The 72,089-nt window shown below is 37.1% G+C and overlaps 3 protein-coding genes across 4 annotated transcripts; 1 reads left to right on the forward strand and 2 right to left on the reverse strand.

Annotated features, from left to right (window-relative positions):
* Positions 1-7,386: 7,386 nt before the first annotated feature.
* On the reverse strand, positions 7,387-10,244 carry LOC127106776 (uncharacterized). Of its 2 annotated transcripts, XM_051044082.1 has the most exons (6): positions 10,179-10,244; positions 9,039-9,131; positions 8,817-8,960; positions 8,387-8,494; positions 8,011-8,062; positions 7,387-7,666 (listed from the first exon to the last, which is right to left on the reverse strand). In XM_051044082.1, the coding sequence occupies exons 1-6, from the start codon at positions 10,185-10,187 to the stop codon at positions 7,635-7,637; spliced, it is 438 nt and encodes a 145-aa protein (XP_050900039.1). In that variant the 5' UTR covers positions 10,188-10,244; the 3' UTR covers positions 7,387-7,634. The 2 variants fall into 2 exon arrangements, with proteins under 2 accessions (XP_050900039.1, XP_050900040.1); XM_051044083.1 differs by lacking the exon at positions 8,387-8,494.
* Positions 10,245-12,067: 1,823 nt separating this feature from the next.
* On the forward strand, positions 12,068-13,549 carry LOC127106774 (F-box/LRR-repeat protein At3g26922). The gene is made up of 2 exons (XM_051044079.1): positions 12,068-13,012; positions 13,142-13,549. The coding sequence occupies exons 1-2, from the start codon at positions 12,068-12,070 to the stop codon at positions 13,454-13,456; spliced, it is 1,260 nt and encodes a 419-aa protein (XP_050900036.1). The 3' UTR covers positions 13,457-13,549.
* Positions 13,550-68,728: 55,179 nt separating this feature from the next.
* LOC127106877 (putative F-box/FBD/LRR-repeat protein At1g78760) lies at positions 68,729-71,661 on the reverse strand. Its single transcript, XM_051044169.1, has 6 exons — positions 71,522-71,661; positions 71,121-71,153; positions 70,114-71,023; positions 69,692-69,994; positions 69,279-69,572; positions 68,729-69,059 (listed from the first exon to the last, which is right to left on the reverse strand). Exons 1-6 carry the CDS (start codon positions 71,611-71,613, stop codon positions 68,979-68,981), a joined length of 1,713 nt encoding a protein of 570 aa, XP_050900126.1. The 5' UTR covers positions 71,614-71,661; the 3' UTR covers positions 68,729-68,978.
* Between the last annotated feature and the right edge of the window lie 428 nt (positions 71,662-72,089).

Here is a 72,089-nt window from a genome sequence, read left to right on the forward strand (position 1 = left end):
AAGCGGATTCAGCCTAATGGACGACTCATTCTGCTCAGATACGGTTTAATGTACGATCAAGTTAGACCTTCATCTACTCAGATGCTACCTAGTGTACAGTATATTTCTGGAGTGTAGTCTAGCATATGACTACCCCCTTTTATAAGCAGATTCAGCCTAATGGACGGCTCATTCTGCTCAGATACGGTTTAATGTACGACCCAGTTAGACCTTCATCTGCTCAGATGCTACCTAGTGTACGGTATATTTCTGAAGTGTAGTCTAGCATATGACTACCCCCTTTTATAATCAGATTTAGCCTAATGGACGGCTCATTCTGCTCAGATACGGTTTAATGTACAACCTAGTTAGACCTTCATCTGCTCAGATGCTACCTAGTGTACGGTATATTTCTGAAGTGTAGTCTAGCATATGACTACCCCCTTTCATCATCAGACACAGCCTAACGGACGGCTCATCCTGCAACTCCAATACGGTCTAGCATCAGACCCATTTGGATCTTCAACTCAGATACGATCTAGCATACGATCGGGTCTGATCTTCTATCCCCAGTGAAATCACCCGCTTAATGGAGGTTTCGTTCTGCAACTCAGAGACGATCTAGCGTACGATCCATTTTGATTTTTCATCCTCAGCGAAGTCATCCGCCCAAGGAACAAATCATTCTGGTATTCAGATGCGGTCTAGCGCATGATCCATTCTGATCCCTTATCCCCAGCAGCGTATAACACACCCTGACTCCCCAACGAAGTCGACAACATAATGGATAACTCACTATACGGGCTAGCGTATGACTCGATACGACATCCATGTCTTCAGATATCGTCTAAGGTACGACGCACTCTGAGGCTCTCATCATCAAATTCCCTGGATGGCATCTTTAAGCCCATCTCCATCAAGACTAGCTCCTGATTGACAAACGCAAATTTTTTGGGCATTCTAGTGTTCAATAATCTTCCCCCCTCCAGACCACGAATGGTGCACATACCATTCTACTCTCTCGGTTCAAGAATATTGAACAGGGGCAGCTGTCATACCCCAAAATTTGCCCATTAATATTTCAAGGCATTTTTCAAGGCACTCCGACTTATTCTGCAAGGCACTGATCTTAAAAGAACAAAGGCCCAGCTCACGAGTGGCCCAATCCAAAAAAGGCCCAAATTGGCCTGCTCGCTAGGCGAGCAGTTCCTTCGCCTAGCGAACACTTCGTTATGCCACTCGCCCCAGCGAAGCACCAGGTCCAGTAAAAGCCCAAAATAGCTTGCTCGCTAGGCGAGCAACTCCTTCGCCTAGCGAAGCTTGCGAATATCAGAATTTCTGGGCTTCATTCTGAGCCCATTAGGTCATAACAAGAGCACTATAAATAGCCAAGCCTTCAGTCACAAAAGGGGGGGGACGAAAAGGAACCAAGACGGACAGAGAAGGACGTATAGAAACCCTGCTAATCCAGAGAATTCAGAAGGAGGAAACCCTGAAGGCAGCTCATCCGCTCCAAAGCTACCACCGCCCAACTCCATTCGATACCAAAAGCGATCAGTCTCTTCAACATAGCAGCTTAGTTGCAAGCAGGTTTGCGCATCACTATTGTTTTATGCTTTTAATCGGTAATCTCTATATACGTAAAGCGTCATGATCGAAGTTTCGAATATGTAATTTGATTTCACATGCGAATTTAAATATGCTTGAATATCATGAATGTCTGTCCATGCTATGCCTATAATCAAACGCCATAAAAGTTCAGGTTTCCGGAGGTCATGCTGCTGTCAAACTCCACACCCGTGGCCGCTCGCTAGCACATCGCTAAGCGAGCCTGTAGCGAGCCTTCGCTGAGCCTTCGCTAGGCGAAGCAGAGGCGAACGGGACAGTGGCTGCTTTGTTTCTTTTCTATTCTATCTTATGTTTGCCTAATCATGATTTATTATAATTCTGCATCATTTGGCCTGAGTTCATGACTGTTGTGTTTATGTTATGGTGCAACTTTCAATTATACTTTATCTCAATGCGCTAACCCGTGTGTTGAAGTGTGTAAAGGCTTACATATTCTCGAAGAAACGGCTGGCCAGGTATTCCGCCTTATGTGTGGGATACCCTTATGGAGATTCACTCTGAATTACTCAATTGATTTTAATGTATTTTATGGCGAAGATCCACCCTAATGGCTTAATTAATTTTAATGTATTAACTTTAATGTGGACCTAATTACCTACTTGATTACGGCTACCTAATTAATTATAACACATTGCCTTTAAATAAGTGATCTTAGACCTCTCTTTGTTACCCTCGGTCATGTCCCGCGAATATGGGGATACACTTAGCAAGACCCTTCGGTTAAATCATCATAGTCCCTCGAACGTCGCCTTTGTCCCTCGATGACCCTTCGGTGTAGCCTACGGTTAAATGATGATAGTCCATTCGAATGCTAAGGTATCCTCACAACTGTTGCCTTCGATGACCAATCAATGACCCTTCGATGACCCTTCTACATCCAAAGGATAAAACTACTTACTTCTCAATAGTAAGGACAGTTTTACCCTCATAAGGATAGGAAATGCCCAGAAAGACCTCGGACAGGTATAACCCTTAATTGCTCATTCATAACCTAAAACTACTTTTCACACCTTACACCTTTCAAAACCTCCATTAGAAGATCACCACTTGGCATACATTCGCACTAGAATCATTGCCGAGTTATATTTTTCTAAACTATTTTCAAAACTAAACGAGATAACCACTTTGTAGACATTCATTCAAGAATCATTACAAAGTTAAATTCTCCTTTTCAAAACATTTGCTACACATTTTTCAAATACTTTTTCAAACGAGAAAAACATAAATGATTGAGCAATTAAGAGCCCATGGATAACCATGGATACAAAGGGTGCTAACACCTTCCCTTTGTATAATGTACCTCCCGAACCTAAGAATCTAAATTAAGGTCTTTTCTGTTCTTTTCCACCTTTCCTTATTGGATAAAAGAAAAGTCGGTGGCGACTCTTGCTAACCGCGACATTGCGATTAAAAAACACATTAAAGTCAGTTCACCGTATGACAGTATGAATGCATCCCTTCAATCATAACATGGCAATGTTTAGAAATGAAATCAGATAATTGATCATGAAAAGATGCAAGCTTTTACCATGAAAAGTTATGATGAAATGGTGCAAAGAATGGTGAAATAATTTTTCAATTTTTTCAAATTTTTTCCAGCATCAATCGATTGTCACACATAACCAATCGATTGACACAACTTAAAAAATGAAAAATATACTAAGATCAATTGATTGATATACAACATCAATCGATTGGTTCAGTTTGAAAAACGAAAAATTCTAAAACAGAGAGTTTGATCAATCGATTGTGTCAAGGCATCAATCGATTGACATGTCCAAAATATTGAAAAAAAATTCTAAGTTAAAAAAATTTTGAACATGCAATTTTTTAAACAATATTTTAAAATGAATTAACATGATAGAAAAGATTTAGAATGATTATTTTAATGCAAGATAAAACTTTTGAGCACTAGGAGTATATTGTCAAGAGTTTCATATACCTATATTAGATCCATGAAAAAATTGAGCAATGTTGAAGTGATCTTCTTTTCCATTCTTTTGTTATGGAGAGCTTGATATGTTGTCTTCATCAAAATCTTGTAGAAAGCTTGTCTTCACAAGGAACACCATAAGGCTTCCTGTAATGAGAGGATCTATCACAGAAGTCTTCATCCTTAATATGACACTTGTTAACCAGTAAGGAGAACTGACAGATTTCTTGATACCCAATAAATTGCTTAATCTTTGGGCAAAGTCCATTCTTGAATTTGATACACTTAGATGTTTCAACCTCCGCCCCATTATAGTGAGGGAAGAACCTAGACAATTCCTCAAACTTGGCAGCATAATCTGCAACAGTCATATTCCCTTGCCTAAAATTGAGTTATTCCACCTCTTTCTTGCTAGGCACATCAGTTGGGAAATACTTTTCCAAAAATGCCCCTTGAAAACAACCTAAGTTATCACTGTACCATTTGCCTCAAACCTCTATCTAGCATTATCCCACCAATACTCTACTTCTTCAGATAACATATATACACCATAAAGAATCTTATGAGCGTCTGCACATGCCATCACTCAGAAGATTTTTTCGATCTCCTACAACCAAACCTGTGTGCCTTCTGGATCATGCCTTCCTTTGAAATTTGGTGGCTTGTTTCTCATAAACATGTCTAGTCCACGGGATTCAGCACCTTCAACCTGTGGATTCGGCTGAACTTGCAACACTTGAGCCAAGGTTGTCAAGGCATCAACAATAACACGATCATTTCTTCCATCCATTTCTCTGCTACAACAACAAATAACTATTAGAAGAAACATTGTATCGACATCGTTCACACATATGTTGTGCACCAGGAAACGAATAAAATCACAAAAACTCGAATGGACCGACCTGCTTTGATACCATTATGTAACACCCTATTCCCCAAATCGACTATATAATAAAACATTTCAAATAAAAATCACATATTAGAGTGTCGCACATGCTTCACCCAAGCATAAAAGTCCCAAATATCAAATAGTCGTATAAAATAAGCAACGAAAATTAAATGAGTTTGACATAAAGTCTCAAAAACAAACTCCAACATAAAAATAAAACATAACACAAATTAAGGAAGACATCCCATCCCCAGTGCTACATATCAGAGTGACTCCATTAAGATCCATTGATAAAAGCTAAAGGGGGACATTGACGGCATCCTCGAACTCAGCAACTACTTCTGTACCTGATTGCATGTACTCTTGAGGAGCACAAACGCTATAGCAACAAACAGGAGGTGAGAATACATCTAACAAATATTAACAGTGAAGATCAACAAGACATGATAGTAATGATGAATATAACAACATTCTCATTCACACTCAAAGCATAATTAAACAGATCATAATGCAAATGCAATGCAATGCCACAATCTCCATCTCAAATCCATGTGGTACCAAAACCACTATGATCAGAGTATATTACTAATATTCTCATGTCTTTGGTTCCTCTTTGAATTGGGTCCCTCTTTGAATCATGTCCCTCTCCGAACGTGAGACCATCATAGTCTCTCTCTGAACTAGACCATCATTGAACCGAATTCCTACCTATCTCTAAAATACATGAATGCTTGATTCTAAACAACACAACATACCACACCATCATCATCTCAAAAATCATAACAAAACCACAAGTCTCAACATTCTCAAAAAAGTTTCACTCTTAAACCTATAAGTTTCCAATCACATGCCTTGATGTAATCCCTCTATGGATTACAATACTCAAATGCCAATCAATGCCATCACTGTAATTCCTCTCTAGATAACTATATTCAAAAATATAATTTTAAAACAATTTAATTATTTCAACACAAATGTAAAGTTATGTTATTACCAATTAGTCTCAACTAACAAATTGTTCAAAACAACTCAAAAAATTCCAAGAACTCATAGTTTCTCAAAAACTTATTATTTTCTCAAAAACTCTAAAATATTCATATTCTCTAAAAAAAACTCTTAAAAACTCATTATTATAATTGTGTCAGACCATCAACAAGGTAAGGATAAGCATTTTTCTCAATTTACTAAAAAGTGACCCTAAGTTTATCAAAAGGACCTTAATGTCCCAAGATGCTCCAAAATACCACCAAAGGACTCCCGAACTCCAAAAACTCCAAGGAATGCTCAAAATCTCGAAAAACACTGAAAATGTTCGAAAAGACGAAAAATCTTAATCGCCCGAAAAGTCAGAATCAGGTCGAAATAGGCCACCGACGATCGACCGTCTCCTTCAGCGGCGCGACGCGGCCCACTCAGTATAGAAGGTTGATTGGATCCCTTTGTTACTTATGTAATATGCAACCGTAGTGTCGGTATTGTGAGTAGATTCATGTAAAGATCAAAGGTGTCTCACTTGACAGCAGTCAAGAGGATCCTAAGATATGCCAAAGGATCAATTGGCTGTAGAATTTTCTTTCCCGCGGCGGACACGGGAAGAAAATGCAATTTTCTTGGTTTTACCATTCCAATTGGTGTGGAGATAAAGATGAATAAAAGTCTACAGTTGGATACATCTTTATGTTCGGCGGAACATCAATCTCGTGGTATTTGAAGAAGGAACTGATAGTTACACTCTCGTTTTATGAGGCAAAGTACATTTTCGCTTCGTTATGTGCGTGCCAAGTCGTGTGGCTAATGAATCTATTGAAGGAGTTGGGAAGCAATATGGGTGGTGATGTTACACTCCTGGTTGATAACGTTTCCACGGTTAATCTTGTTAAGAACTAAGTTGCACATGGGAGGAGCAAGCACATTGAGATGAGGTTTCCCTACTTGAGGTAACTGGTTAGTGAAAGAAGATTAACATTGAGATATTGTAGAAGTGAAGACTAAGTGGCTGATTTGTTGACTAAAGAAGTCACAAATGATGTGTTTAAAAGATTGAATATGAGAATGGACATGGAAGACTCTGAGCACTTGAATTAAAGTGGTGTGTTAAGAGTTTTTAAGTAATTCAAGTGCTGTAACCGATTAACACGGGTGTGTAACCGATTATATGTGTCAAAATAAGTCAAATAACCTGAAAAAAAGTGCTTATGGAGTTGGTGTAACCAGTTACCACTGTTTGTTATTTTATATTATTTAACCGCTGTAATCGGTTACAAATTTGAGTTTTTGACTTATTATTTTGTATCTCAATGACTTATATCAATATCATAATAGTATCATTGTTATGATTAATGAAATAGTGAAAATATTCTCCCTCTCAATTAATTTTTCTTTCAATTTCTCTTTTCCTTTCTACACTCTTATTTTTTCATTATTCATAATTCCAAATTCTAAAAGAGTATACTAGATACTTGTTCAACTGAATGAATTTTAAATGCTTGGATGTTATTATGTGCTAGCCTAATTTGTGCACTATTTATGTTCCGAAGGGGCAGTATTTGTGGCTCCTGAAAATTAAGTAGGTAATGTTTAAAAATAATTGTAGGTTTAGTATAATTGTTATTCCTTAGAATATATTTTTGTCTATATTTTCTTAAAACATATTAAAGGGCTTTTTTTTGCAAACAAAAATATATTATGGGATTATTAAAAAAATATATAACATATTAAAAGATAGGAGAAGATGGTTAAATGTTAAGAAAGTATAATTATTTTAAAATGGTTAAAGTAGAATATTTCAATTTTTGTAGGTGGAAAACATAAATTAACATTAACTTATTTAACTCTTCTAAAAGGGCCATACTAAAGGGCCACCATCGTGCAAACACTCCCCTGTTAGAGAATTTGCTAAATCAATTTTCCTTCTTTTTTTTCCTGTTGTTGTGTATATTCTACAAGTACCTTAACCTTTGGGTCATAATATCAAACACTTATGGTAATGGTTCATCAGTATCACATATAAAAGTGTTTTAAAGAACTTAAAAAACAGAAATTCTGAACTTAAGATTTAAGTCCTTAAGGTGCTCCTAATGGTGAACATCTATAGGCATGTTCAAATTGACATTATTACAAACATTTGACATGCTAAATTGCTAGACAGAAATGTAACATAGATGCCAAATAGTTTTTTTACTGTGACATATGCTTTCAAGATCATTAATAGAGACGATCTTCTTCAACTTGACCCTCTGCAAAAAAGTTTAAAATCCATAAAATTTTATGTTCCCTGCCAAATACAAATATGAAAAATATAATCTTGTGCCAAGCTATAAACAGATTGTTCAAAATATTGTTTTTCAAAGCTATCTATTATACTATGTAGCACAGATAGCTCTGAACAATTTATCAAATGAAATATATCAATTGATATATCAATTGAAATAAAAAACCATGAACAAGAACAAACCAAAGATGCTTTTGATTTCAAAGCAGATTTGGCTGCAATTGAATGGAATTCTCAATTATTAGGAAATCAGAGAATGATACATTAATTGAAACCTATAGGGAATTCAGAAAAGTCTTCAAGACTAACCTTGGAGATTAATGGCCAGGTTTGCTTGGGAATCAGCTATGGTGTTATAGACCTTTAAACAATAAATAAAATAGTTAAGAACATGTTATTTGTTAACTTAGGCAAAAACATAAGGAATTGTAGTATAAAAATCCCAGAGAAAATTAATCAGAACTGAATGTAAAAATTCATATAATTTAAGAACCTAATGTCATTGGTGCAAGTGATCCCTAAAAAAATAACTAGGATGCCGAGCTTCTATTCACAATAATTTAATTATTCAAGCATTTGGAAATGCCTTCCATTCATAGACATGCATGCAAGTTAAAAAATCTTTCTAAAGCAATACCCAATTGAGACAGCGGCAACATTACTGACCAAATTGCTAAATAAATACCCTAGAAATGTGTTTGATGTCAAATATGCGAAAGTTATTGCTCAGCTCCAAAGCTTCATCACACAAGCTCCTTAGACGCGGGTTGTTAATTCTACAGTAACCTTGAAACTGTTCAGAAAAGAAAAATTTATACTAAGTGAATAGTAGCAATGGGGTAAATCTTAAACAATATCAAACCAATTAGGAGGAATATGAAACTAAATGAATCCAAAGGAGCCTTCCTTTTTTTGGGAAGGGAATAGTTCCTATGGTTGTTATTGAAGAAATCGTGTCATTAGTTAGAATTCTCAGATCACCGTGCAATATTTTGTGAACAATTGCACTGTGTTTTCATGTTATCAACATTCAAATGCACATTTAAGTTTAAGTAATGAAATAAAGCTTTCTGTCTTCCTGTATACCACACTAAACAATAGAAAGAAAAAAAAACCTGATCGATAACAAGCTGGGAGTCTCCTTGGACATTGATGTTCTTACATCCTTTCAGTATTGCTTGTTGCAGTCCTAAGATTAATGCACGATACTCAGCAACATTGTTTGTTGTATATCCCAGCCCTTGGCGAAAACGATACAGCTGCGGGAGGAAACAAAACATGAGTAAGCTACATCTTAAAGAATATAATCTAATTGAATTGTTGCATGAGTTTAATACCACAGTCCCATATTCATCAAACAGTACAGCTCCTGCACCAGCTGGTCCAGGATTTCCACTGCATGCGCCATCAAACTGAAGGGTATAAAAACGCTGCAAATAAGATATAGAACTTTAGAGTTAACAAATGATTGTGAAAACTATGTAGAAGATTTCCAAAAATGAAGAAAAGCAAGCAAAGCAATTCATGTGGACCGTGGTCAGTAAGCAACTGTATATTGTACTGTTAATTGAAAATTAAATGAGAAATTGTGTGTGAGCAAATATGTATTGTGCATGTGTAAGAAACAAACATCACAGTATTGAACTAACTTAAAAATAAACGTTCATAGTTGGAACTATAAGCATATATAAGAAGATTAATTACTCACAGTTACATTTATATCTATCTATAATCAAATAAACAAATTAATTGTCACATTTTTTAATTTATTTTTAGGAAAAGTCTGTGTAAATAGTAAATTCTTAATGCCTAAAAGAGAATCTAAATTCTAATATTAGGAAAGTTAAAGTTTAACCTAGTAAAGTACGTATAGATTTTTTAATAAATAAAAATAAACTAAAATGAAGCTTGAAAGCTAATTAATTACACACAGAATTGCCATCGGTGAATAAGTTTACTCTGTGTGTTGAAATGAAAATGCTAAAAACATTACATCATGTATTGCATTGAAGAGAGAAATTAAAATGCAATAGATTACTTCATCTGATAGAAGAAACAGTAAATTTGTTAGATCCTTCCATTAGTCGCTAACAATAGAAGTAAAAACTCAAAATCAAAATCAGAAGCTACTCTAGTTTGTTTAAACAAGTGGTTATTGCTTTACCGTAACAAAAATGCTAATCAATCACACACAGAACCGCGGCTGCAAATAGAACCACTGCCAAAGGAGAGGCGAGAAGTATGAAACTCCATTTTTATACCGAAAAAAGTCATAACGTTTTACTCTGTGTTTTCAAACAAAAATGCTAAAAACATTTCATCATGCATTGCATTGAAGAGACAAATCAAAACGCAATAGTTTATTTTAGCTGATAGCAGAAACAGTAAATTTGTTAGATCCTTCCATTAATCAATAACATTAGAAGAAAATAGCGTAAGAAGAAAGAAGAATATGAAGAAGAAGATGGATCGCTCACCTCAGTCATGATTTCTCTCTTTGCTTTTCAACTCCAATTCTTGCTCTAATGCTTGTATAACAAACTCTGTAAAAAGTAACTATGGTAAGATTTCTAACAAACTCGGTAAAAAGTAACTATGGTAAAATAAAAACTAACTAGGGCTGTAAAAAGTAACTATGATAAAATAAAAACTAACTAGGGTAACTCTAGTGTGTACGGTGGTAGTGATACTAGTAATAATGGCCGATAATGTAAATCTTGTGTCACTCTAATATTGTTATTTTTTGAAACTTGATTTTTATTCTCAGACTAACGTAAATTCTTTTCTCATTTCACACTCTTTTTTCATAATTATTTTATGAAAAATTAACTTTATATTTTAATTTTATATTAAATATAATTATTAAAATATTATTAATATAAATAACACTTTAAAATCATTTTTTTTTAAAAAGTAAAACAAACAGACAATTAATTTCATGTTTTTATTATGATATTTGTTTATAGTAAATCTATTGGGCATATTCCTTATATGGTAAACTTGGTTGACATTTTCTTTCATTGTTAGTATTAAAAAATCGGCAAAAAAAGTATATAATACCGCACAGCTTACACACATAGATATTAATTTACAAATTTTCAAAAGAAATATCTTCGATACGCAGAACATTTTCAAAAGAAATATTTTCGATACGCAGAACTATTCTTTAACGAATGACCAAAAGTTTAGGTAAAATTATTAGAATCTGATTGAAATACTTTTCAATTTTAATTTTTAAAATTTGTTTTTCAAATCTATTTTAAAAAATTATTTTTAAGAAGAAAATTAAAAAAAAATTGTTTAATAAACGAATTTTTAAAAACTGTTTTAAAAATATGAAAATGAAAAAATTTGTTTGATAATCTAATCTTTTAATAGTATTTCTAGAAGAGAATAAAAATGCATATTTTGTCATTTATCTTTAAAATCTATTTTATTGTATAAAATATTACAAACTTAAGAAAATTAATTGATATTTGATCGAATACAAATGATTGGGTTAAATCAATTTTTAATTTTACAAATCACATAACACTTGTTTGTGATAATAATAAGAAAAAAACAAGTAAAAAATAGGATTCCACGTTTAATAGAAAAAAAATTATATAGTGAAAATAATTAAGAAACACAAAAAAAAATTAAGTAAACTAAATAAACATATTTGAAAAGGTTACTTATACATAAAAAGAGCATAAATAAAAGAAATAACATACTCTTTCAAATAAGTTTTTCTATTTTATTTTTAAAATATAAAAATTATTAAAATTACATTAATACTATTAATGAAAATTATAAATTTTTAGGTTTTTTCTTCAAGTTTTATAATTCTAAAAACTAAAAAGTAAGAACCAAAACACAACTAAACTGTTTCACTTTTTGCTTTTAAAAACTGAAAAATAAAAAAGAATTTTTGAAAACACTTTTGTAAAATATTATATTCAAATAAATTTTTAAATTTTAAATTTTAAAAAACTAAAAAAGAATTTTTAAGATACATTTCAAAAACACTTTTTTGTTTTCTCAAAATGAAAAATATTATAGATCAATTGTTTGGTTAATCAACGTATAAGGTAAATTACTATCTTTCCTCTCACAAAATTAAAACACAACTAACCCTAGTAAAATATGGATTATGGTTATACATCTTCACCTTCAAATAAGACTTTCACTCTAATTTTCTAATAATCACAACGAAACTCAACCTTAAGGTATTTCTAATATCAATATTGCACTATATTTCATTCATTAAATTTGCCCTTGACTTGAAAGGCCAGTGTAGAATTTCTCATTTGCTTCTTGTTTTCCCTTGTATTTGCTGAATATAATTCAATATTGTTTTGCATAGGTATTTGTTATCTCGATCCTAATGTCTAATTTAGGGCATGAGATAATGATTCCATCTAACAACAAGAGAGGAAAGCATCGTAGTCAAGAAAATGGGGACAGATTGAGTGACTTACCTGACTGTGTTCTACTTCACATTTTGTCATATTTGAATTCCATACAAGCTGTTCAAACTTGCATTTTGTCCACAAGATGGAAGCATCTTTGGAAACATATTCCTACGGTTAAATTGCACTACTTAAGAAATTCTCCCACTGTGAAGCGATTTGACATATTCCTTTCTAACATGTTGGCACTTCGTGATAACTCAATTGCTCTGCAGGCTCTAAATCTTGGTCGTGGCCTTATTGAGCCACAGCTCCTCGAAAAGATTTTAAACTGTGTTTATTCCCATAATACCCACATCCACCGATTAGAAATCAGTGCCATTTCTCAGAGTTATCCCATTTTGAGTTGCGTTTCTTCGTGTAAAGCTCTTACATCTCTTAAGCTTTCACTTTACAATATAGGTAGTAGGAATTATACAGAAACGTTATTTCCAACATCTTTGAATTTGCCTCTATTGACTAGCTTATATCTAGAAAATTTTACCTTTTGCGGAGATGAAAAGGGTTGTGCTGAGCCGTTTTCTCTCTTTACCAAGTTGAATAGTTTGATCATTCGTCATTCTAAGATAAAGAAGGCACATATCCTCAACATATCCAATGAGACACTTGTTGATTTAGCTATGCATTATAATTCATTCAACTTTGCCGAAATCCAGCTATCTACTCCAAGTCTTTGTAGGTTTACTTTTCCTGATAGTCTTGATCAGAAAATATGTGGAACTGGTCTTTCTTGTGTTAAGCAAGTAAATATCAATGCACCGCAGAATTCATATTCGATGAAGCATCCTTTTGTTCTATTAGGTTGGCTGCAGGACCTTGCCAATGTAGAATCATTGAAAGTAACTTCAATTACTCTTCAGGTATTATGTCATATTTTTCGGGTTTATTTTTACTTTCTTCTGAAGTTCTTTTATTATTTTTAAATTTGGTTAAATTTAATTGATTTGCATAAAACTGATCTTATTTCACATGTGTTTCTCATTGCTTAGATTCTCTCCTTAGTTCCGAATTTATTGGATGTTAAGCTCGCTTCTTTGTGTAACTTGAAGTCATTGGACATAGAATTGAGACCTCTTCATGGTGAATTTTTATTACTATTAATGAAAGATGATATGTTAAAGAAAGCTATTGCCAAGTCACATGAAGAAGTTGCTAAATTAAGAAAGGCATTTAAAGCGGGTTTGAAACTACATCCTATACCTGATGGAATAGTTGACTTCTTGCGACAAAACTCGCCATTGGCAGAAGTTAACATCACAACAAAGTACAAAGATTGTTTTAATCTTAAGCAGGTAATTGTATGAAAACCATAACGAAGCTGAGTGTGGTAAATTTTATGAGAATATGTACTTAGAGATGAAGATTGGTTGTTGCTATTCAGGTTGAAGAATATGTAAACGGCGCGAAGAACACAAGCTATCCTCAGCAATTTGTTGTGCCTGCCTCAACAGCTTCTCCTTCTGCCGCACTTCCCAGTCTTCATCTCTGTCATGCTAAAAAGGTATTAGTTCTGTTACTGAAACTTTGTTGCTATTTACTGTTTCCATGCAAAGATTTCCATTTTGGTGATATTTGAAAAAAATGATGTAGGATACGAAGAGGTCAGGCAAAATCATGTCAAGGTATGATTTAATTTCTATAGGTTTTGTTATTAGCGTTACATTAATTTTATTTGTCAATATTATTAATGTATTGATGATATATTTTTATTACTTTAGGAACATGATATAGCATCTTAGTTTCAAAAGAAAGGGTACAGGTGCAGGTGCAGCCATTATAAGTTGTTGAATATAATGTTCAACAAAAATAATGAAATTGAAATACTCCATCATTTATCTACCCAAAATGCACCAAATATCCATACACAAAGTGAGTGTGTTTTTATGAGATGTTTTGACTTTTAAAGTGATGTTATTAATCCTTTTATTTCACTTTCATTGAATATCTTATTTGTAAAATTTTGTTATGAAATTATGATTGGTTATAACTAGATTTAATATTAATCAAAGTGGTGATTCTACTTATTTGAGTCATACTTACTTATCCATACTTTTTGTTCTATAATTGATGATACTCATAAGTGTATAAGTTTCACATAGAAACCAATTTCTTCCTGACAGTGAAAGATAACAATCATATAGAATTTATATAGGGTATTAAATAAAGAGTCTCAAAAGAGTTTATATAGATACAAACTTGATTTAATACAAAATTTCTTTGACCACCAAGAAGTAACTAGTAGAGTATCATAGTAAAATCATGTTTTATGTTAACAAGTAAAGCTATTGTAAAAAAAACGCAGAGCTAACATGTTTTATTTCATGGTAAATTTTATCATGTTTAATGTTAAAGAAAATTACACTCATTTTATCGGAGATCTCTTTAAATGACACAGATGGTTTTTCTAATTTTGAAAATAGACACTAAAATCTTTTTAACTAACATAGATCCCCTCTAATCAGATTGAACAAAGAAGAGCACTGCAAATTTTTCATGTCATATCTTTTCAAAACTCTAACCACTAATACATTCACAGACGATATTCAAAAAATTTGCAAGAAAATCTAATCAGTGAATCACGCATAACTTGTACAACATGCTAAGAGAAAATATCATAGAAGAAGGAGAGCATTGAGAAACGAATTAGCTTACTAGAAAGCAAGACGAAGTTGCTTCCTTTTCGGTTGAAGGAGTCATGCTCACCATTTAGTTTGCTTGTCATTCACGCGCTTGCTGCTTAAAAATCATCGATGGTAAAGGTTTGAGTATCAACATGTTTGAAAGTTAGCTTTTTGTTATTTGATTTTCATTCGAGATCTCATGTGTGTTGCCGGAGGTTTCATGAGCGTTGTCATGTTGAGGTTTGTTCTGGGTAGATTAGGAGAGAGAGAGAGAGAGAGAGAGAGAGAGAGTCAAATTTTGAAATGGGTTTGGGATTGTTGGGATGAGAGCCATGCATGTTATTTGACTTGCGTGTTTGATTCTTTTTTTTTTCTTTCTGAAGTTTCTGTTATGATGATCGATTTTGGAATGTTAGAATGAGGAATGAGATCGTTGGTTTCAAGGTGAAAGAGAAAGGAGAGAGTATAAATGTTTCCGATTTGAGGCTTTGGTTCCCTTTAGGGTATGTTTGGATTGATGGAATGGAATAAACTTAAATTGCGTTGTTTGGATTACTTAAAATGGATGGAATGGAGCGGAACCTGATGGAATGCATTACATCCCATTCCATCATTTTCCATAATTTTTTATACCCTCCAATTTGGGCAAAATGTTAAAATTGTCCTCTTTCGTCATGAAATACCCAAACAATGGAATGATATCTTTATTCCATTCTGCTCCACTCCACTCCATTCCACTCCGTTCACTATATTCCGCTCCATGCATTTTACCGTATCCAAACATAGTCTTATTGAACTTTGTTTTGTTTGCTTTGGGTCGGGTCGGTTGAGGTCCAACCTGGATCTCTTGACTTGTGCCCATGTTAACTTTGGACCTTTGACTCGCGCCCCCACATGAGCCTATTATGAGTTACACTTTGTTTTGAACTCACACCCACTAGGCTCATTTCATTTGGATTAATCTTTGTTTGTATGAATACTTTCTTATATATTTGATCCATGATTTATTTCGTCTTGAATGTAGACATTTAATCGTTAGATAAGATGGTGAAATGGACACATAATTAAAATAAATCTTTCAAATGAGATTCAAACCTTGAGCAATATCAATTTAGCTTTTAAAAGATTTCACCATTTTCTATTAATCATTTTCAATAACTTTAAACTTTTTCCCGCAATGCGAATCAAACCTTGATCAACATCGAGTGACTTTTCCTAAATCAAATATAATATCAAATTATTTTTATTAAATAAACACAAGAATATGACTGTTGGAATCTAGCATTTTAGCAGAACCATCAAATGATTGGTCCCGAGGCACACGTTTTGGGTTAGCTTCTTATTCTTTCTTTTGCACCCAAAAACACATAATAAACTTAGACTAAAAATGACCGTCAGAGTCTAGCATTCCGATGGAACCCTTGAATAATTGATTTCAAGGCATGCGTCTTATTCTTATCAAGCGTTCGTTGTCCATTAAACAATTTTCTTAAAATACCTTGAATGAAAAAGGACCATTGGAATCTTGCATTCTGGTAGAACTCCGAATGATTGATCCTATGGCTTATGTCTCATTCTCATCAAACATTCGTCATTCACCTAAAACACCTCCAACACATCAAAATCTTTTCCTCGCCACCGTGTGATATTCAAATATTCTTTTTCAAAAATGAAAGATTTTTGTCTCGAGACGATGTCAGACAATGCTTCGTCCACAATCGTGTGAGTTGAGATAAGTGATATTTTCCCGTGAATGTTGATTTGTAAATCCATTCAGTGTGATGCAAACATAATCTAACATTCAAATCTCAATTTAACTAAAAGGTTCTTGTTGAATACAACGAACGCGAGGAGTGCTAATACCTTCCCCTTGCGTAATCGACTCTCGAACCCAAATATGGTTGTGTCGACCATGTTCTTTTCAAAGGTTTTATCAATATTTTCCTATTCCTTCATTGAAATGAATAAAGTTCAGTGATGAATCTGTTCGCACATATTTTTTTCGCGAGCGTGCGATGCACTTTGCAAAGGATCATATTTTTCGAGGTATGACAATTTATCACCGACATAAACTTTAATAACGAGATCACTATAAGCAGATAAACCATAACAAAATGTTATTTTATGAAAGCAATACAAACCTAATTATGCAAAACTATACAAAAATGAGAGAGAGAGAGAGAGAGAGAGAGAGAGAGAGAGAGAGAGAGAGAGAGAGAGAGAGAGAGAGAGAGAGAGAGAGAGAGAGAGAGAGAGAGAGGAGGATAACGGTACACCGCATTTATAGTGGTTTAACTTAATCATCATCGCAGGAGCTTAATCCACTTTTCAATGATTTCCCATTAAAAGTTTATTATCTTCAAATATAAAAATATGACAAATTTCAACAGAAATTACCTAACCGCTTGATACAAGATACTCCTAAAACTAGCTATTATTCTATCTTGATCATCTTTTGTTGTATATGGTGTTTGTTTCGCCAATCTTACAAGATCCATCTGATCCTGACTTAACTCTTCCATATTCAAGCATTTTTTCAAGCCTCCATTCTGCAACAACCTTTAAACAGTCTAATTGGTCCCTTGAACCTTGATTTGTCTAAAGAATATAGAAACTATGACTTTGTATTTAAGAATCCACTAATCGCTACCAAAACAACCTAGAGAAATTATTTCTTCATTTTCATGCTAGATTGCTAAATTCCAACAACACCACACAATCTAGAATCTTGACCTACAACTCAAAAACTTCACAAACATGAAAAAAGAATGAACCTCATCTATGATAGATGTCACATTCTCTAAGGATTGAGAAACAACTATAACATATTAATCTTGCTAGAGGTTGAAAATGAGTTTAGATGCAAAAGATAGATGTGAAAAGATGTTCTTTGAAAGTGGGTTTCCAAGTTTTTTATAGACACACTTTCAAAGTTATGATTATTATCATGATAATAATTATATCTTTTTAGAGAGAGAGAGAGAGAGAGAGAGAGAGTAATTTATATAGGTGCTTGAGATTATGCATAGAAATGAGTAGAGGTACCTTTTTATTCTATTAAAATGTAATGGGTACGATTTCAGTCAAAATGAGAGAACATGTTTGAATCAAGAACTTAAAACTCAAATTCAGAAGCTATGAATTGAGTCAGGAAATTTTTGATTCAAATCAACCTATACATAATCAAAAGATAACCCAACCATGATTCGAATCAAGCTTTAGGTGATTTTAATAAAACAAAGTCATGATTCGAATCAACTATAACCAGTGAGTTGAATCAAATTGTGCCATGATTCAAATCAAGTATAATTTGTGATTCGAATCATAAAAGGCAGAAGAAAAATATAAATTTTCACATTCATGTTTGATTCGAATCATGTCTAACCTTGATTCAAATCATGTTTAACCTTGATTCGAACCACACTTCTAAAATTGTTTTTAAAGTAAATTGAAGTGTAATATTAAATCTAAATTTAGTCTGATATGGATCATTCATTCATGTGTTTCTTGACCTAAATAATCAACTAATTTGACTTGAACCATATTGCATGACTTTTATCTAATTGTTTGATTTATACATGCAAAAATACGATTTAATGCAAAATATCAGTTAAAAGCATTGCACTCAATTCTAAGATATTTGTAAAAATATAACTTATAGTAGATCCAATTATAAAAGCGATAAATCATAAACGATAATAAATGAGACAAATAACACAGTCAAATCACTATAGAGAAGAACAACTTCATTAGTAAAAGCTTCAAAGGATTCGTAGATTCAAGGACCGACTCACTTAGATGACTATAACAAATTATGTATATTCTCTAGTGCTAAATAATCTATTAGTTTTGGAGATTAAACCAACCAGTAGTACAAATTTCATTTTATATCCTTATAACATAGGTAATGATTAATATGTAAGTCAAAATTTACTTTTGCATTATAAAAAAACATACTCGTATTTTCCAAAATTTTGACCAATTTGCATGCTTGTCAGAAGTTTCAAATCCCACAACATTTTCTATAAAAAAAACATACCGTGAGGCGGAAATGAGGATGAGATTAGCTTAATAATCTTAAGAAAATGTCTCTTATTTAGAATAGTAAATAATTAAGTAGTTAAAAAATAGGAATGAACATCATCATATTTGGCTGAACGAATCCCTAGAAATATCCAACTTGGTTCAATAACTATAAAAATGAAAGATCAATAGTGATTGATGATTTTGTCATGGTGGATTTATGATCACTTAAGTTGAATCATGTCCAAATAGTAATAGAACTTTCTTCTTGGCTAAACTTTAATGATTATATCCGATGGATTATCTTCAATAACAACTTCCTAAATAGTTACATCTCATTCTAAGTGACTTCTCTAACAAAATGTAGTTTGATAGTTTGATGTCCACATGATTAATTGTATCATTAACTGTCAGAAAATTTTCAAAATAATAATTAATTATATGATTATATTATTTAAATTAATAATATAAATATAAATATTATATTCAAAGTTTTCATATTTCAATTGCATGGTCTATAGTAATTATTATTGGTCTAAAGTGCCATTTAATTGGTTTCCTTTCTTTTAGGAGTAGTTGTAACGTATAAACAAATATTTGCTATTCTTATGCGAAACGTTGTTACTAAGTTGCAATTGGAATAATGTCATGCCTTTTCTAAGAGTTGCTACTGTTTCATAACAGACGTGATTTTCAATATAAATTACATGTTATTATTAGAAGTAATTCATATTTATTAGTTGTACTATTTTCTTAGCCCCTAAGTTTGTTAGAGGGTATTTTAGTATTTTATCCTATTCTAGTAACCATAATTTTAGCTTATAAATAGGGTGACAATCATGGTAACTTTTATCATATTTTGTAGCCGTCATTCTCTGAATAGAATATTTTCATTCATCATTTATTCTACCTTTGCACCAACAATTGGTATCTAGAGCTCCGGTTCGGATTCATTGGGAAACACGGGAAACACGAGTGAACGTGAGGTCTTGTGTGTTTGATTTTGATTCTTAGATTCGTGTTGAATCTTGAACAAAATCTGATCAGAATTTTAATTCTGTGGGTTGGGAAACACTGTGTGAGAAATCTGAGTGTACTGTGCAAGGTAGAAAGATGAACGGAAACGGCAACATGAACACCAAACTTCCAGTATTTGACGGTAAAAACTGGAATCGTTGGATGATCCAAATGCGTGTACTGTTCGGTGCTCAAGATGTTCTAGATCTTGTCATTGATGGTTATGTTCCGGTAGCAGCAGATGCGACGGATGAACAGAAAAACGCGCAGAAGGAAGTAAGGAAGAAGGATCAGAAAGCATTGTTCTTCATTCATCAATGTGTTGATGTAAATGTGTTTGAGAAGATTGCAGATTCAACGACATCAAAGGCTGCGTGGGACACACTGGTTAGATGTTATGGTGGTGACGCATCAGTGAAGAAGGTGAAGCTTCAGTCCTTGAGAAAGCAATATGAGAATCTCAACATGAAGAATAATGAGAAAGTTTCTGAATACATCTCCAGAGTGATTCTGATCACTAATAAGATGAAAGCGTGTGGAGAAACTCTTTCTGAAGAAACAATCATGGAGAAGGTATTGAGATCCCTTACCTCTCAATTTGATTAAATTGTGGTAGCAATAGAACATTCCAAAGATCTGAGCACCATGAGAATTGAAGAGCTGCAGAGCAGTCTATAAGCGCAAGAGTTGCGTTTGACTGAGAGAACTTCTGAAAGGGAAGTAGAGCAGCAGGCTCTGAAAGCAACTTCTGATAGGAGGTATCAGAAGCAGTCAGAAGCCAGGAGAAGATCTGATGGTGGTCAGAAGTCAGAAAGCTCAACCTCTGATAGACAAAAGAATGCTCAGAAGGGAAAAGAGAAGTATGACAAGAAGAAAATCCAATGTTACTGTTGTAAGAAGTTTGGTCACTTTGCTAGAGACTGTTGGTCAAACAAGGAGAGAAAATCAGAAGAAGCAAATATAGCCAGAAGTTCTGATGACGAATCTGTGCTATTGATGGCCTCTGAATCTGATGATATGGATCTGATAGACTGGTGGTATATGGACACTGTCTGTTCAAATCATCTTACTAGAACACAAGAAATGGCTGGTTGACTTTGACTCTGAAAAGAGGACAAAGATCAGATGTGTTGATGACAAATATCTTAATGCAGAAGGTATGGGAAATGTCAGAGTGATTCTGAACAATGGGAAAACAGCATTGATTCAGAACGTGTGGTATGTACCTGGCATCAGAAGCAATCTGATGAGTGTGGGACAATTAATTGAGAAAGGTTTTTCAGTTACCATGAAGGACAATTTTCTAAAGTTGTATGACTGCAATCAGAAGTTGATTATGGAGTCAGAACAGGGAAGGAATAGAACATTCAAGGTGAATGTCAGAACTGCAGACTCAGAATGTCTTAGTGCAACAAGTGCTGAGAAGGAGAGTGGGCTGTGGCACAGAAGATTTGGTCATTTGAATTTCAGAAGCTTAAAACATCTGAATTCAAAGAAGTTGGTACATGGAATTCCTGCAATTAAGAAGCCTAAAAAATCATGAGTAAACCTAAGTGGTCCCATTACCAAGCTGCTGTTAGGATTCTGAGGTATATCAAGGGAACTCTGAAGTATGGAGTATTATTTCCTTCTGGAAGAAAGGATGAGTCAGAACTTCTGAGTTATTCAGATTCTGATTGGTGTGGAGACAGAGTTGACAGAAGAAGTACGTCTGGGTACTTATTCAAATTTCTGGGAGGTCCCATTTCTTGGTGTTCCAAGAAGCAACCTGTTGTGGCGTTGTCAACTTGTGAAGCTGAATACATTGCAGGTGCTGTTACTGCATGCCAAGCTGTGTGGATTCTGAATCTATTGCAGGATCTGAAGATTAAAGTAAACAAACCTCTGAAGTTGATGATTGACAACAAGTCTGCAATCAATCTTGCCAGAAACCCAGTGTTGCATGGGAGAAGCAAGCACATTGAGACCAAGTATCATTTTCTGAGACATCAAGTTCAGAGGGGAGTGTTAGAAGTTGTACACTACAGCACTCAGAAACAGTTGGCAGATGCTCTGACGAAAGCTATCAAGACTGATCAATTTCTTAGATTAAGGGATGGAATTGGTGTTACAAGTTTTGATGGAATATGAATTAAGGGATGGTATTAGAAGTAATTCATATTTATTAGTTGTACTATTTTCTTAGCCCCTAAGTTTGTTAGAGGGTATTTTAGTATTTTATCCTATTCTAGTAACCCTAATTTTAGCTTATAAATAGGGTGACAATCATTGTAACTTTTATCATGTTTTGTAGCCGTCATTCTCTGAATATAATATTTCCATTCATCATTTATTCTACCTTTGCACCAACAGTTATGGTCACGGTGGGAAAAGACACAAAAATCAATCTCAATTAATTTCTCATTCTAAATCATCTTTCTCTTCTCTAATGCATGAGAGCAATTGAAAGAAACATTCTTCTATAAAATATTATCAACAAATACGCTTAGAGAGATTGTGCAATTCTCTTTAAGGATTCCAAAGTATCCTGCAGAAAATTCGCCGGTAACTCCTTTTGCATCCAACATAGAAAGATTGGTGGGGGTGAATTGTTCCTTAAGCTTAGTGTAAAACTACACGCTTTGGAAGTTTATCGTGCAAATTAATTTCTCTGTTTCAACTCCATTTGTTCTTAGTTTTGCAGCAACACCAAAAATTCAAAGGCGCTAACATTTATTACTCTCATAATAGACTTGATTTTTAATCAAATACATTACACCATAACTATTATAATGAACTATGATAATATAATCTTGAAACTTGAGTTCTCGATCTATTCCTCTTAGTCAAAGAGCTTTCTTTACAGCATATGTCGATGCAATATACTCTGCATCTATAGTGGATAAATCTAATATATTTTGCAGGTTTGACTTTTCGCCGATAGTTATGCCGAATGGAGTAAAATATATACCATGTGATTGACTTTCTGGTTTTAAGAAAGTCAACATAATAAGAGTCCACAAAACCCTATCGCAATAGAATTATTACGCATTACTACAAATAACACATGTCATGTCGAAAGTGAAATAAATTTTATCTCAGTTATAATATCGAGGTAACCAAAGATGACATAAAAATTGAGAGTTTTATCTCTCGATTTTAAAATAACTTAGGGGTTAGTTTAAATGGTTATGGATTCGAACCTCATCAATAGTTTTTTTAGATTTTCCAAAGTAGCACCATATAACTCTAAGTTTAATAACAAAACCGAGAATATATATATATATATATATATATATATATATATATATATATATATATATATATATATATATATATATATATATATATACTCATTACATTATTTATATAGAATATTAATAAATTAATTTGTTTACAAACTAAATTGTTTACGTAATATTACATTGTTTATACAAATAAAGTAAAAATATTGTTTTTCATCGTCATCGCTATCGATGAAGAATAAATGTTGAATATGTTGGAGATCCTCGTTTTATTGATCTTGAAGAATATTAAATGTCTGATACAAAACAAAAAAAGGTTACATAAATAAAATAAATTATTCAATTAAGATATTATGTTAGAACACAAACTTTTGAACCAATTATTTTATGCATTTGCAATCCATCACATAAATCTTTGGCAAAGTAAATACACTCTTACCATTCATATATTAAATAAACCTAAATTTTTTCTACTCTTACAATCTATCACATTGATATTTTTACTTTGTAAAATCTCATGCCATTATGATTAAACATAAAGGATTTCACAACAACGTTTGAGTTTCTTGTGGATTCAATACTATCAAATTTTAATATTCATAATTGTCATACCCCAAAATTTGCCCATTAATATTTCAAGACATTTTTCAGGGCACTCCGACTCATTTTTATGACACTGATCTCAAAGGAACGAAGGCCCAGCTCACGAATGGCCCAATCCAGAAAATGGCCCAAAACTGGCCTGTTCGCTACGCGTTCGCTACACGCTCGCCTAGCGAACGTTCGCTACACGCTCGCCTAGCGAACGTTCGCTACACGTTCGCTACCAGCTCGCCTAGCGAAGCTGACAGACAACAGAAAATTTCGGGCTTCATTCTGAGCCCATTAGGTCATCAAAAGAGCATTATAAATACCAGCACTTCGGTAATGAAAAGGAGGACGGAAAACAGAGGAAGAGGGACGAAAACCCTGGCACAGAAACCCTGGAGGCTACTTTAGAGAGTTCCGAGTGAAAAAACCCTAAAGGCCGCTTCTCCGCTCCGAAGCTACCGCCGCCCAACTCCATCCGATATCAAAAGCGATCAATCTCTTCAACATAGCAGCTTAGTTGCAAACAGGTTTGTGTATCATTATTGTTTTATGCTTCCAATTTGTAAATCTCTAAATACATAATGCATCATGATTTAATTTTTGGATATGTGATTAGACTTTGCATGTGAAGTCCAGTACGCCTGAATATCCTGAGTGTTTGACCATATTATTTCTGTAATTGAATGCGATAAGGCATGCAGCATGCTGAGATCATACTGTTCTGAAATTCAAAACCCGCAGCCGCTCGCTAGCACATCGCTAAGCGAGCATGTAGCGAGCATTCGCTAGGCCCTCGCTAGGCGAGGCAGAGGCGAACGGGACAGCCGTTGATATTTGTTATGTCCTATGCGTAACCTGATCTATTCTATGTTAATTATGCACTGCTTTGCCTGACATTCATGCTGCTGTGTTTTCTTTTGCGGTGTAATCCTCGATTGCACCCTGATTGGTATTCTAACTCGTTTGCTGAATTTTGTAAAGGTTCACATATCCCAGGAAAAGAGTGTTGTTTAGGCCTTCCACTTTATTTGTGGGATACCCTTATGAAGATCCACCCTAAATTGCTTAATTAATTTTAATGTATTAATTTTAATGTATTAATTTTAATGTATTGATTTTAATGTGGAGATTCATCCTAATCACCTAATTGACTTTAAAATATGACCTTTAAACATGTGATTTTGGACCTCTTTTTGTTACCCTACGATTACAGTATAATGGTCATGTCCCGCGAATGTGGGGATACACTTAGCAAAGACCCCTCGATTAAATCATCATGTCCCTATAAAATAAATCATAGTCCCTCGGATGTTGCCTTCGAATATATGATTTCGTCCCTCGATGACCCGTCGGTGTAGCTTACGGTTAAATGATGATCGTCCCTTCGAATGCTAAGGTATCCTCACAACTGTTGCCTTCGATGACCAATCAATGACCCTTCGATGACCCTTTTTACATCCAAAGGATAAAACTACTTACTTCTCAATAGTAAAGACAGTTTTACCCTCATAAGGATAGGAAATGCCCGGAAAGACCTCGGACAGGTATAACCCTTAATTGCTCATTCATAACCTAAAATATTTTTTTACACCTCACACATTTCCAAACTATTTTTCTAACTATTTTCAAAACTAAATGAGATAACAACTTTGTATACATTCATGCAAGAATCATTACAAAGTTAAATTCTCCTTTTTCAAAACATTTCCTACACCTTTCTCAACCACTTTTTTTCAAACTAGAAAAACATAAATGATTGAGCAATTAAGAGCCCATGGATAACCATGGATACAAAGGGTGCTAATACCTTCCCTTTGTATAATGTACCTCCCGAACCTAAGAATCTAAATTAAGGTCTTTCCTGTTCTTTTCCACCTTTCCTTATTGGATAAAAGAAAAGTCGGTGGCGACTCTTGCTAACCGCGACATTGCGATTAAAACACAAAAAAAGTCAGTTCACCGTATGACAGAACTGGCGACTCTGCTGGGGAATTACAAAGAGAGGTCACCTTAAAAATCATTTATGTTTTCAAATTGTTCCTTCTTTTAAGGGAATTTTTGAGTGAAAGATCCTACACCCGGATCTAGTGTACCTTAGGTAAGTAGCAATAGATCATCGCGACTATCCGGCGTATACTGGAATGGTTAAAATGATGGCTACGGTTAATGTGACACTTTGGATGTCCTGATGTTCCTCATGTTTACTTGAGAAAAAATTTGGCATTCGCGTGGTGTCATCAAAGCATTAACCAGACCTTTAGAACCCTAATTGACTCATCCTAGCCATTAGAAAGTAGTGAGATAACTGACTTCGGTTCCGACTGGGGTTGGTTGAGACTCGATACTACACTCTTTGAGATCGGACTTTAGGGAAGCTTTGGTCAACCACTTGGCGTTGCACTGAAGTGGACTTAAAGAAAGGTCGATGATCTGAGATCCTTCTAGAACCCGGTTACTATTCTAGGACAGGTTGAACCAACCAAACTTCAGTGGGGAGGGTACTTACCTATGGAACTCATGCAAGCCTTAAAACTTAGGAATGATGGTTGTGTGACTTGCTTGTGCTTGTTATTTACTTAACATCATAACATCATAACATCATCATAACATCATCATAACATCATGGCATTGAACTAACCATTTCGAGGATTTAGGGATTTAACTTTGCTCTATTTTGTAAAAAAAAAAAAAAAAAAAAAAAAAAAAAAGAAAAAAGAAAAAAAAAAAGTTTCCTTTTTTGGTAGTTTATGCAAAGTTAAATTCCAAAAGTCCTTGAAAACATTTCATACATTGCATAGCATAACATTGCATAACAGGTGTTCTGAAGGGATCAATGTTCTCACGGTTTTCATGCAAACAGAAAAATGGACCTCGAACAAACCGTCAAGGATCTCCATGCTCAGAATGCTCAACTCCAGGAGATGATCTTGAACTTATCCAAGGGGCAGGAAGAACTGAAGGCTCTCTTGCTCGAGAAGAAAAAAGACAAGAAATCTGTGAGGCACATTAACCCGAGAAGAAGGCAGTTTACGAAGATCAATATGACTTTAGCACAAGCACTGCAGGGTATGCTGAAAGCAAATTTAATTACCCTCAGAGATCCTCCTGCAAAACCCAACACTACTTCTCCTAGTTATAATCCCGACGCCAGGTGTGCGTATCACTCCGATAGCCCTGGGCATAATACAAACGATTGTTGGTCGTTGAAGAATAAAATTCAGGATATGATCGACGCCGGAGAATTTGAATTGGATCCGCCTGAGACTCCTAAGGTCATCACTGCTCCTCTGCCTAATCATGACAAAACTCTTAATGCTATAGAGGATGCTGACAGCGATTGCGACCTGGATAGCTGGGTCTACCCAACAATTGGTGACAGACTCAATAATTGGAAGGCTGAAGACACTATCCCGATTTCCTTTAGTCGGGGGTAATTGTTATTGCTATTTTAGTATTTCAAAAGCATTGTGTCTATACCCGGGGCATAATAGCTAATTTCAAGGGTTTTGTCATTTTCATAAGCATATTCATATTCAATAAATCAATGGACTTTTTGCATTCAAATATTGCGCTCTTTATCTTTCCTGTCATTTTTCAAACAAGCTATGTTTCTTGCACACACTCACGTAACAATTTGCCGATCCATATCCACTCTGGATCTTGTTGGTAATGACTCTGCTACTGTTCATTATGACTTTGAAAATCCGATCTACCAAGCCGAGGATGGAAGCGAGGAAGATTGTGAAGTCCCTGGAGAACTTGCCCGACTACTGCAAGAAGAAAAGACTATACAGCCGCATGAGGAATCAACTGAAATTGTAAATCTGGGTGCTGAAATAAACAAGAAAGAAGTCAGAGGTTGCTTGGGGCACTCGAATTACATTGCCCGATTCACTCCACACTTGACTACTATCTGCAAACCCATCTTCAAATTACTGAGAAAAAATCAAGAGATGGTATGGAATGATGAATGCCAAGAAGCTTTTGACAAAATCAAGAAGTATCTCCGAGAACCTCCAATTCTGATACCACCAGTTGAAGGAAGACCTCTAATCATGTATTTGACCGTGTTAGAAAATTCAATGAGGTGTGTGTTGGGGCAACATGACGAGTCTGGTCGAAAAGGGCATGCCATATATTGCCTTAGCAAAAGGTATCGACTGTGAAACAAGATACTCACAGCTCGAGAAAGCTTGCTGTGCTTTGGCTTGGGCTGCTCGCCGACTAAGACAGTATATGTTGAATCATACCACTTTATTGACTTCTAAGATGGATTCTATCAAATATCTATTTGAGAAACCTGCTGTCTCCTGAAAGAGTTATCACCGACAAGGGTACTAATTTGAACAACAAGATGATTACTGAACTCTACACGCAGTTCAAAATAAAACACCATAACTCTTATCCGTACCGGCCAAAGATGAACGGAACCGTGGAGGCTGCTAACAATGTCCAGAAGCTCATACAAAAGATAGCAGTAACATACAAAGACTGGCATGAGATGTTACCGTTTGCTCTTCATGGTTATCGCACTTCAGTACGCACTTCGACAGGGGCAACTCCGTTCTCTTTAGTCTATGGAATGAAAGCCATCTTACCAGTGGAAGTTCGGATTCCCTCTCTAAGAATCATGAAAGAGGCGGGCTTAGATGAAGATGAACGGATTCAGACTCGGCTCGGTCAGATAAATTTGATTGAAGAGACTCGCGGCTGTTTGTCATAGGCAGATATATCAGAAGCGCATGACCCAAGCATTTAACAAAAAGGTCAAGAGACAGGTGTACCAACTTGGCGACTTGGTGATCAAGCGTATCATCCTACCACAAGGTGATCCCAGGGGCAAATGGACTCCCACATACGAAGGGCCATTTGTGGTTAAGAAAGTATCCTCTGGTGGAGCCATGATGCTTGCTACAATGGATGGCGAAGAGTTCCCGCATCCTGTGAACGCTGACATAGTTAAAAAAAATACTACCCGCTAGGTCGACGTATCTAGGCAAAAGTAAGGGCATCCCGGCGAACCAAAAGGGTTCGGGCAAAAATTAGGGATAAACATATACAAATGTACACCCGGCAAGTCGAAAACCTGAAAAGGCGGCTTGAGCAAAAAAGGGTATCCCGGTGGACTGAAAACCTGAAAAGGCGGTCCAGGCAAAAATTAGGGATTAAAGCGTATGACTATGTCCCGTTCTCAGTCAGCTTCAACCAAGTTCAAGGGACTGAACAAGCCAATCACTTCTATCCGACAGCACGAGATGAGATGCTTGAAGACATAATGACGGTGGTGGAATTAGGATCGATGGGACTTTTTCTGCATAGCTTTCTCTTTGATTGCCTGACAATTTCCTCTTACTAGGATTTCTGTCTCCTTGTACTCAAATTGCCTATTTACAGGTCCTCTTTCAAAATCAATACGATGTCATTTCCAAAAAGATGTTTTGTTTTACTTTCTCTATTTCGTTTGCGTAAACGTCCATTGATTTAACTTGAATTGATATATGCATTTGAATATGATCAATGTTTATCAAAATACATGCATAAAATAGCAATGGCAGTTACTAAAAGACTTCAGGATTGAGGATAAGGTCTAACCAGGCTTTCCAACAAGTCCGGTTACAAATCCATTCCCCAACAAAAACCAGCTGTTTCCCAGAAGAGGTTGGCATCGCCAGACAGACTGGTCATCTCTTCTACCCCCAGCCAGGCTCTGTTGAATATCTCTGCCATCAGATAAAAGTCAAAAATCCCTAGCTAAGGAAGGGTCATCAATACAAATATCTCCGACCAGAAGACTGAGATTTATTTCCCCAGTAGAGTCCCCTGGAAGAACGTTTCAGACACATAGTGCATTCATTACATCATTTCACATCACATACCTACATACAATTTTCGTTCCGCATCATATACATTACATCATTTCATAACATATACATGTATACAATGCTCTCATTTATTCCAGAAGCATAATTCACTCATTACATCATTTCACAGCAAACGCATGCATACAACATTTGCATCTCATGCAGCATGACATGGCATGAAGCTAACTTTATTTTTCAGATTAATTATCCTCTTGATACAGTCAAAACAAAGGTCCATTCAGACGAACATCTTTATCAATTACATTCAAGATTCAACTATATCCCTCAGATACTGCCTAGCGTACGGTATATTCCGAGGTGCAGTCTAGCGTACGACTACTTTCTTCTTCAGATACATCTTTCAGATATACTCCATGTCAACATTCATTCTGACATCCTCCTAACGATGTCATCTATAAGCCCATCCCAAATATTCATTGCAAATACAACATATACAAATACTATCAGATATAGCCTAGCATACGGTTCATTCTGATTCAGCTCAACATATAACTCCTTCCACTCAGATACGATCTAACGGACGATCCATTCTGATCTTCAACTACTCCCAACACGGTCTAATGTACGACCCAGTTGGACCTTCACTTCTCAGGTACTGCCTAGCATACAGTCCATCCTGATTCATCTCAACACATGACTCCTTCAACTCAGATACGATCTAGCGTACGATCCATTCTGACCTTCAACAACTCAGATACGATCTAGCATACGATCCATTCTGACCTTCAACAACTCAGATACGATCTAGCATACGATCCATTCTGACCTTCAACAACTCAGATACGATCTAGCATACGATCCATTCTGACCTTCAACAACTCAGATACGATCTAGCATACGATCCATTCTGACCTTCAACAACTCCAATACAGTCTAATGTACGACCAAGTTAGACCTTCAAGTCAGATTCTGCAAACACAGTCTAATGTACGACCAAGTTAGACCTTCAAGTCAGATTCTGCTTAGTGACAGTCTAATGTACGACCAAGTTAGACCTTCAAGTCAGATTCTGCAAATACAGTCTAATGTACGACCAAGTTAGACCTTCAAGTCAAATTCTACTCAGTGACAGTCTAATGTACGACCAAGTTAGACCTTCAAGTCTTCAAATTCTACTCAGTGACAGTCTAATGTACGACCAAGTTAGACCTTCAAGTCTTCAAATTCTACTCAGTGACAGTCTAATGTACGACCAAGTTAGACCTTCAAGTCAGATTCTGCAAATACAGTCTAATGTACGACCAAGTTAGACCCTCAAGTCAGATTCTGCAAATACAGTCTAATGTACGACCAAGTTAGACCTTCAACGGCTCAAATACAGTCTAATGTACGACCAAGTTAGACCAGATGCCGCTCAAATACCGTCTAATGTACGACCAAGTTAGACCAGATGCGGCTCAAATACAGTCTAATGTACGACCAAGTTAGACCAGATGCGGCTCAAATACAGTCTAATGTACGACCAAGTTAGACCAGATGCTGCTCAAATACAGTCTAATGTACGACCAAGTTAGACCTTCAACCGCTCAGATACAGTCTAATGTACGACCAAGTTAGACCTTCAACCGCTCAGATACAGTCTAATGTACGACCAAGTTAGACCTTCAACCGCTCAGATACAGTCTAATGTACGACCAAGTTAGACCTTCAACCGCTCAGATACGGTTTAATGTACGACCAAGTTAGACCTTCATCTGCTCAGATGCTACCTAGTGACAGGTACATTTCTGAATTGTAGTCTAGTGTACGACTACCCCCTTTATAAGCAGATTCAGCCTAATGGACGACTCATTCTGCTCAGATGCGGTTTAATGTACGATCCAGTTAGACCTTCATCTCCTCAGATGCTACCTAGTGACAGGTACAGCTCTGAAGTGTACTCTAGTGTACGACTACCCCTTTTATAAGCAGATTCAGCCTAATGGACGACTCATTCTGCTCAGATACGGTTTGATGTACGACCCAGTTAGACCTTCATCTGCTCAGATGCTACCTAGTGTACGGTATACTTCTGAAGTGTAGTCTAGCATATGACTACCCCCTTTTATAATCAGATTCAGCCTAATGGACGGCTCATTCTGCTCAGATACAGTTTAATGTACGACCCAGTTAGACCTTCATCTCCTCAGATGCTACCTAGTGTACGGTATATTTCTGAAGTGTAGTCTAGCGTACGACTACCGGACGACTCATCCTGCGACTCCAATACGGTCTAGCATAAGACCCATTTGGATCTTCAACTCAGATACGATCTGGCATACGATCCGGTCTGGTCTTCTATCCCCGATGAAATCACCCGCTTAATGGAGGTGTCGTTCTGCAACTCAGAGACGATCTAGCGTACGATCCATTCTGATTTTTCATCCTCAGCGAAGTCATCCGCCCAATGAACAACTCACTCTGGTATTCAGAGGCGATCTAGCGTATGACCCATTCTGATCCCTTATCCCCAGCAGCGTATAACACACTCTGACTCGGTACGACATCCATGTCTTCAGATATCGTCTAATGAACGACGCACCCTGAAGTTCTCATCATCAAATTCCCTGGATGGCATCTTTAAGCCCATCTCCATCAAGACTAGCTCCTGATTGACAAGCGCAAATTTTTGGGCTTTTTAGTGTTCAATAATCTTCCACCTCCAGACCACGAATGGTGCACATACCATTCTACTCTCTCGGTTCAAGAATATCGAACAGGGGCAGCTGTCATACCCCAAAATTTGCCCATTAATATTTCAAGACATTTTTCAGGGCACTCCAACTCATTTTTATGACACTGATCTCAAAGGAACGAAGGCCCAGCTCACGAATGGCCCAATCCAGAAAATGGCCCAAAACTGGCCTGTTCGCTACGCGTTCGCTACACGCTCGCCTAGCGAACGTTCGCTACACGCTCGCCTAGCGAACGTTCGCTACACGTTCGCTACCAGCTCGCCTAGCGAAGCTGACAGACAACAGAAACTTTCGGGCTTCATTCTGAGCCCATTAGGTCATCAAAAGAGCATTATAAATACCAGCACTTCGGTAATGAAAAGGAGGACGAAAAACAGAGGAAGAGGGACGAAAACCCTGGCACAGAAACCCTGGAGGCTACTTTAGAGAGTTCCGAGTGAAAAAACCCTAAAGGCCGCTTCTCCGCTCCGAAGCTACCACCGCCCAACTCCATCCGATATCAAAAGCGATCAATCTCTTCAACATAGCAGCTTAGTTGCAAACAGGTTTGTGTATCATTATTGTTTTATGCTTCCAATTTGTAAATCTCTAAATACATAATGCATCATGATTTAATTTTTGGATATGTGATTAGACTTTGCATGTGAAGTCCAGTACGCCTGAATATCCTGAGTGTTTGACCATATTATTTCTGTAATTGAATGCGATAAGGCATGCAGCATGCTGAGATCATACTGTTCTGAAATTCAAAACCCGCAGCCGCTCGCTAGCACATCGCTAAGCGAGCATGTAGCGAGCATTCGCTAGGCCCTCGCTAGGCGAGGCAGAGGCGAACGGGACAGCCGTTGATATTTGTTATGTCCTATGCGTAACCTGATCTATTCTATGTTAATTATGCACTGTTTTGCCTGACATTCATGCTGCTGTGTTTTCTTTTGCGGTGTAATCCTCGATTGCACCCTGATTGGTATTCTAACTCGTTTGCTGAATTTTGTAAAGGTTCACATATCCCAGGAAAAGAGTGCTGTTTAGGCCTTCCACTTTATTTGTGGGATACCCTTATGAAGATCCACCCTAAATTGCTTAATTAATTTTAATGTATTAATTTTAATGTATTAATTTTAATGTATTGATTTTAATGTGGAGATTCATCCTAATCACCTAATTGACTTTAAAATATGACCTTTAAACATGTGATTTTGGACCTCTTTTTGTTACCCTACGATTACAGTATAATGGTCATGTCCCGCGAATGTGGGGATACACTTAGCAAAGACCCCTCGATTAAATCATCATGTCCCTATAAAATAAATCATAGTCCCTCGGATGTTGCCTTCGAATATATGATTTCGTCCCTCGATGACCCGTCGGTGTAGCTTACGGTTAAATGATGATCGTCCCTTCGAATGCTAAGGTATCCTCACAACTGTTGCCTTCGATGACCAATCAATGACCCTTCGATGACCCTTTTTACATCCAAAGGATAAAACTACTTACTTCTCAATAGTAAAGACAGTTTTACCCTCATAAGGATAGGAAATGCCCGGAAAGACCTCGGACAGGTATAACCCTTAATTGCTCATTCATAACCTAAAATATTTTTTTACACCTCACACATTTCCAAACTATTTTTCTAACTATTTTCAAAACTAAATGAGATAACAACTTTGTATACATTCATGCAAGAATCATTACAAAGTTAAATTCTCCTTTTTCAAAATATTTCCTACACCTTTCTCAACCACTTTTTTTTAAACTAGAAAAACATAAATGATTGAGCAATTAAGAGCCCATGGATAACCATGGATACAAAGGGTGCTAATACCTTCCCTTTGTATAATGTACCTCCCGAACCTAAGAATCTAAATTAAGGTCTTTCCTGTTCTTTTCCACCTTTCCTTATTGGATAAAAGAAAAGTCGGTGGCGACTCTTGCTAACCGCGACATTGCGATTAAAACACAAAAAAAGTCAGTTCACCGTATGACAATAATGCTTTCATAATAAAGGTTTTAGTATTCACGATGATCTCTAATGACAGTGTCTTGCGCCAGCGTTGATACTCATTAAATGAACGACAAAGATTTGTTTAAGGACAGTGAAGAAACTGAAGAAACATGCTATATAAAATATATTTCAACCCAAGCGCCATATACCTCTCGGTTTTTGTTAAAAACCGAGGGGAATTTTTTTTATTACACAAAACATTAAAATAAATTGTTTAAACAAATCAAGAGTTTAACAATGGATTTTTGGAGAACAACTTATCTTTTCAAATTTCTTACAATCCATCCTAGAGAGATTTCATTATCTTGAGCAAATATTTTTATGACAAATGTTTTTATAATAAAATATGATAATCTAATCCCTCGATTATTAAATATAACTAAAGGAATAGATCATTAATTTAAAAGTTAAAAATAAAATACAAAGAAATGTTCCTGGATTGTTGGTAATATGTGGATTTTCCCCTCGATTGTATGAAAAAACTGAGGTAATATGTAGGTTTTATATTTAAAAAAACAACAACACACCATTCATTTGAATCATATCACTAGAATAATAATGATCATCCCTATTTAAAATATAACATATCTTTTGACTTTTCAACGAGGCATTTAAGCTTCTTCAGTTCCTCATTTTCAATTTATATATACACTATTCAAGTCTCACTCATTTCATTTCCATCTCTTTGTATCTTCAAATCTAGTTTAAAAGTCTTTTTTTATTCAAAAAATATCTACAAAAATCTTCAACGGAGATGAAAATCATTTGATTGTTATCAATGAAAAGTTTGTTGATTTCGATGAGTTGAAAGATAAAGATTTTGATCTAATTAAAATCATTTCCAAACAAAAGTTGAAAGATTACTTTGACATGTTTTATGGAGTCATCTACATTAATCTTGTAACAGAGTTCTGGTGAATGTCTCCGTTAAGCAATCTGGTCAGACAATACAATCCAATATATATGATTTTCCTATCACCATTACTTCATCACTTATTGCTCATACAATAAAGTGTGAAGAGAAAGGTGGTTGTCACTACAATATTCAGGCTTACTTCATATCTCCATCAACTTCTAGTGTCAAATCTCCGTTCAAGAGAGAAACAAATAGAAACACTTACTTCATATAACAAATATCTTTTAGCACTATAATAAAAATGAGTTTAGACAACCACCAAAAACCGTGGCCAGAACTAGAATAAGTGTGGCCTAAACGTTTAGGCTACGGATTACCAGGCGTGGAGTAAGCGGACGTTGTCTATTCCGTTAGACGACGGTTTTTTGACTTTTCACTACGAAACACAAAACTCATAGTCTAAAGTATTGTATAAGCAACGGATTTTCAATTGTGTGGTTTAGACCGCGGTTTTATTTAGGTCGCACAAAAGCAACGGTTGCCTTTTATGTAGATCAGATATATGATCAGTAAATTTTACCCATATTTTTTATATGACATTTGTAAAGCGTTGCATATTTATTCTGTTCACACACTTGCATCAAATATTTTATGTATTGTTTCTATATAGAAAATTTGTTTCACAATGTTTTTTAAATCATATTATATTTATTCATTACATAAAAAGGAATTTCACTATAAACAATTGTACATAAAATTTAACTTTATTTTAAACTAAATATACAACCATATATAGTTAAACGACATCCCTAATGAGTATTCGACTACTAAACTACTTTAATAAATAAACAATTTTTCTATTAACCTATAATTACCTAAACTGCTCAACTCTACTAAACAAGTCAGAATAAATTAACAACACTTGAAGATTTTGTTACATAACCCGTTGGATAAATCAATTTTACAAACTGAGAAAACTTGATTATTTTTCGACAAATTAAAATACAAAACAGAGTTTGTAGATAATTAAAAAATAGAGAACATTGCGGACCAACACCTATGCCCCGTCTGAACATTGCTGCTCGACCGCAACAAAGACAACACCTGTATATTTATTTATTATTTTTTTATGAGGGAACTTTTTATTTTTTATACAATAGAGAACTTTAGTATATCCTTTGTAAAAAATAGATATTGTTAGTATCTTAAAAGTTCATGTGTTAATACTATTATATTATATATTGGGTTAGGATATAGAAATAGTTATAGATTTTTAAAATTTTAAAAATCATTTTATTAAATAATTGTGTTTGTTAAAGATAAAAGAATTCTTTTAAAATTATCATCTTATTAGTATTTGTTTGTTATTTTTTTTAAATAAAAAAGTATAAAAAAATTAAAGTTAATAGTTTTTTCCATCTATTTTTTGTTGGTGCAAAGGTAGAATAAATGATGAACGGAAATATTCTATTAAGAGAATGACGGCTACAAAACATGATAAAAGTTACAATGATTGTCACCCTTTTTATAAGTTAAAACTAGGGTTACTAGAATAGGATAAAATACTAAAATACCCTTTAACAAACTTAGGGGCTAAGAAAATAGTACAACTAATAAATATGAATTACTTCTAATACCATCCCTTAATTCATATTCCATCAAAACTTGTAACACCAATTTCGTCCCTTAATCTGAGAAATTGATCAGTCTTGATAGCTTTCGTTAGAACATCTGCCAACTGTTTCTGAGTGCTGCAGTGTACAACTTCTAACACTCCCCTCTGAACTTGATGTCTCAGAAAATGATACTTGGTCTCAATGTGCTTGCTTCTCCCATGCAACACTGGGTTTCTGGCAAGATTGATTGCAGAATTGTTGTCAATCATCAGCTTCAGAGGTTTGTTTACTTTAATCTTCAGATCCTGCAATAGATTCAGAATCCACACAGCTTGGCATGCAGTAACAGCACCTGCAATGTATTCAGCTTCACAAGTTGACAACGCCACAACAGGTTGCTTCTTGGAACACCAAGAAATGGGACCTCCCAGAAATTTGAATAAGTACCCAGACGTACTTCTTCTGTCAACTCTGTCTCCACACCAATCAGAATCTGAATAACTCAGAAGTTCTGACTCATCCTTTCTTCCAGAAGGAAATAATACTCCATACTTCAGAGTTCCCTTGATATACCTCAGAATCCTGACAGCAGCTTGGTAATGGGACCACTTAGGTTTACTCATGAACCTACTAACCATCCCACCTGAATAGCAAATATCAGGTATGGTATTGCACAAATACCTCAGAGAACCAACCAACTGTTTGAAGGTTGTAGCGTCCACATCCTTTCCATCAGAGTCAGAATCCAGTTTCTGATTTGTATCAGAAGGTGTGACAACAATCTTACAATTCTTCAGATTAAATCTCTTCAGAAGTTCTAATTCATACTTGAGCTGATGCAAAATAATACCTTTCTCAGAGTATCTGAACTCCATCCCTAGAAAGTATGTCATTTTGCCTAGATCAATCATTTCGAATTCATTCATCAGAACTTTCTTGAACTTGGCTATCTCCTGTTCAGAACTTCCAGTCAGCAGTATATCATCAACATATAAACATACCAGAGTCATATTTCCTTCAGAAGTATGCTGAACATAGACACCGTACTCCATCTCACATTTTTGAAAACCTTGCTTCTTGAAAAATGAATCAATCTTCTGATTCCAAGCTCTGGGCGCTTGTTTCAATCCATATAGAGCTTTGTATAATTTGTACACCATCCCTTCCTGATTCTTTTTCACAAATCCAGGAGGTTGTGACACGTAAACTTCTTCTTCTAATGGACCATTTAGAAATGCAGATTTTACATCTAAATGCATCAGAGGCCAATTCCTGTTAGCAGCTATTGCAATCACCATTCTGATTATTTCATGTCTTGCTACAGGTGCAAACACTTCAGAGTAATCCAGCCCAGGTTTCTGTAGAAATCCTCTGGCTACCAACCTTGCTTTATGTTTGCCAATTGAACCATCTGGCTTTAACTTCTGCTTGAAAACCCATCTGATGCTGATGTCTTTCTTGTCTTTTGGAAGTTCTGTCAGCTTCCAAGTCTTGTTTCTCTCTATAGCATCAAGTTCTTCTTTCATGGCCTTCAGCCAGAGCTTCTGCTTAAGAGCCTCTTCTGTACTTATGGGTTCAGAGTCTACTAACATGGCACACTGAATAACTTCTCCTTCAGAGTATACTTCAGTGTCTTGCAGCATGTCAAATTCTGCATATCTTCTGGGGATGTTTCTGATTCTTTGTAGTCTCTGAACTTGTTCAGAGTCTTGAGCTTCAGAGTTTCTAGCTTCAGATGGTTGACTTCCTCCAGAGCTTTGACCATCTTCAAGGGCTGGCATATTTCCAGAGTCTGAATTACCACCAGAATCTGGATTACCATCAGAGTTTGGGTCATCAGAGTCTGGATCATCAGAGTCACCTTCATCTTCTGAGTCTTCTCCAGAGTCAGAATCACTATCAGAATCAGAATCAATGTCAGAGTTTACTCCAACTTCAGAAATTCTTAACTCTGACCTTTCTTCAGAAGTTCTAACATCAGAATCAGATTGAGACTTATCCCAATTCCAAAATTCTGATTCCTTCACAATCACATCTCTGCTGAATTCAATTTTGTTGGTTTCTGGACAATAGAGCTTGTATGCACCTGTACTGTGGTACCCTATCAGAATCATCACTTTGCATCTATCATCCAGCTTCTGTCTTCTGGCTTTTGGAACATGTTTATAGCAAACAAAACCAAATACCTTCAGATGACTAACACTTTGCTTATCTCCAGTCCACTTCTGTATTGGAACTATTTCCTTCAACTTCTTCGTAGGACATCGATTGAGTACATACGTTGCAGTGGCAACAGCTTCTCCCCAGAGCTTCTGAGGAAGTTTCTTCTCCTTTAGCATGCTTCTCACCATATCAAGCAAAGTGCGATTTCTTCTTTCAGCAAGACCATTGTGTTGAGGGGTATAAGGAGCAGTAACCTCATGCTCAATTCCATTCTCCTCACAGAACTTCTGGAACTCTTTGGAGTTATACTCACTGTCGCATCCTGCGAAAAAACCGGCGAGCCTAAAAATAAAAACACACAGAGCCGCCACTGCGCGTTATTTATCCCAAGATAGGGAAAGGAAACGCTCAGAGAAACCTGGAAAGACATGGTCTCGCGACCAGAGAGAAAAGGTTCGGGAGTCGGTTACGCAAGGGGAAGGTATTAGCACCCCTCACGTCCTAGGTACTCCTAGGGATCCACGTCCTAGAATAAAGAAAAAGGTTGCTAAACATCACACACACACACGGGGAACGCAGGTGGGGTTAAGAGAAACGGGCTCGATAAGGCGTCGCACCTTATGCCTACATATCTTGTCTGGAACAAGAATCAGAGCCACTGTAGTTCGGCTTACGCACGCCAAACAACACAAAACAACACAAACATGCAAGGGTGGCAAACATGGAGCCCGACAACCACTGGATGGAATTACGTCGGCATCCGAACCAAAACACACTCAAAAGGGCAAACATGGAGCCCGACAGCCAATCCTGGGCTTACGTCGGCATCCGAACCCAAAACACACAATCAAATAACAAGTAAACACACGCAAAAAAGAAAAAGGTTGCCCGGAGAGGTCTCGCACGACCCCCTGCCTACATACCTCGTCTGGAACGAGGATCAGGGCGATGTAGTTCCCCTGAAAGGGACTAAATTGCTAACCAGAAACCGGGGAAAGATACACAACTAGGGAGCTGAGACTCGAGCCTAATGTTGTCATGCATCGTTAACCCTAAGTTCGGTTTTCTATCCTACTTGCATAAGCAAACTAACCTAACCAGGAAAGAAGCTAGCACACAAGCATACAATCATATATCATCAAATGAGAACAGGTATCTCAAACAAGCATGTCAATCAGATATCCACATAACACGCACTATAGCCAAACAAGGGGCTCAATCAATCAGGTTTGACTGCCTAAGCAATCGTCTGTACAGGCTGTGTTTGCTCTTAACCTTACCATTACGAGGCTAAGGTGAAGCAGATGATGGGATGAAGTGAGGATCAGACCTCACAGCTCATATCCCTAACCAGGGAGAGCTGACAAATGAGCATGGGTCCAGAATGGGGGAACCCTTCTATACTCAGAGACTCTGACACAACAGATCCTGGGCTTTTGATCTCAATGCTACAACCATGTAATGGGAGCAAGGAGACGACTCAACTGAATAGTGGGGGACAGGTTGCTTGTCCCTACCTTCCACCAATTGCCTTACTTGAAGGACTTTTCCTGCTTGGGCTTAAAAATAAACATACACAAGCATTGCCTCTTAAGGAGGACTTCAGACAATTTGCCCGGCCCGGTAACAGCCGGGTCTCCAGACTACATGAAGTCAAGAGGACTTACCTCAATGCAAGTTGCTTAAGCAACGCAAAGCAAAAGTTCACAAGGAACTGAGCAACTAAAGTACCTGGAAACAATCAAACTCAGTCAGTATTCAATCAGACAAACTGTACAGCAAACAATCAAACAGTTTAAACAGTACAACACAAAGCAAGCTCAAGGCTTAAGCCCAAGCTCCAACACCTACAAAACAATGTTATGTTAGTGTACAAACATCCATAACATCAATTAAAATCAACTTGTATCATTCTCCATGTACATTATGCTTTTGATCCTGAAAAACCAAGCAAATATTAGTAACTAGACCACTAGGCCAAGCCTAGGGTCCAAAAGCAAGAAAAAACTCAAAACAGCAAGGTATTCATCATCCCACATCAAATTATCATCAAACACAAGCAAACATCATTGGTCTCATGTTTATATCATCCATCATGCTCAATTCATGCACAAAACAATCCATATGAGGTCAAATGAAGCACCAAATATACAAACAGAAGTATTGCATTCAAAGCCATGCCAAAACACATCAAAAAAATCCCAAATTAAATACACCTAAACAGGGGATAATCAAGGTCTACCATGTCAAATTTGAGCTCAATTGGGCAAATGGAACCATGTCAATGAAAATCAACAAAAACAGACACAATTTCATGCTTCAATTCACAACATCAACACATGCTTCCACTTCAAAAATTCATATCTCATTGAAAACAAAAAAGAAATGGATGAGACCAAAACAGGGATGTCACACAATGTGTCTAGTTCATGCATATCAAATTTCATGACAGTCCAATACCATATGAGCATTTCTAATTCAATCTACCAACCTATGTCAAACAAGCTTGCACAATTGACCAACAAAAATGAAAAATCACAATCAAATTGAAAATGCAATGTAAAATTCCACAAAAATTCATACAGCATCTTAACATGTTAATCAACCATCATGCAAAATTTCACATTAATCCAACAAGTATAGGTCACTCAAAAAAATCCAGCAAGTTGACATAATGAGGTGTGACACAAATTGTCACACCTAAGTTCCAGAATTTGCTGCTCATTGACCAGGTATCAAAAATTCATGAAATTTATATGGAAATGAGCATCAATGAGTCCACAATCATCACAAAAATTTTCAAGAATTTATTTGCAAGCATGTGCATTTTATGAACAAAATGGTAGAATGTATCAAATATGAGTACATGTGAGACAAGCCTAAGTCAAACAATAATTATACCATGCACAACTTTGACCAATAGGTCAAACAAATTCTACACTCAACAACAAAGTCAACACAAAAATTTCCACATTTTTCTGAATTTTCTACAATTTTTTATGAATTTTTAAACATGTTAATGATTTTTTATGAATTTATTAAATTAAAATGAATATCCAATGGCATTATTGTAATTAATTAAGGCGGGAGCGGGAAACAGGTAGTTTAAATTTTCAAACGAGAATGAAGATCAAACTCAACAATTTTCAGAAAACTTCCTCTTCTTCCTCCAGCACACGAAGAACACATGAACACAAAACTTTCACCAAAACAAGCAAATGGATAACCGTTGGCCTCGTCTCACCACGTAGATCTCAAATATCAACTCAATTTAACCTAAAAGTTCCTCTATCTCACGAATCGATCAACTTAGGGTTTTGGTTCATAATTTCAAATCCAGATCTCTTAGCCTACAGTGCATCATTTGCTAAACTACTCACATCACCATAACCTACGTTCTATGCTCTACAAAACGCACCTAAGCACTTGAAGAATCGTGACACTCGAAAAAATCACATACCTGTAATGGCAGTGGTGTTCTAGCTGTTCTTTGCGTGCTTCAACCTCAAACAGATGAACTAGATGCTTCAGGGAGTTGAATGATGCGATTAGGTTTGATTGAAACAGCTCCTAACGCGCGAAATCACAATCCACCATGAATGATGCTTCTTTGAACAGTCGTGTTTGGAGGCTTGATTGATGATGAGAAGCAAAAACAGATGTAGAAGATGATGATACAAGATCAGTGCAAGAAGAATTTCGAAGATTGATCAAGATTTGATGAAGTTTGATGAAGTTGAAGGTTTTGTATTCTTGAGGAAATTGAGAGAATGTGATGAGTTTTCAGATCTGGTTTTGGAAAGTGTGTGTTCTGTTAGGAGTTTGTTATGATTAGGAATATATACTCCAACTTAATCCATCCTTAATCACCTCAATTAGCAAAATGAAGTGAAATTAGTGAAAAAATGAGTTATGTGAACAAAATCTGGAAAATAAGTGACTTAACAACCAAAAAACAGCTTCACACAGCAAAAAATACCCATAAAACTGAGTTTTTGCGCGAGCGGTCGACTCATAGCCTGCTATGCGTCGACTCATAGCCTGCTATGCGTCGACCCGAAGCCTATGCGCTGACCTATGCGTCGACTCATAGCCTGCTATGCGCTGACCCGTGGTCTATGCGCTGACCCTATGCGTCGACTCATAGCCTGCAAAAAAATTTTTTTTTATTTTTTTTTTATTTTTTTTTTTTTTTTTTTTTTTTTTTTTTTTTAGAGAAGAGGAGGGCAAATTTTGAGATGTTACACACATGATATGCAACATGAAATGCCTAATGACCTAAAAAATGTATGCAATATGTTAATGCTAGTCCCAAGAGAGGAGGGCAAATTTTGAGGTGTTACAGCTGCCCCTATTCAATCCACTGTGAACCTGTCGATACGAAATAGCCTCGGCTTTCGGATGATCAGGATGAAGAGTGATTGAATACCAAGAACAAACGAACAATTTGCACTCTGATGGGAAAATAATTAACAACGCCTGTTAGAATTGGCGAAGAAACAACCCCTGAACAAACGTCGACCTGGATACCAAAATAAATGGTAACGCAGGGATAATCATGGTCTGAACACCACACATCCACTCGGGATTATCATCCTCTCCCTTTTTTCTCTGCTTTTCTTGGACCCCGAAATTTTCTTATCTCTTTTTCATTTTCTTGAACCCCGAACGTTTCTCTGCTTCTTTTTCTTATTTTCTTGAACCCCGAAATTTTCTCTGCGCAAACGATCCTCGGACCTCTGCATTTGAACCCCAGAAAATGCCTCAGCACTCCTTTTTGCCAACATAATGAACCCCGATCTCTAGTTTGAACCCCAGTCGCCTGACGATAACTCTCGATCGCCAGAATGAACCCCGTTCTCCAGAAAATGTATCCACATTTCCTTTTCTCCATTTGAACCCCGTCTCCAGAAAATGTATCCACATTTCCTTTTCTCCATTTGAACCCCAGAAAATGCCTCAGCACCTCCTTTTCTCCAATCTCTCGTGATAATTCCGCTGGCAACGACGGAACTAACACCAAACCATTCTGAGGGCGACATGTCAGAGGGTAACCCTTCACAACGGAAGGTAGCATGTGTATCTCTTCCTCAGAAGACACCTATAACGACCTCCACTGGCATCCGCCAAAGCCTAAGGTGACACATGAACAGAAGACGATCCTAAGGACCTCATCCCGGATGTAATCTTCAACTCCATCTTCATTTGAACCCCGCTCTCCAGAAAATGTATCCACATTTCCTTTTCTCCACTTGAACCCCGGAAAATGCCTCAGCATATACTCTTCTCTAATTGAACCCCGATCTCCAGAAAATGTCGCAACATCTCCTTTTCTCCATTTGAACCCCGGAATCGCGCTGATCGCGTAACGTCTTCTGATACCATTTCCATCTCTGTCCGACGGAAACATTTCCTCCAATATCGCACTACTGGGGAACACTGCTGATCTGACGTCATGGTACCACACTCCTCAGAGTAACATTTTCAACCAGACACTGACTGATGACTGGGAGAAAACTCGACGTTTACTGGACATCGAACAATGATGTTTACAGGACATCGAACAATGATGTTGACAGGACATCGAACAATGACGTTGACAGGACATCAAACAAGGATGTTGACAGGACATCAAACAAGGATGTTGACAGGACATCAAACAAGGATGTTGACAGGACATCAAACAAGGATGTTGACAGGACATCAAACAATGATGTTGACAGGACATCAAACAAGGATGTTGACAGGACATCGAACAATGATGTTGACAGGACATCAAACAATGATGCGGACAGACATCAAACAATGATGCGGACAGACATCAAACAATGATGCGGACAGACATCAAACAATGATCGACCAAACACTTACTGATGTCTGGGAAGAAACGGTGGTTCCAAACTCACAATGCTGAACTCCTCGGAGCATCGTCTTCACTGTCAGACAAAACCAAACCTCAAGCGGTAATCACGGCTTGAATCGCGTTGATCGCGTAACGTCTTCTAACTTTATTTCCATCTCTGTCCGACGGAAACATTCTTCGCCAGTGTCGTACCACTGGGACAACACCTTTGATCCAATCATGAGGCTATACTACTCGGAGTAACACCTTCATCTTCGGGCAAAACACCTCTCAAACGGTAACCGCCGCTTGAGACTAGCTGATGTTTGCAATGATGCATGATTGATTTTTTCTGCGTAATGCTCCATAATTATGGAAATGCTACGCGATTTATTATTTTTTCTATGCAATATGCTATGCTTACTCTACATGATGAATGCATGAAAAATATCCCCCTCAAGGGACTCTTCTGGGAAGCACGAGACACTCTGCTGAGGAACTCGCCATTGCTCTAACTCCACCCTGCTGGGGAATAGCATTGCTGCTGGAAAAAGGCAACCCTTGCTGAGGAAGAACCTCCTTTGCACCCAATCCACTCGGGAAACTGCTGGGGATAGGAACCACCCACACTCGGTGGGGATACAACAGTCTTTGACCTGCTGGGGATATCAATCCTGACTCTGCTTCGGGAAAACCCTCACAGATACCCGTGGACTTCGCTGGGGACATACCCACAGAAACTCTGCTAGGGGAATAGCAACCTCCAGGCTCAACTGGGGAAACATCCATATATCACCTGCTGGGAGATAACCCATGCAATCCATAGATAGCATCAACTCAGCTGGGGATGCAGATATACGTCCGCTACGGGAACTTGTTCAACCCACTGGTAGGACGAAAACTGTTGGAGATATATTTCTTTGAAAAAGACCCGCTCCACTCGGGGAACTGCTGGAGATATATTTCTTTGAACCCGCTCCACTCGGGGACTAGCTGAGGAAATGAGAAAAGTTGGTCTATAACACCCATCGACTCGTCGAACCACGGTATCCACCTCCTAATCTCGCACCAGCTTTCCACTTTTGAGAATTACCAGACTCGTCTGGACCTTTTCTGCTCCATCATCTTGCATTTCAAATCGCTCCGCGCTCGACGAGAGACGTACTCCTGGGATTTATACATAAATTTCAATTTTCCGACTTTGAAGAGTCTTCTCGATTAATTCCAAAGGTCGTCGGACGCCTCGACGTCTCCCCTCGTCCCTTCATCCTCATTCGTTTCTGGTCAGACTCTGCGGGGAATTTCTACAGACTTTCCAATCTTCCGACTTTGAAGAGTCTTCTTGATCATCATCAAGGATCGTCGTACGTCTCAACGCTACTTCGTCGTTTTTTCATTCATTCATCCCTGAGCGAACTCTCTGGGGATCCATTACAAAGCTTCCACATCACAACCTGCAAGTGAGTGAAGAATATCTAACAGTTCCTGCAAAACAGACCGTTAGATAAAACCGTGCCCCAGGCGTGTCAAGATTTCAACACTTGGGTCACTCAACCTTCCAAATAAGATTTCAAGCATTCAATCTTATAAACATGCATTGGAAGGAACCCGTATGTCTTAAAATGCAAAGTTCTTTATCAAAATATCTGGATGTTTTTGCAATCAAAGCGGTAATGAAAAACAAAAACAAAAATTATTTGACTGAATGTGCATTTTATTGATTGAAAAGTGTGACTCAAATGAGCAATACAAAGGAAGCAATTCCTGAAAAGAGGTAATTGCGCACAAAAGGAAAAATCTATCCTAATGGCAATGTGAAACCCGTGATCTCATCGAGTTCCAACTCAGTTACACCCCATATGTCCTCAGACTCTCCATGCTTTCTGCCTTCTGAACAAGACAATTCTGACTGATCCCTACCGGGTATTATCCATGATGCTTCAACCAAAGCGCAAACGATCATGCTAGACGCAGTTGTTCGTTTCAATCCCTCTTTTGCCTGGACCGCCCTTTCGGGTTTTCAGTCCACCGGGATACCCATTTTTGCCCAAGTCGCCTTTTCAGGTTTTCGACTTGCCGGGTGTACATCTTTTCATTTATATCCCTAACTTTTGCCCGAACCTTTTTTCTGTTTTTGGTTCGCCGGGATGCCCATTTTTGCCTGGACTATTTTATTCTTTTCGTCCAGCGGGTCAATTATACGAAGTATTTTTTAACTGCGTCCGCATTCACAGGGGATGGAAAATCCTCGCCATCCATGGTCGTTAGCAACAAGGCTCCGCCAGAGAAAACCTTCTTGACCACGAATGGACCTTCATAATTCGGTGTCCATTTGCCCCTTCGATCGTTTTGAGGAGGAAGGATCCTTTTCAGCACCATATCACCCACGTGATATACCCGAGGTCGTACCTTCTTGTCAAAAGCACGCTTCATCCTTTGCTGGTATAACTGCCCATGACAGACGGCTGCTAGCCTCTTTTCCTCTATCAGGCTCAACTCTTCGTATCGGGTCCTTACCCATTCAGCCTCTTGCAACTTCACGTCCATCAGGACTCTCAAAGAGGGAATCTGAACCTCAACAGGTAGTACAGCCTCCATCCCATATACCAACGAGAAAGGAGTTGCCCCAGTAGATGTGCGTACCGACGTTCGATACCCATGCAATGCAAACGGCAACATCTCATGCCAATCTTTGTAGGTTACCACCATTTTCTGCACAATCTTCTTTATATTCTTGTTGGCTGCCTCAACCGCCCCATTCATCTTCGGACGATAGGGAGAAGAATTGTGATGCTCGATCTTGAATTCCCGGCACAATTCTGCCATCATCTTATTGTTTAAATTAGAACCATTATCAGTAATAATTCTCTCGGGAACCCCGTATCGGCAAATGATGTCTTTCTTGAGAAATCTGGCCACGACCTGCTTCGTCACATTCGTATAAGAGGCTGCTTCAACCCACTTGGTGAAGTAATCAATAGCCACTAATATGAATCTGTGCCCATTCGAAGCTGTAGGCTCAATCTTTCCAATCATATCAATGCCCCACATAGCAAACGGCCACGGAGACGACATCAAGCTCAACGGATTTGGAGGCACGTGCACCTTATCAGCATAAATCTGGCATTTATGGCACTTCCGCACGAAATTAAAACATTGGGCCTCCATTGTCATCCAGTAATAACCTGCTCTCAGCAGCTTCTTCACCATCGCATTCCCACTGGCATGGGTACCGAACGATCCCTCATGAACCTCTTTCATCAATTGGCTTGCTTCTGCATCATCCACACATCTGAGCAAGACCCAATCGAAATTCCTCTTATACAAGACCCCATCCTTATTCAGGTAGAATACCATGGCTAACCTCCGCAGAGTCTTTCGATCTTTCTTTGATGCTCCCTCAGGATATTCTTGGGTCTCAAGATAGCGTTTGATATCATAATACCACGGCTTCTCATCATCAAGCGCTGTATCAACAGCAAACACATAAGCTGGTCTATCCAGACGTCCAACTTCCACACTGGGGAACTGATTCCACCTCTGCACCTTAATCAAGGCAGCTAGAGTAGCCAAAGCATCTGCCAAAGGATTCTCCTCTCTGGGCACATGATGCATCTTCACCTTGGTGAAAAACGTCAACAATCTCCTCGCATAATCTCGATACGGAACCAAATGAGATTGATGCGTATACCATTTTCCGTTAACCTGATTTATCACCAGAGCTGAATCTCCATATATGACAAGGTTCTTGATCCTCAAATCAATCGCCTCTTCAATTCCCAATATACAAGCTTCATATTCAGCTACGTTGTTGGTGCACTCAAATGTTAGCCGGGCAGCAAAAGGAATATGGGATCCTTTCGGCGTAACCAAAACAGCACCAACACCGCTTCCGTTCACGTTAACGGCCCCATCAAACATCAAAATCCATTCGGATTCAGGGTCAGGCCCCTCCTCCGGGATCGGTTCCTCGCAATCTTTCGATTTGAGAAACATGATGTCCTCATCAGGGAATTCAAACTTCATCGGTTGATAATCATCAATGGGTTGCTGGGCGAGGTAATCAGACAATACACTCCCCTTAATCGCCTTCTGAGAGGTGTACTGTATATCATATTCAGTCAAAATCATTTGCCACCTCGCAACCCGTCCGGTCAATGCTGGCTTCTCGAAAATGTACTTGATTGGATCCATCTTGGAAATCAACAAAGTGGTATGAACCAGCATGTACTGCCTTAATCGGCGAGCAGCCTATGCCAAAGTACAGCAAGTTCCCCGAACAGCGAATGTATTGTTTCACAGTCGGTAAACTTTTTGCTAAGGTAAATTGCATGCTCTTTTCGACAAGACTCGTCATGCTGACCCAATACACCTCGTAGACCCCTCGAAGGCCGTCAAGTACAGATTTAACAGTTGCTCCTTCCACAGGAAGTATCAGAATCAGAGGTTCCTGCAACTTTTCCTTTTATTTTTTCAACGTCCCTTGGCAATCATTATTTCGCCTGACCGTTTGATCTTTCTATCAATATCTGAATATGAGTTCACCCGTGGCGGTTAGATGAGATGTGAACCATGACAGGTAGTTCAATCTTTCTAAGAAACCACGAACCTCTTTCTTTATTCTCGGTTCAGGCATTTGTTTTTTTTCTTTTTTTTTTTAAGCAGGAGCAACCTCGATTCCTCTCTGACACTTATAATGAACCCCAACGATTTACCGGACCACACTCTGATAGTGCACTTACTCGAATTCAACCTCAGTTTGAATTGTCTCAACCAGTTAACCAACTTGGCCAGATCTACCAAATGCCCCTCTTCTGTTTGGGACTTTGCTATTATGTCATAGCATTCGATTTCATGATGAATCATATCATGAAACAAAGTCACCATGGCTCTCTGATACAGGCACTGGCGTTTCGCTTCTCTAGAGGACAGTCTCCTTTCTATGGGAGCTTGTGCACAACGACACCGGTATTCAACCTTGGCATATCCTGACATGACCAAGTGAATGCGTCCACCTGCTCATTCAACAAGGCTATCATTCTGCTCTCGACTCGCCTCTGAAGCGGCTCCAATTTTCCTTCCTGACCTCGGCGGTGCTCGGAATAACAACCTCAACCCGCTCCTCGTGCGGCTGAATCACCTTCTCCTCTTGTTTCAACAACCTGGCTAATTCCAGCAGGTCACAATCTTTTTCGCCTTATTCTTCAGCCTGATTGCTTGGTTTGTCGAAGTCATATGAGGGGTAACCAAATTGTTATCAACGAGATCCGGAGAATTATTTTTCGACTTTGGGACGAGACAAATCAAAAAGGAAAAATGAAAATAAACATTGCCATTTTTATTTGTTTTTAAACTGCAAAAATAAATGAAAGACAGGGAACACCGCTTTTTGACTGAAAAACATCCATTTATTAATGATGCAGAAATGCAAATTTAAACATGAGGTGGCCCTTACAATGGACCATTACGTGTCGGGCAACACGTAAGGCTTTCATGCATATAACAACTGAAAACAGAAAATCATTACTCTTCCGGATGAGTGACAGTGCTGATCTGTTAGGCCTTCCAGTTCTGGATTCCCATCCCTGGTGCGCACGGCTTTATCCAACCATTGAACTTGCAGTTACTGTCATTCTCCTCACCCACCGCACAGGCGTAATCCGAATCTTCAGCAATTGCACCCACCATCGCCTGTCCATGCGCCGGCATGGGATTGGCATTCACGTTGGGAGATGGTGCAAAGTTAATAGCCTTTGAATCCACCAGGTCCTGGACGACATTCTTGAATGCTCTACAGCCCTCAATGTTGTGCCCTGGTGTTCCAGAATGGAATTCACACTTGGCATTCTCATCATAATTAGGAGGCCACTGATCTGTTCTCATCGGAACCATCGCCCTCGGCTGGACCAACCCAAGATCCATCAATTTTTTAAACAGCACAGCATACGACACAGGCGGCTTATCGAAGTGACGATCGACTCCTTTCCCTTTCACCTGGTACCCGGCTCTCTGTTGAGGTGGCTGACGTTGCTGTCGGACTGACTGATTACCAGCAGGGATGGTTACAGCAGCGGTGTGCTGATAGTAACGATCCCTACCGCATCCCCTCTGGGCATACACAGCACTCGATTCATCCTCATTCTTGCGCTGACCGTTCCCGAATGGCTTCTTCGATCCTGATGACGAAGCATTACCACCCTAGATCTTCCCCATTTTCAGCCAACTTTCGATTCTCTCCCCTGCCACCACAATGTCAGCAAAGTTGGTGACGGGACAACCCACCATTCTCTCGGCAAAGACCCCTTGCAGGGTACCCATGAATAAATCGGACATCTCCCGATCCACCAGTGGAGGTTGCACTCTGGCAGCTAACTCCCTCCATCTCTGAGCATATTCTTTAAACCCCTCGTTGTTTTTCTGAGACATACCCTGCAGCTGGGTACGACTCGGTGCCATATCAGCATTGAACTGATACTGTTTAAAGAATGCATCTCCCAGATCCTGCCAACTCTTGATATCAGTAGACTTCAGCTTGGTGTACCATTCCAAGGATCCTCCGGACAGACTGTCCTGGAAGAAGTACATCCATAGCTTCTGATCTGTCGTATAGGCAGAGATCTTGCGAACGAAAGCTTGGAGGTGAGTTTCCGGGCAAGAATTTCCGTTATACTTGTCAAATGCCGGCACTTTGAATTTCTGTGGGATCACGATCCCCTCAACTAGCCCCATGTTGGACATGTTGACAAATCCCGGAGTAGTATGACATTCCAGAGCCCTTACCTTTTCAGCCAGCAACTGAATCTCTTTGTCCTGTGGCTGAGCACCATATTGCCCAAATGGCTCATTGTGCATGGAGAATTGATCAGCTTCTCGGTCTTCCTCCCTATCTTCATCGAAGCCAAAGAATGGAGGCACAAAATTATCCTTCAGATTCTGCCCCGGTTGGCCACCAGCACCAGCATTATTCACCACACCCACGGTTGCTCTTTTTTCACCGTCTCTGGATCCACCAAGCCCCTGGTTGGAGACACCATCCAGGTTCACACCGCTGTTAGCTGCAGAAGCCCGCTCAAGCTTCTCAACCTTATCTGCCAAAGCTTTCTGACCAACTGCAAAACCCTGCATGATGTTGATCAGCTCAGTCATCTTGTCCTTCAGCTCAAGGAGATCAGTACTCGGAAGATCCATCAGCCTAGGAGTGTTGCGCCTGGTGTAGTATCTGTGAGGACGGGTTGAGTGCAAAGGTACAGTTCTACGAGCGCGAGCAATGATTCCTGCAAAACAGCAAACAGGTTAATATGCATGAATGCAACGTCTATCCATATGAGGAAGCTTCTGTCCTTTGATTCTGGTTTCATCGAGACAGATAATATTTCACCAATAACATTTTGACATTCAGATTCTGAAATTCAAGATGTCTCTCAACCAGATTCTCAATCCATAATACTCCCCATATGGCTAGACGTAAGTTTGGTGCAGATGGATGCAAAATGAGAATGATGCTGATGAATGAATGCAGTGCGTTGCCATCATCCAAGTCATCTGATCATTTGTTGTTCTGAGTCACAACCCTTATTTTCTGAACTGATCATAACCATCTGAGGAAATATGTAACCACCAATCTGACCCACGGGTTCCGAAATAAACGGAAGACAGATACATCATCATCATCACTGGTCTCTGAGCAGACACACCATCGCTATCTGAATCGGCCCGGGGAATCCTGAAATAAACGGATCCCCACCGATAAATATCTCGGCCCGGGGAATCCGAAATAAACGGATCCCCACTGATAAGTCACGGACAGCACTCTGGCGTCACGGCAATAAATGACCATAAATCCGACTTATAATTATGTCTCTGAATCACAGATCAAAAGTCACCATCTGAAGGCTATCTGAACAAACATCTGACAGAACAACCCTCCCCTCACAGGTAAGTTCTAATCAAGTCATCCTAAGGCGGATAATGGTCTCGACAATCGGGCGGGGATACTCAATGGGTTTGCCCTTTCGGGTGTGCCATTGTAGCTCCCTTAAAATCGTCTAAACCAAAGATCCGGGAATGATCGGTCACCAGAGTCAACAACTCAAATGGAGTGACTCAAACAAAGCGGAATATCCACAGAGATGAGCACTATCAAGTGAGCCTCGTCCGGCTTGTGGCACATCACGCCGCCAGGCACATGTTGACTTAACATGAAAGAGGCAACGTGAGACCACACTAGTCCTAGGTGTATACTCGGGCCTGGGTTTTAGCCCCACTCAGAACACCCACCCCAAACAGAGGAACCACCTGCACAGAGGACGGCAACAACATGATAGTATGATGCATGCAGACATTAATGCAAATATATACACAGTGGTTAGAATAATAAATGCAATAAATAACACAACACAAGCAACCTAACTAATCCTAGAACGCTAGGAAGGACTCGCTTAGGGACGATGGACCAGCATAGGTCTACATCGCAAGTCCCCAGCAGAGTCGCCAGCTGTCGCATCCTGCGAAAAAACCGGCGAGCCTAAAAATAAAAACACACAGAGCCGCCACTGCGCGTTATTTATCCCAAGATAGGGAAAGGAAACGCTCAGAGAAACCTGGAAAGACATGGTCTCGCGACCAGAGAGAAAAGGTTCGGGAGTCGGTTACGCAAGGGGAAGGTATTAGCACCCCTCACGTCCTAGGTACTCCTAGGGATCCACGTCCTAGAATAAAGAAAAAGGTTGCTAAACATCACACACACACACGGGGAACGCAGGTGGGGTTAAGAGAAACGGGCTCGATAAGGCGTCGCACCTTATGCCTACATATCTTGTCTGGAACAAGAATCAGAGCCACTGTAGTTCGGCTTACGCACGCCAAACAACACAAAACAACACAAACATGCAAGGGTGGCAAACATGGAGCCCGACAACCACTGGATGGAATTACGTCGGCATCCGAACCAAAACACACTCAAAAGGGCAAACATGGAGCCCGACAGCCAATCCTGGGCTTACGTCGGCATCCGAACCCAAAACACACAATCAAATAACAAGTAAACACACGCAAAAAAGAAAAAGGTTGCCCGGAGAGGTCTCGCACGACCCCCTGCCTACATACCTCGTCTGGAACGAGGATCAGGGCGATGTAGTTCCCCTGAAAGGGACTAAATTGCTAACCAGAAACCGGGGAAAGATACACAACTAGGGAGCTGAGACTCGAGCCTAATGTTGTCATGCATCGTTAACCCTAAGTTCGGTTTTCTATCCTACTTGCATAAGCAAACTAACCTAACCAGGAAAGAAGCTAGCACACAAGCATACAATCATATATCATCAAATGAGAACAGGTATCTCAAACAAGCATGTCAATCAGATATCCACATAACACGCACTATAGCCAAACAAGGGGCTCAATCAATCAGGTTTGACTGCCTAAGCAATCGTCTGTACAGGCTGTGTTTGCTCTTAACCTTACCATTACGAGGCTAAGGTGAAGCAGATGATGGGATGAAGTGAGGATCAGACCTCACAGCTCATATCCCTAACCAGGGAGAGCTGACAAATGAGCATGGGTCCAGAATGGGGGAACCCTTCTATACTCAGAGACTCTGACACAACAGATCCTGGGCTTTTGATCTCAATGCTACAACCATGTAATGGGAGCAAGGAGACGACTCAACTGAATAGTGGGGGACAGGTTGCTTGTCCCTACCTTCCACCAATTGCCTTACTTGAAGGACTTTTCCTGCTTGGGCTTAAAAATAAACATACACAAGCATTGCCTCTTAAGGAGGACTTCAGACAATTTGCCCGGCCCGGTAACAGCCGGGTCTCCAGACTACATGAAGTCAAGAGGACTTACCTCAATGCAAGTTGCTTAAGCAACGCAAAGCAAAAGTTCACAAGGAACTGAGCAACTAAAGTACCTGGAAACAATCAAACTCAGTCAGTATTCAATCAGACAAACTGTACAGCAAACAATCAAACAGTTTAAACAGTACAACACAAAGCAAGCTCAAGGCTTAAGCCCAAGCTCCAACACCTACAAAACAATGTTATGTTAGTGTACAAACATCCACAACATCAATTAAAATCAACTTGTATCATTCTCCATGTACATTATGCTTTTGATCCTGAAAAACCAAGCAAATATTAGTAACTAGACCACTAGGCCAAGCCTAGGGTCCAAAAGCAAGAAAAAACTCAAAACAGCAAGGTATTCATCATCCCACATCAAATTATCATCAAACACAAGCAAACATCATTGGTCTCATGTTTATATCATCCATCATGCTCAATTCATGCACAAAACAATCCATATGAGGTCAAATGAAGCACCAAATATACAAACAGAAGTATTGCATTCAAAGCCATGCCAAAACACATCAAAAAAATCCCAAATTAAATACACCTAAACAGGGGATAATCAAGGTCTACCATGTCAAATTTGAGCTCAATTGGGCAAATGGAACCATGTCAATGAAAATCAACAAAAACAGACACAATTTCATGCTTCAATTCACAACATCAACACATGCTTCCACTTCAAAAATTCATATCTCATTGAAAACAAAAAAGAAATGGATGAGACCAAAACAGGGATGTCACACAATGTGTCTAGTTCATGCATATCAAATTTCATGACAATCCAATACCATATGAGCATTTCTAATTCAATCTACCAACCTATGTCAAACAAGCTTGCACAATTGACCAACAAAAATGAAAAATCACAATCAAATTGAAAATGCAATGTAAAATTCCACAAAAATTCATACAGCATCTTAACATGTTAATCAACCATCATGCAAAATTTCACATTAATCCAACAAGTATAGGTCACTCAAAAAAATCCAGCAAGTTGACATAATGAGGTGTGACACAAATTGTCACACCTAAGTTCCAGAATTTGCTGCTCATTGACCAGGTATCAAAAATTCATGAAATTTATATGGAAATGAGCATCAATGAGTCCACAATCATCACAAAAATTTTCAAGAATTTATTTGCAAGCATGTGCATTTTATGAACAAAATGGTAGAATGTATCAAATATGAGTACATGTGAGACAAGCCTAAGTCAAACAATAATTATACCATGCACAACTTTGACCAATAGGTCAAACAAATTCTACACTCAACAACAAAGTCAACACAAAAATTTCCACATTTTTCTGAATTTTCTACAATTTTTTATGAATTTTTAAACATGTTAATGATTTTTTATGAATTTATTAAATTAAAATGAATATCCAATGGCATTATTGTAATTAATTAAGGCGGGAGCGGGAAACAGGTAGTTTAAATTTTCAAACGAGAATGAAGATCAAACTCAACAATTTTCAGAAAACTTCCTCTTCTTCCTCCAGCACACGAAGAACACATGAACACAAAACTTTCACCAAAACAAGCAAATGGATAACCGTTGGCCTCGTCTCACCACGTAGATCTCAAATATCAACTCAATTTAACCTAAAAGTTCCTCTATCTCACGAATCGATCAACTTAGGGTTTTGGTTCATAATTTCAAATCCAGATCTCTTAGCCTACAGTGCATCATTTGCTAAACTACTCACATCACCATAACCTACGTTCTATGCTCTACAAAACGCACCTAAGCACTTGAAGAATCGTGACACTCGAAAAAATCACATACCTGTAATGGCAGTGGTGTTCTAGCTGTTCTTTGCGTGCTTCAACCTCAAACAGATGAACTAGATGCTTCAGGGAGTTGAATGATGCGATTAGGTTTGATTGAAACAGCTCCTAACGCGCGAAATCACAATCCACCATGAATGATGCTTCTTTGAACAGTCGTGTTTGGAGGCTTGATTGATGATGAGAAGCAAAAACAGATGTAGAAGATGATGATACAAGATCAGTGCAAGAAGAATTTCGAAGATTGATCAAGATTTGATGAAGTTTGATGAAGTTGAAGGTTTTGTATTCTTGAGGAAATTGAGAGAATGTGATGAGTTTTCAGATCTGGTTTTGGAAAGTGTGTGTTCTGTTAGGAGTTTGTTATGATTAGGAATATATACTCCAACTTAATCCATCCTTAATCACCTCAATTAGCAAAATGAAGTGAAATTAGTGAAAAAATGAGTTATGTGAACAAAATCTGGAAAATAAGTGACTTAACAACCAAAAAACAGCTTCACACAGCAAAAAATACCCATAAAACTGAGTTTTTGCGCGAGCGGTCGACTCATAGCCTGCTATGCGTCGACCCGAAGCCTATGCGCTGACCTATGCGTCGACTCATAGCCTGCTATGCGCTGACCCGTGGTCTATGCGCTGACCCTATGCGTCGACTCATAGCCTGCAAAAAAAAATTTTTTTTTTTTTTTTTTTTTTTTTTTTTTTTTTTTTTTTTTTTTTTTTAGAGAAGAGGAGGGCAAATTTTGAGATGTTACACACATGATATGCAACATGAAATGCCTAATGACCTAAAAAATGTATGCAATATGTTAATGCTAGTCCCAAGAGAGGAGGGCAAATTTTGAGGTGTTACACTCACCTCCACTGTCAGTTCTAAGAATCTTCAACTTCTGACCACTCTGATTCTCAGCCTTCATTCTGAACTTCTTGAATTCATCAAACACCTCGTGTTTAAACTTAATAAGGGATACCCATGTCATTCTTGTGAATTCATCAACAAATAACACAAAGTATTTATTCCCTCCAATCGATGCTACTGGAAATGGACCACGCACATCAGAATGTATAACTCCCAAGGCATGTTTTGCTCTTGGAACAGTTTCTGACGCAAATGGCAATCGTGGTTGTTTTCCTTCCATGCAAACTTTGCATGACTTTCCAGGCTTCTTAATTGCAGGAATTCCATGTACCAACTTCTTTGAATTCAAATGTTTTAAGCTTCTGAAATTCAAATGACCAAATCTTCTGTGCCACAACTCACTCTCCTTCTCAGCACTTGTTGCACTAAGACATTCCGAGTCTGCAGTTCTGACATTCACCTTGAATGTTCTATTCCTTCCCTGTTCTGACTCCATAATCAACTTCTGATTGCAGTCATACAACTTCAGAAGATTGTCCTTCATGGTAACTGAAAAACCTTTCTCAATTAATTGTCCCACACTCATCAGATTGCTTCTGATGCCAGGTACATACCACACGTTCTGAATCAATGCTGTTTTCCCATTGTTCAGAATCACTCTGACATTTCCCATACCTTCTGCATTAAGATATTTGTCATCAGCACATCTGATCTTTGTCCTCTTTTCAGAGTCAAAGTCAACCAACCATTTCTTGTTTCCAGTAAGATGATTTGAATAGCCAGTGTCCATATACCACCAGTCTATCAGATCCATATCATCAGATTCAGAGGCCATCAATAGCACAAATTCGTCATCAGAACTTCTGGCTATATTTGCTTCTTCTGATTTTCTCTCCTTGTTTGACCAACAGTCTCTAGCAAAGTGACCAAACTTCTTACAACAATAACATTGGATCTTCTTCTTGTCATACTTCTCTTTTCCCTTCTGAGCATTCTTTTGTCTATCAGAGGTTGAGCTTTCTGACTTCTGACCACCATCAGATCTTCTCCTGGCTTCTGACTGCTTCCGATACCTCCTGTCAAAAGTTTCTTTCAGAGCCTGCTGCTCTACTTCCCTTTCAGAAGTTCTCTCAGTCAAACGCAACTCTTGCGCTTCTAGACTGCTCTGCAGCTCTTCAATTCTCATGGTGCTTAGCTCTTTGGAATGTTCTATTACTACCACAATGTAATCAAATTGAGAGGTAAGGGATCTTAATACCTTCTCCATGATTGTTTCTTCAGAAAGAGTTTCTCTACACGTTTTCATCTCATTAGTGATCAGAATCACTCTGGAGATGTATTCATAAACTTTCTCATTATTCTTCATGTTGAGATTCTCATATTGCTTTCTCAAGGACTGAAGCTTCACCTTCTTCACTGATGCGTCACCACCATAACATCTAACCAGTGTGTCCCACGCAGCCTTTGCTGTCGTTGAATCTGCAATCTTCTCAAACACATTTACATCAACACATTGATGAATGAAGAACAATGCTTTCTGATCCTTCTTCCTTACTTCCTTCTGCGTGTTTTTCTGTTCATCCTTCGCATCTGCTGCTACCGGAACATAACCATCAGTGACAAGATCTAGAACATCTTGAGCACCGAACAGTACACACATTTGGATCATCCAACGATTCCAGTTTTTACCGTCAAATACTGGAAGTTTGGTGTTCATGTTGCCGTTTCAGTTCATCTTTCTACCTTGCAAAGTACACTCAGATTTCTCACAGTGTTTCCCAACCCACAGAATTAAAATTCTGATCAGATTTTGTTCAAGATTCAACACGAATCTAAGAATCAAAATCAAACACACAAGACCTCACGTTCACTCGTGTTTCCCGTGTTTCCCAATGAATCCGAACCGGAGCTCTAGATACCAATTGTTGGTGCGAAGGTAGAATAAATGATGAACGGAAATATTCTATTAAGAGAATGACGGCTACAAAACATGATAAAAGTTACAATGATTGCCACCCTATTTATAAGCTAAAACTAGGGTTACTAGAATAGGATAAAGTACTAAAATACCCTCTAACAAACTTAGGGGCTAAAAAAATAGTACAACTAATAAATATGAATTACTTCTAATATTTTTATTCATAAAAATACTTAACAAAAGGAGTAGAAGATTCATATTTTTAAAAAAAGGATGTAGAAGCTTCTTTAAATTTACTATTTTTCTAAATTAAAATTTGATGGTTAAATTTATACACTTTTTATTTTATCTTGAATTTTTTATGTTTAAAACATATTATATTTAAGGGATTAATTACTATACACTGTCAGAGTAAAAAGATTTACACTGTCGATTAATCACTATCACTTGTTTGTATTACTTTATAGATTTTTAAAATAAAAGTCAAACTTATTTTAATATCCAACGTCTAGGATTAACTGACGGTGTAAAATCTCTTCATACTGTCAGTGTATTTCAATTAAATCCTATATTTAATTCATTTCATGTGATTTTTTTTAAAATTCTTATAGATAAATTACTTACACCATTTTAAACCGTCTCATGAAAATAATTAAAAAATATAATAAATATTCAATTAATAAAATATGATAATTTCCAAAGTAAAACAAGAATTATTTAAAGGAAATAAATGACAAAATTTATCAATTTTAAAACATTTAAAAAAAATTATTAAGAAAAAACATTTTAAATTTTTTAGTTGTTTAAAGTTATTTGTTTAAAAGCAACACCTATAAAAGCATAGCCTAAAGAATGATTATTCTCGTCCCCTTTTAAAAACCGCGACATAAGTTAGGCAACAGTTTTGTATAAATAAGATAACATGTAATTAATCGTTGCCAGTTGTACTTTAAGGCTATGGTTTTTCAGGCGATGGCAAGAAAAACGTAATCTAAAGTGAAAAATGTTGTAGTGTATACTTTCTTATTCACAACGCCAAAATTAATCTTCCTCTTATTACTTTTAATTTTTTAATAAAAATGGTTGTAACCTCTCACGAGGAAACGACTTCCTTCATATCATATGGAAGAGTTATTTCTGAACTTTTCTCCATCTTCCAAACACCACAACTTATAGCCTTTGACACCTTCTGGATACCCCATAAACATGCACTTAAAGGCCCGGGGTTCCAACTTGTCTTTTCTTATGTGAGAATAGGAAAAACAACTAAACACTCTAAGTGTGTCATACATAGGAGGATAACCATACTAAACTTCCTCTGGTATTTTTCATGTTTAAGGTTGTAGATGGACATTTATTTATTAGGAAATAAGATGTTTTCACAACTTATACCCAAAATATCTTTGGGACACATCCAATTGAGAGCATACATCGAACTCTCTCAAGTATGGTTCTATCGAACCTTTATACCGAACCATTTTACTAGGGTGTCCTAGCAACTGATTTATGCTAAGAAATTCCCACATTCTTGCAATACTCAATAAAAAATCAGAACATAATTCAAGACCATTATTTATACAAAATATCTTGATTTTCCTTACAGTTTGATTTTCAATCATTGCTTTCTAATTCTTGAAGGTATCATGAACCTCATATTTAGTTTTGAGAATATGAATCCACAACTTCCTTGAGAAATCATCTACACAGATCAAAAAGTATCTTGCACCATAATGAGATGGAGTTTTAGATGGTCCCCATAGATCAACATGTATCAAATTCAAGGTGCCTTTAGTTCTTTGTTGACCATCTCCAAATGTTTCTATATAAGACTTACGATAAACACAATGTTTATATAATTTCATTTTCTCCACTTTGTCACCATATAACGTACCTTATTTACAAAGCTCCAACAGACCCATTTCACTCGCATGCACTAACCTTTTATGCCATAACTCAATTATTGACATGTCTATTACAAAAGATGAAGCTACTGACTCGACTACTTCCTCTCTTTCCAATGAGTACACCTCATGCTTCCTTACACAATAGAAACAGGGAATTATCTTCATAATCAATGTCAACTTTATATTTTCTAGATCAAGATTCAATTTATTGAAGACATCTAAATGAGATTCAACAGTTATATCTTCTTGCATCTTAAATGAATGAAAAGATTGTTTAAGATAAAGATGATTTACCAGAGATTTAGTGATGCACAAACCTTCAAGTTTTGACCAAATTTCAGTTGTTGTCTTCAACTTTGAGACATGTCTCAATAGCTTGTCTCGAAGAATCAAGATAATTGCACTCTTAGCTTTATCCATTAAGATATTTTTTTACCTTTTCTTTTAGCTTTGCATCAAGAGTAGTTCCACCTTGGAATGCATCTTCAACACCCTAATGAGCAAGCAACGCTCACATTTCGATCTCCATAAGAAAAAAATATTTTAGCCTGCAAACTTTTCAATCTCATACTTTATAGATGCCATGTTTGAATTGATCAATGCTTCTCACACCAAATTGTTATGAATATTTGATCATAGCACAATTGATCAAAGGGTAGCTTCTTGGTTCGACAATCTGACAGGATCCTTATCATGTCGTTAAAGTCAATTCACATGTTATAGTAGAAGTATGCTAGGATTGTTAGCATGTCTAATTGGGCTTGTTTGTTATGCCCAATTGTTTAAGTTAGCATGTTCTCTAAGTTAGCTTATGTAATGAGCCTGTGTGTAAAATCTCATTAGTTTTGTGTGTTAGTTTTCTTATAAATAGCATATTAGTCTCTCATCATTGCAGAATGCAAATCCTAATTAGGGTGAGAGAGGTTATTTGCTATTTTGCAACACTTGTAATCTTGTTTCAAAGAGAAAGTAAAGAATAGTAGTTTATAACCAATTTCATTATGTTCTTATTATTTTCTTCTTTTCTACCCTTGCGGGTTTCTTACCGATCAAGAAACCAATTGTACTTTGTAATTCCAGCATCATTTTCAAAACAAATTGGTGCAGTGAGAATGGAGAAGATGTCGTCAACAAAGTATGAGATTGAAAAGTTCACCGGAGTGAACGGTTTCGATTTGTGGCGCTTGAAGATAAAAGCCCTACTGGTTCAGCATAATTGGTTAGAAGCATTAAAGGGAGCCACAACCATGGACATTGCGTTAAAGGATAAAGAAAAATTGACTATGATAGAGAAAGCCCACAACGCCATCTTATTGAGCCTTGGTGATAAGGTTCTTCGACAAGTGTCGAGTCTTTAGGAGAAACTCGAAATTTTATACATGACCAAATCATTGGTCAATCGCCTCTACCTGAAGAAAGCTCTATATTCATTCAAGATGAGTGGAGACAAAGTTATGGCTGAGCATTTGGATATGTTCAACAAGATGATTCTTGATCTTGAAAATATCGATGTAAAAATCGAGGATGAAGATCAAACGTTGTTATTGATGTGTGTTTTTCCTAGAACACATGCTCACTTCAAAGAAAATCTCTTGTATGAAAGAGAGTATCTGACATTTGAAGAAGTTCAATCATCCTTTTACTCTAAGGATTTGAATAAACGAAAGGAGTACAAGTCATCTTCCATTGGTGAAGGTATGTCGATAAAGACGAAATTCACAAAGAATGATGGCAAGTTCGCCAAGAAGAAGGATAAAAGTCAAAAGAAGTCTTATAGTGGTTATGCATCTGGTATTCGATGTTATCATTGTAAGAAGGATAGTCATACAAGACAAGTGTGCCCTGAACGACTGAAAGATCATGAAGGTAAGGATAATGGTAACACAACCATTATTCAAGATGATTTTGACTCATCTGATATTCTTGTAGTTTCAAGTGGCGACTCAAGTAAATAGTGGACTATAGATTCAGGTTGCACTTGGCACATGACTCCAAACAAGGACTTGTTCGAGGAACTATGTGATCAAAATGGTGGATCTGTATTGCTTGGAAATAATAAAGCTTGCAAGATTGTAGGTGTTGGATTTATGAGATTCAAGCTCCATGATGAGTCAATAAGGTTGTTGAATGAAGTCAGGTATGTACCTGATTTGAAGATAAATTTGATTTCTCTTGGTGAATTCGACAAGAAATGATATGTTTTCTAAGGATAGAAAAGTATTCTAAAAGTCATGAAGGGGTTGAAGGAAGTCTTAATAGGCGTGAAGAAACAAGGCTTGTATACCCTTGAGGTTGAAGTTGCCAGTGGTTCTGCAGATGTTGCATCTACGAAACCTTTATCGAAGACATAAATTTGGCACATGATATTGGGCCATGTCACTGAAATGGGTCTGGTCGAATTGGCGAAACAAAATATACTTGGTGGAGACAAATTCGAAAAGTTGGAGTTTTGTGAACCTTGTGTACTTGGAAAATCTTGCAGAGTGAAGTTCAATAAAAGCAAACAAATAACACATGGATCCCTTGATTATATCCATGTTGATCTTTGGGGATCTGTGAGGTGTCCATCACATTCAGGAGCAAGGTATTTTCTATCCATAGTTGATGATTATTTCAGAAAGCTATGGGTATTCATCCAGAAGACTAAGGATGAAACTTTTGAGAACTTCAAAATTGGAAGACTTTGGTCGAAAATCAGACTAGCGGGAAGGTTAAGGGGTTGATAACCGATAATGACCTTGAATTTTGCAATGAGGTGCTCGACACTTTTGGTGCAGCCTTTGGTATTGCAAGGCACAAAACTACTACAGGTACTCCCTAACAAAATGGTTTGGATGAAAGGTTTAATCAAACTGTTTTAGAAAGAGTTAGATGCATGTTGACTAGTGATGGGTTAAAGAAGGTGTTTTTGGCAGATGCTATTTAGACAACAGCATATCTGATAAACAAATGTCCTTTGATAGTGTTAGATATGAAGACACCTGAAGAAATTTGATAGGGACATCCACCAGATCTCAAAAAAACTTAGAGTATTTGGTTGCGTAGCCTATTCTCACATTAGGGAGGATAAGGTCGAACCTAGAGCTCTAAGATGCCTGTTCATGGGATGCCCTGAAAGAGTCAAAGCTTATAATCTATGGTGCCTAGAGCCAGGTCACGTGAGGTGTATCACCAATCGAGATGTAGTTTTCAATGAAGTTGAGACGATTTTCAAGAAAACCGATGACGTTAGTCGAAGTTCATAGGTATCTGAAGAAGAGATGGAACAAGTAGAGATTCATGTTCAGATGGAGCATGTCGATGCTGAACTATGTATCCCAAATCAAATCAAAGAAGAAGCATAAGATGCTAAAGATGTTGAGGAAGATGAGGAAACTGTCGATGACTACCTGTTGGCAAGAGATAGGTCGAGAAGAGTCATCAATCTACATCAAAGACTTAGGTAACTGATCTTATAGCTTATGCCTTAATCTCTGCAAGTGACGTTCTAGATGAAGAACCTAAAGACTATAAAGAAGTTATGAGGAGTCGAAGTAAGACTGAATGGCTAAAGTCCATGGATGATGAGATGAAGTCTCTTCATGATAACCACACTTGGGAGCTGATCAAGAAACCTGTTGGAGCCAAGTTAGTCAGCTGTAAGTGAATTTTCAAAGTTAAGGAAGGAATTGAAGGAGTGATGTTGAAGGATAGAAGGCAAGATTGGTCGTAATGGGTTTCACTCGGAAAGAGGGTGTCAAGTTTAATGATGTGTTCTCTCCTGTTGTGAAGCACATGTCCATTTGAATGTTACTTACCATAGTGGCACAGTTCGACCTAGAACTGGAACAAATGGATGTGAAAACTACTTTCTTTTATGGAGATCTAGATGAAACAATCCTGATGAGACAACATGAAGGGTATGCAAAAAACGGTAAGGAAAGTTATGTGTGCAAGTTGAATAGATATTTATATGGACTGAAACAATCTCCTTGACAGTGGAATAGGACATTTGACAAGTTCATGGCACACATAAGTTTCATTAGAAGTCAGTTCGACCACTGTGTTTACTTCAGATTTCAAATTGGAAATTCATTTGTTATTTTGATACTTTGTATGGATGATATTCTCATAGAAAACAACAATGTCGAGGATGTAGTGAAGGTGAAGGTTGAACTCAATAAGGAGTTCAATATGAAGGATTTGGGAGCAACATCCAGGATTCTTGGGATTGACATCCGAAGAGACAGAAAGGATTCAAAATTATGCTTATCTCAAGAGACATACCTACGGAAGATTCTTGACAAGTTTGGTATGTCGAATTTAAAGCCTGTTGTGACTTCGAAAAACCCTTAATTCAAGTTGAGTACAGATTAATGTCATAGTACTGAGGTCGAAAGAGCTTATATGAATAGCATCCAATATGCTAACATAATAGGTTCTTTGATGTATGCTATTTTCCATACTAGACCCGACATAACATATGTAGTAAGTCTTATAAGCAGGTACATGGCAAATCCTGGAAAGGCTTACTGGCAAGCATTGAAGTGGATTCTAAGGTACATAAATGGGTCTCTGAACAGAGTCTTGATTTATGGTGGAACATGTGGTGAAAATAGTAAGTAGAAATCGAAGGGTATGTCGACTCTGATTATACAGGTTGTATGGATTCCAGAAAATCTATTTTTGGATATGTGTTCACTATGTTTGACACAATAATTAGTTGGAAAGCAACACTTCAGAAGGTTGTTGTCTTATTAACCACTGAAGCGGAATATATCGCCCTCACCGAAGTTGTGAAAGAAGCATTGTGGCTTGAAGGTTTTACTAAGGAACTAAAACTTCAAGGTTGAGTTATCACTGTTAAATGTGATAGTCAAAGTGTTATACATCTGTCAAAGAATTCAGCCTATCATGAGCGAATCAAGCACATCTATGTGAAGCTGCATTTTGTTAGAGGGGTAATCGAGCGTGGAGAAGTCCAAGTGCTAAAGGTGTAGACATATCACAATGTTGTTGATATGATCACCTAGACATTACCAAATTGCAAGTTTTTCCATTGTATGTAGTTGATAAAGCTGCATGAAGAAAGCTAGTTTGTTCTCTTGATTTTATAGAGTTTGTTCTATGGTGAAGATTTGTGAGATATTGGATCGAATTCTAGTATGGTCGAAGGGTAGCTTCTTGGTTCGACAATCCGACATGATCATTAGCATGACGTCGAAGTATGTTCCCATGTTGTAGTCGAAGTATGCTAGGATTGTTAGCATGCCGAATTTGGCCGGTTATTATGCTCAATTATTTAAGTTAGCTTGTTCTCTAATTTAGCTTGTGTAATGGACCTGTGTGTAAAAACACATTAGTTTAGTATGTTAGTTTTCTTATAAATAACATACTAGTCTCTCATCATTGCAGAATGCAAATTCTAATTATGGTGAGAGAGATTATTTGCTATTTTGTAACACTTGTAATCTTGTTTTAAAGAGAAAATAAAGAACAACGATTTATAATCAATTTCATTGTGTTCTTATTATTTTCTTCTTTTTTACCCTTATGGATTTTTTACCGATCAAGAAACCAATTATATTTTGTAATTCCGATATCATTTTCATATAACATTAACAATAAAGAGTTAGATAACAAAATAAAGAATAAGAAAAATTTGAATGAAACATCCACTTTCTTAGTACTCCCTCCGTTTTTTATTATAAGTCGTTTTTGATTTTTCACACGTATTAAGAAATGTAATAATTGTTGTATGAAAGAGATAAATTATGAAGTTGTTTACAAAATTGTCCTTCATTAATGATATTGAAAAGATAAATTGATATAATTGAAAGGAAAGAGAATAATAAATATATAAGAGTATAATAGGAAAAATAACATTAATGATTTATTGGTATTATAAAACGACTTATATTGTGGTATAAAATATTTTTCTAAAACGACTTATAATAAAAAACGAAGGTAGTATTAATGAATATTGATTTCACATAATAATCTTAAAGGAGAGTATATAGTTTTGTTTACAAGATTACATACCTAATGCAATGTGAGATCTATAACTAACAAGACTTAATCTAGCATTACTAAGAATAATAAATAGTTAAGTGATAAAAAAAAAAAGTAGAAATGAGCGTTATCATAATTGATTGGACAAATCCCTACAATATGTGACATATTAAGAAACAAATTAATAGTACTTGAACAATGTCGATCATAAGTGTAATAAATTTAAAATTAATGTTATAAGTGTTTCTCAATATATCATTATTGAAGATTTTGTATCTGATTAGGAAGCATAGATAAATATGGATTATCAAATAAATAAGCAATTATATCGGGAGGTTTAGAGTTCTTTATCCCTTGTCTATATGATGGAAATATATCAATGATTTAGGGTTAATGTCAAGTCGACAATCAAATTAAATTTTGAGGAATCTCATAAAAAAATGTTGGCACGGATGCATATTTATTTTTGGAGTGATGTTTGAGTAGGTATTTTCCCTTTTAAAAAAAATATTTTTGCATTGATTTGCACTGTTACAAGTTTAAGGATTTTTAAAATTCAAGTGTTTCATTAAGTTTGCTACAAAATGACAAGACTTTTCATTCAAATAAGTTTCAAAAAGTTTTATGATGAAAAATGGGTTGGTGGGTTCCCTAATATATGTTCTTGATGAAGTGTACTAATGTTTCAAAATACTAGGTTTACTATTTTTACAAAGAGAAATCTACCGGAGTTTCACATAATTGTATTTTTAGATATTCTTTGTAAAGGTGTTAAATGTATTCTTAGATAAAAAGATTTACAGTCTTCCATCATCAATATATTTTTTTACGTGGCTGAAATATTTCTGCAAAAAAGCGAAAAAGTTATATGAGTGAACATTTTAGAAAAAGGATGCAATAAATCTTGTTGCACTTTTGGTTCATTCTAACGAGGTATTTGAAAGAAAATCACATGTAAAAAAGCATCATGATTTTACAATTCTATGTTTCAAAATTTAATTGAACAACTTAATTTATTGGATCTTGAAGATTCAAATGAAGAATTTAGTAATTCTACATTTAAAATTATTTTAAATGGTATGTTATTTTGCATCCATTAGTGCATATTTCAGAATTTAAAAATAGAGAATTTTACTAATAATATTTTGATTAAACATAATAGATCTTCTTTATATTTTTTTATTTATTTATGAATCTATGTGAGAATTGTGAAGATCATCTAAGACAGAAATTAAAGGAAGGAAAAGAAAGATGAGAATGAAGAATAGATTGAACAAAATCCTTCCATGACAGAAATTAAAGATGAGAATGAAGAATAGATTTAGCAACTAAATCTTTCCATGATGAAAATCGAAGACAATAATGAAGAATAGATTTAGCGGCATCTGTCATCCCGCTATATTGACATTCACATGTCATATTCTCAATATCAGATTCTTAATAGAGAGATCCATATACTTCTTGTTTAAGAGAAAATGTCACAATAGCATAAAAAAAAAGGAAGGAAAAGAAAGAAAGAAATCAATAAACACAACATATTTAACAACTTCCTTAAACAAATATTGGTTGCATCCTTGTGCAAACAATCATGCTAACATGTTCTGCCTGTATTGGAACTGCAGTTTGTTTGGTACAAGTTATATTAAAATCAAAAACAAATTTATGTTAAAGAAAACCATTGAATTGCCTGGATTAGAAAACAAATTTATAGCAAATATTAGAACTTGTCTATAAACAAGATCCAGTAGCAATAAAATGATTCATAGAAAGTATAATATGGCTTTCATACAATATGGCTTAACAGAGAAAGTACATGTACCAAATCTAACAACACTTTCACAGAGAAAACATTATAACCTGTAGGTGTCCCCCAAATGCTTGTCAAATGAAACAACACATTTGAGTAAAGACAGTCAAACTGATATTTTCAGTCTCTTATCTAACATCTTACAACAAAGGTTCACAGAGAGAGAAGGCATAATATAGAACTCTTCACTGCCCATTATCTTGAAGTGGAGAGTCGGTGTTATGTTGTTGCTTCTCCTCCTCATCTTTATTGGATGATTTATCATCCTAGGGTCACAAAAAGTAACACTATCAATTGGCATTGCAACATCAATCATATGAAGAAAGTTTACAACACGTATACATAAACAAACAATAACTGAATAGGAAAGATTCAAAACTGTCTTCAATCTTGAATGATTTCTATAATGAAGATGGATATGTCCACATCAAAATAACTAATAGAAATTCAAAAAGGATCTATCAAATGCATGTAAGGAATCTTACCTTTTCGCCGAGACACATATGAAGGTTGGGAGAACCAGCAGTGGCAGGCTCAGCGGCAGAAGCAGGAGCAGCATCAGAAGCAGGCTCGGCGGCAGAAGCAGACTTGGCAGGCTCAGCGGCAGAAGCGGGAGCAGCATCAGAAGCAGGCTCGGCGGCAGAAGCAGACTTGGCAGCCAAACCAGGTGCGACAGAAGAGGAGGAACGCACAGAGAGTCTCGGAAGACGGGCGGAGGAACGCATAGAGAATCGCGAGCGATAATTGTTAATATTCACACCTTTTATAGATTCTTCAATCTGTTTAGTAACAACCAATCACAAACTCTTTTATGGTTATTTCATTTAAAACTATCTAACCTTAGAAATCTCAGAAAAAATTACCACACTCAGCTCACTCAAAGTTTTAAAATAATTACCTGCTTTAGATTAAAAAAACACGGATACTCTGTTGAGATATTAACTTCAGCCGACGGCGAGTTTTGACGCAAGAAGTCAACTATTCCATGTGGTATGGCAGGTGGTTCAAAACTTGTTTCAAATGCCTTTCTTAACGTCACAACTTCTTTAGGTGACTTGGCAGCTGCTTTCTCTATCATGGCCTCTTTAATTAATAGTATTAAAGATCCTTCCCGAATTTGTATGAGTTCTACTTTCAATGACTTCAAGTTATGGAAACAACGGAGCTTAACCTTCAATACATCAGGAACTAAGGAGAGAATCTAAGAAATGAGGGTGAATTAAGATCAGTTTTAGGCAAATCATTTTAATTTTAACAAAAATTGAACACAAAAAATCATCCTAAGAAAGTAAAAATCATGTCCAAAAACATAATTGGTACCTGGAGAACAGTTGAAGTGACGGTTAATGACTCTATATTGGCAAAGTTTATCAGCCAGTTAAATAGAACCAAAGCATACTTCGAAGCTGAAAAATGTGCTGATTTGATATTCAATTTTTTAACAGAAGAAAGTCCGCTCCCACATATTTCATGAATATGGTGACTACCGGTATAAGTAAAGGTAGACAGACTTGGAGCATTTAGCTTGATTTTGGCATGGAGAGATGAATTATAATGCATAGCTAAATTGACAAGTGTGTTGTTTGATATGCTGAGGATTTGTGCATCCCTTACCTTACAACCAAAAATGACCAAACTCTTCAACTTGGTAAAGGCCAAAAAGGGCTCAGCACAACCATTTTCATCCCCGCAAAAGACAAAATGTTTTAGATCCAAGCTGGTCAATAAAGGCAAATTCAAAGATTTTGGAAATAATGTTGCTAAAAGATCGCTCCATTTAGAGCGAACTGAAAGCGTAAGAGATGTAAGAGCCCGGCATGATGAAATACAGTTGAAAACGAGACCAGTATCACCACATACAGAGATTCCTAACTGTTGGAGATGGGTGTTATGGGAAATAACATAGTTTAAAAACCTTTTAAGGAGTCGAGGCTCAATAGTACGACCACGGATAAGATTAACTGCATATAGTGCAGTAGAGGTATCATGGAGAGACAAAATCTTAGAAAGAAATACGGAGAAAATCTTGAGAGTCCTAAATTCATGTGAATTCAAATTAAGAGTTGGAATACGTTTCCAGAGATGTTTCCATCTGGTGGACAAAACACAAGTTTGAACGGCATGCTGGATGGTCAAAAAAGACAAAATATGAAGGATAATACATTCTGGTAAGTCACTGAGTCTGTCTTCATTCCCATCGAATCTTATTCTCCCCATACTTGTTCGGGTCCTGTTATGATAGAGATGATCAGCAAATAAGCATAGTATTTGGAAGAAAATATTTTGATAATAAAATGAAATTCAGTTAGAGAGTATAAAGAAAATACCATGCCATGATCGATCGTCGACGGAACGGTACGCTGCAGCATACAGTGACAATTAAATTCGATTAGTACAGACATCACACCTAAAGTACAAAATTCATAATGAATCACGAAAAGAACAATTGAGATTCAACATCAATATTCATATTTACTAGGGAACTAGGGATTAACAGTCTCATGATCAAGAATTTAAAAGTTCATCTTGACAGTATCAGAATTCTCCAACCAAAACACAGTGCCATCATCATTGAGCTCGTCAACAGATAACAAAAAAAAAATAGAACTATATGACAATGAAGAACGAAAAGAAAAGCTGAATCAATTGCAGCATAAAAGAGTATATATAACCAAGTAAAAGAGCTAAAAAATTATATAACAATGAATAGTCGAAGAAGTGTACGTACATAAGAGAAGCAAGGAAGAATGTGTCAGAGAAGAAGCAGTTTGAGTTCGGCTTTTGCGTTTGTGTTTTACGGAGCGAACCTTTTATGTTCATTCAATTCAAACACAATTAAACTCTATGCATTTTTTTTGTTAATTCCTGAAATGCCCTTGCAAGGTCTATGAAGAAACTAGTTGGTTGTTACAACCAACGGCGCCATTTACTGTGGGTTTTAGGGTAATTTTATTATTATCTGATGTCAGCATTGTTCTTTTCTTGCTTTTCTTTTTTCCATATTCTAGTTTTTTTCTTTGACAAAACTTTCTTCGGTTATTGACTATATTTAAGAGACTAAAAATAAATGAGACTAAAAGTATTTCTTTTATAATAAAAAACATATAAATATATATGATTTGTTGACTATATAAATTTTTTATATATATATTTTAAATTACATCCTCTATTCTCTTTTAAAAACAAATTTTGATATTTTAAATTTATTGAATAAATAATTTATTTAATTATAATATATATAGAGAGAGATATTAATTGTTATACACTCTCAGCGTAAAAAGTTTTACACTATCAAT

The sequence above is a fragment of the Lathyrus oleraceus genome, chromosome 7 (assembly GCF_024323335.1).
Source record: "Lathyrus oleraceus cultivar Zhongwan6 chromosome 7, CAAS_Psat_ZW6_1.0, whole genome shotgun sequence".
In the NCBI taxonomy this organism is placed as follows: domain Eukaryota; kingdom Viridiplantae; phylum Streptophyta; class Magnoliopsida; order Fabales; family Fabaceae; genus Lathyrus; species Lathyrus oleraceus.

What these genes read in the sequence shown, in the direction of transcription:
- LOC127106776 (XM_051044082.1), bottom strand. An exon ending in ACATCAAACACATTTCTAGG is followed by an intron (nt 8,063 to 8,386) that starts GTATTTATTTAG and finishes TATTGTTTAAAG; the next exon opens with GTCTATAACACCATAGCTGA. An exon ending in CCTGGCCATTAATCTCCAAG is followed by an intron (nt 7,667 to 8,010) that starts GTTAGTCTTGAA and finishes ACTTTTTTGCAG; the next exon opens with AGGGTCAAGTTGAAGAAGAT.
- LOC127106774 (XM_051044079.1), top strand. Translation starts at nt 12,068, where the DNA reads ATGTCTAATTTAGGGCATGAGATAATGATTCCATCTAACAACAAGAGA. An exon ending in TAACTTCAATTACTCTTCAG is followed by an intron (nt 13,013 to 13,141) that starts GTATTATGTCAT and finishes CTCATTGCTTAG; the next exon opens with ATTCTCTCCTTAGTTCCGAA.
- LOC127106877 (XM_051044169.1), bottom strand. Translation starts at nt 71,613, where the DNA reads ATGAACATAAAAGGTTCGCTCCGTAAAACACAAACGCAAAAGCCGAAC. An exon ending in CGACGATCGATCATGGCATG is followed by an intron (nt 71,024 to 71,120) that starts GTATTTTCTTTA and finishes CTATCATAACAG; the next exon opens with GACCCGAACAAGTATGGGGA. An exon ending in GTTTTTTTAATCTAAAGCAG is followed by an intron (nt 69,573 to 69,691) that starts GTAATTATTTTA and finishes GTTACTAAACAG; the next exon opens with ATTGAAGAATCTATAAAAGG.